The sequence below is a fragment of the Phocoena phocoena genome, chromosome 13 (assembly GCF_963924675.1).
Source record: "Phocoena phocoena chromosome 13, mPhoPho1.1, whole genome shotgun sequence".
Taxonomy (NCBI): domain Eukaryota; kingdom Metazoa; phylum Chordata; class Mammalia; order Artiodactyla; family Phocoenidae; genus Phocoena; species Phocoena phocoena.
This window is the reverse complement of record NC_089231.1, coordinates 5,983,009-6,055,097: the sequence shown is the minus strand read 5'-3', so window position 1 is coordinate 6,055,097 and position 72,089 is coordinate 5,983,009. Positions and strand designations below refer to the sequence as shown.

Sequence of the window (72,089 nt, the reverse complement as noted above, 5' to 3'; positions counted from 1 at the left end):
GGGCTTCCCTGGTGGCGCAGTTGTTGAGAGCCCACCTGCCGATGCAGGAGACACGGGTTCGTGCCCCGGTCCTGGAAGACCCCACATGCCGCGGAGCAGCTAGGCCGGTGAGCCATGGCCGCTGAGCCTGCGCATCCGGAGCCTGTGCTCCGCAATGGGAGAGGCCCCAACGGTGAGAGGCCCACGTACCGCAAAAAAAAAAAAGAGTTCCTGCGGTTCCATATCCTTACCAGCATTTGTTGTAGGCAGTGTTCTGGAGTTTGGCCATTCTCATAGGTGTATAGTGGCACCTCATTGTGTTTTTAATTTGCTTTTCTCTGATGACATATGATGTGTTGCATATTTTCATATGCTTGTTTGCTGTCTGTTTCTCTTCTTTGGTAAGAGGTCTGCTAAGGCCTTTGTCCCATTTTTTAATAGACTTGTCTGTCTTCCTATCTTTCAATTTTAAAGAGTCGTTTTTGTGCTTTGGAAAATAGTCTCTTATCTGATGTATCTTTTGCAAATATTTTCTCCCAGTCTGTGGCTTGTCTTTCATTGTATTAGCAATGTTTTTTGCATTGCAGAATTTTTTTTTTTAATTTTAATGAAATCCAGCTTATAAGTTTTTCTTTCCAGGATCACACATTTGGTGTTGTATCTAAAAAGTCATCACCAAACCCAATGCTATTTTATTTTCAAGGAGTCAGCATTTAGTTTTACTATCAGTTCTATTTTTAATTTTAATTTATGGATTTTAGCTGTCATTGTTATCAATTACCTCCATTTTTCAGTTTAACACTATTTTCATTTTTCTATTTCTTAAACCTTGTATTTATTTTAAATGCTTTTATGTAATAAAATTGTTTTCTAAATAATAAAATATAGTTGAAATCACATTTCATAGGCATTACAAAGTGTGTTCTCATTTTGGTAATTTCCAACCTTTTTATAAGATTCTTTTTCTCCTTAATTCAAAAATGGTTAAACCATTTAGTTGTTGCTATTATTTTTTATTTTTAACTTTATTTCATTGTGGCTACAGAATGCAGGTTTAAAGAGCTCTATTTTTTGGACGTTTCACTGTGGCTAATTACATTTTGTTACATAAATTAATTTTATGATCACATCATTTGACCTGATAATTCAACTTACAGGAGTGTGATATTTTTCTGAGAAAATAAAATATTTGTGTACAAGTAAGTTTATCACCACTTTACTCATAAAAGAGAAAATTTGCAGTCAATCAGATTATCATAGTATCCATAAAAGTGACAATATGGAGGCAACTATTAACAAATGTGCTTGAAAGTCAGGGATCTGGGAATTCTCAAGGTTCAAGGAAATACTAGTGGAAAAGTATAGAAAGCAACGTGTTCTTTAAATATAGAGAATGATTTACATGTGCACACAAAAGACTGATTTGTATATACCAAAAAACTAATGATGATTGTTTTGTATAATATGCTGGGTGTTGTATGTCTTACCTTACTATTTGGGTTATGGGCAAATATCTTGGGCTAAGAGATATTTCAAAAATTATATAGTGTAAGACCCATACACTGAACCACAGAAATCCAGATACCAAACTTACTTATTCAGCCAAGATCTATTAGCAGAGTTTTCTCAGCCCCAGACTTAGATATCCCATTCAACACCCAAATTTTAAAGACTTTAAGGGAATTCCTAGTCAACACTGTTACAAATCAAATCTAATCAGGGAAAGGCTACTTAGAATAATATTGATAGTAAATGTCATTCAGTATTGTCAGTTTAAAAGACTCACTTCAATATTAGGTGCCTTTGACCCAAGTGAGACAAAAAAATAGTCGATGGGCCAAGAGAAGGCTTGCAGTGGGGACGCTACTCTTAGTGGCATCGTCGAAGGTGTTTTAGCTCACTGCTATGAGCTGTGGTTTTTAATGTGCCTTAGTTGGGAAATGATCAAGCACAGAGAGCAAATACCAGAATTTTATTCACGGATTATTGTGGGGTTTTCAGGCATGCAAACAAAAGAGGAGTTTGTATACGATCTCTACATTTCCCAGAATATTAGGTCCATGTCCTTGAGGAGGAAACTGAGGATGTTTCAGGGAGCTTTGATATGAAAAGAAAATGTCTTAAAAGAGATTGTGTTAAAATTAATCTAAATGGAGGGAAAACATATTTGACATGTCTCTAGCATATCGGAGAGTATCATTCCAAGTTTGAAATATATTAATAACATTAATAACATTTGACACTACATGTATAAATGTGCATATTGTCTCTAAGCAATAGATTTAAGCCTATAACACTGAATTTTGTTGGTCAAAAAAAGGTCAAGTTTCAGCAATTTCACATGATTAACATAATAAACGTGAGAGAAGCTCTATCTTATACAAGACGGATCTTATGTACGTAGGAAAGTGTCTGAGGAAAGGAGCTTCCCTCCTACAAATGCCCCTAGAAAGTGACTTAAAGCCCAGTGTTAGTAAACAATCATGTTCACCACCAAGACTGACCCCAGTCCACAGCCATGTTCTACTTCCACAGAAAGATGCTGAGCTGGCATGACGGGATGATTGTGACCCAGTCTCTCTTAGTAGCATGGAAGCCTCCCATGGCACTGCAGGCCGAATCCAGCAGGTCAGGACCGGAGGAAAGGCTCTGCCCCTTTATGGTGCTGTCACATCCCAGCGCTGATCCCATCAGGAGAGGGTCTCATGCTTCTTTACTCAAGCAGTTCACATTCCCCACAGGCTGAAAGGTGGGGTCCCTTCCCCAGAATCGAGTGTCCTGCCTGCTGGGTCTCTGAATGGTCCCAGAATGAATGGATGTCTGGGGTCAGAGTGCACCTTCTTGCTAGTAATCTTCAATCCGATGGTTTAAAAGCTGCCTTGGCAGGTGGGTGCATGTTGTCTGCCCTTGTATGTTTGTACAAGCCCTACGCTCTGCACTGACTAGACTTTTCTTAGTGACCTTATGTACCAAGAAATATACCAGGAGTGGGATTTGAGAGCTGTTGGTGGTGACATCAAGCATGCTGTATGCTTTCTGCAACCAAGATGCTTCCAGTCTATCTGGGGAGAAAAAAAACCCATAAGCATTCAAATTAAAAACAGTAAAACCACAAGTGATGCCAGAGAGAAGAAGGTCACGATTTGAAAGCTATAGAAAAACGTGTGCTTAAGGGTTAATGAGAAGAAATCTTAGAAGAAACAGAATGGCTTCAGCAAGAAGAAATTTGGCCTAGTTGGTTATTTCCAGACGAAGAAGAAAATAGTGTCACAAGAGGCACAAGGATAAGAAAGAAGAAGGATATAGTCAAAGCGCAGGGATTAAAGACGTTTGGAGTGCATGTTCACAAGGAAGAATGGTGCAGGATATCAGAATATATGCACATGGACTTCTAGCGACAATGTCCGCTCCAGTCCGTCACTTGTCTGCTGGAACCTGTGTCTTGACATTACAGAGAAAGAAGACACTGATAAGAGAGACCGAAGGGCCTTCAGGAGTCTGCCCCCGTTATACGTCTTCCCAGGAAACTCTTTTTCGCTCCCCATATCTGCTGGGGCACCTACATTTATTCTTTGGGCGGAAACAAATGCCAAAGGTACAGACTCCTTCAGCTGGAGACTGGCCCACTCGGACGTGGTCAGGCCAGCATTCCTTCAATTTGAATCATCCACCAGGAGAAACAGGAGTAGGGAGAGTTAGGGAGATTAGTACATAGGGAAGAGATCTCTTTCCTGAAGCAGCACTTTGGATTCTGGGGGTCTCCTTACAGCATGTTTTGACAGCAGGAAATTACCAGCAAAATAACCTCCTGCCAACGAGTTTCACTTGAAAGCTCGAAAGTCGCACATAATGGTAAAAGAAGACACTGAAATTATTCTACTCTTTATATTTTGCTCTCTTTACCCAAGTTCGTCTATTTTTTTTCACATTTGTTCCATGAATCCCCTGCAATTTATTTAATTAAAGATTGGGTTTCACTTTAGCAAGTTTGTATTGATGTTTAGATGTTAATGACCGAGCCATTTGGGGGTGGCTCCCTTTCAAGGGAGGCATTTATCTCCTATCTAGTTATTCTACAGGAGTGATTCTCAGCCTTGGCTTTACATCAAATTCCACACAGCTTTTAACAGCCCCAAAGCCCAGGGATGGCTCCGAATCAGAAGCTTTGGGAGAGGCATTCAGGCAGGGGTAGTTTTGAAAGCTGTCCACATCTAAAATGCAGCCAAAACAGAGAGCCACTGCTCTACACCAATTTTTCCAAATCTGTATTGGCTAAACGTCTTACACCTGAAATGCAATCCACATTTCTCCCTTGGCACCAGGACGCACGACTGACATTTTAGAAGGTATTCATGTAAATCACAAACTAATATGCCATCAATTTGTCATGAGACTGCATAGAAATTACTCCAAACTGAACCTGACAGACGCCTTACTCTGCTAATACTTAGTAAAATGCATTGACATTAAAAAAAATTGAACAAAATGTATTTTTACTATATTGTCTTCTGTAAAGCAGAGATGATTTCTGTGCTACGGTGTGGGAAATGAAAACACTAACTGTACGTAACATTTTTGAACGTTAAAATACTGTGAACCGAGGCGTGGTTCTGTAGACAGAACACTAAGTGCATGAACCTTCCAGAACATTCTGTTTCCAAATCACCAGAGTAAGTAAGCAAACAAAATTTGTCATTAAGATAATAGATCTATGGAAACACTTAGAACTGTAAAAAGAATATGATTCAGCTTATTCAGTTTGGTAATGTACATATCACTTTTTTTTTTTTTTTTTTTTTTTTTTTTGCGGTACGCGGGCCTCTCACTGTTGTGGCCTCTCCCGTTGCGGAGCACAGGCTCTGGACGCGCAGGCTCAGCGGCCATGGCTCATGGGCCCAGCCGCTCCGCGGCATGTGGGATCTTCCCGGACCAGGGCACGAACCCGTGTCGCCTGCATCGGCAGGCGGACTCTCAACCACTGTGCCACCAGGGAAGCCCCATATCACTTATTTTTGCCAATGCAAAGTAACTTAGGTAGTTCTATCCCATTTTAAATTTATAATAAGTCATTTATAAATTTAGGAATCAGGGCAAAAGGACATATTTAGAGGTAAATATATATTTCTTTTGATAAACAAATATGCGAGGTAGAAAACCTAGGGGCTGAGCACCCTTTATGGAGGTTGACGCCAGTGGAAATCCAGACTCATCCACTTACCGACTGTGGAAAATTGGGCAAGTGACTCCGTATCTCAGCACCTTGGTCTTCTTATCCATGAAATGGGAATAATAATAGCATCTGCCTCTATATGTCTTTCAAGCATTGAACAGAATAGTGTGTGTGAAATTCTTGAAAGAGCACATAGCAATTACATAGCCACCAAATAATATTATTTAATATGATTGCCATCCAATCTGATGTTCCTTTTTGGGAGGGACACTTTTTGGAGTTAGTATCTACTTATGTCAGTTTCCTTTGGTTAAAAGGCCACCAATTAATTTTGCAAATGTAGCTGATGACATTTGCTTAAAATAGACAAACTTTGTCATAAGATTTTTAAAAATTTAAATTAATGAACCTTAAATATATCATTACTCCAAAGAAGAATCAGTATATGCTAGTGGTTTTGCTCATGTAATTTAATCAGACAGCCTCAGCTAGAATTCTGATAGCACCATAATACTTAGTTTTGTCAACTACAAATTTTTCAACTATAAGACTAGATTAATAAGAGCCTGTACTTCCTCATGTTGTAAGGATTAAATAAGATACTTCTTGTAAAGCACTGGGAATACCATCTTCATATATAAAATTACAAATTAATGTTTTATTATTACCAGCATTCTAAATAATGAATGAGTCAAGATGTCAGTTTTTGTTGTTGTTTTGTTTTATGCTGTTTTACAACGGATTGAAAGTATTCACTGGCATATTGTTTTCGTAAACTTGACCTTACATATACCAAAAAATTCCCGGGTGCAAACATCATCAGTGGACATCACTTTTATGTTGGTTAGAGAACCTTTGCTTCAAGTCACTAGGAATCTCACTTCAACTTGCTTATGCAAGAAGGAAATGTGTTATAAGTAGAAGTCCACAGGTAGGGACCGCTTCAGGGCAGGACACTTCAGGGACTCTGATTTCATAAGGAGCCAAGTTTTCTCCACCTCTCAGCTCAGCTCTCCTGGAGGTAGTTCCATGAAAATCAACCTCAAAAAGACTAAGATTCTCTTTACATATAATTCATGAGTAATACTCACATACAAATATTTTGAGTATGTGCTAATTCTATGCAAGGAATAAGGTTTGATTCATTTGAAAGAATTCTAATGAGTTTAAGGCTAAAATATTTGTTCTATATGTTTGTTGACATAATTTGAAGCACAAAACTTTTTTCCCTAAATCTTTATAAAATGAGAGTCTGAGGTGCTTTAAACATATCAATAGAATCACATCACATATATCTGCAAAACACAAAACTGTCTATAAGTGAGTTTTCATTTTTGCAATAAACTTTTGAAATATTTTCCAAATGTGTTCTTTGGAATCTATAGAGTTATTTCAGAAAAGCTAGTCTGATTTCCTGATTTCAATACTTACATAGCAGTAAGTGATAGGCATTTTTCTTGGTACTTTATATCTGCTAGCATTTAATCCCACTCACAAGCAAACTTGTGAGTGTTATTAATATCCCAATTTTGTCAATAAAGAGAATGAAACAGAGGAGTTTAAATACCCTGCATAGGAAAGTATGTATGGGTTTGATCCCAGATAACCCAGCCCAGAGTATATGCTTATCGTGATACCTAACTGTCCTTTAGCAAGACGAATCTGTTACATTTCCGTGATGAAATTGTTCCAACAGCACACAGCTTTTAATGAAATGAAAAAGACGCTAACTTTGATTTATTATTGAACCGTACTGATGGTCCATTTCTGAAAGCTGATGAAAAACCAAGGGGGGAAAGTGGCGGGTGGTGGTGGTGGTGGTGGGATGAATTGGGAGATTGGGATTGATATATATACAGTAATATGTATAAAATAGATAACTAATAAGGACTGCTGTATAAAAAATAAATAAAATCAAAATCAAAAGTTCAAAAAAAAAAAAAAGAAAGAAAGGAAAACACACCACAGCTGTAATTATTAAGAGGAGAAAAAGGATGCTATTGTGATCTTTGGGATGTGAAAGTATTTTTTCACATCACATGAAGTATTTTTTCCATTTGATAGGTAATTAGGATATATTTAATACAGGTATGGCATCAATTTTCTTTGTAACGTATAATTAATACCTTGAATCATTTTTCTTACATTGAATAAGTAAAGCTTTATTTTAGATCAAAAAGTGCTTTAAGAAGCAAGTACAGGGCTTCCCTGGTGGCACAGTGGTTGAGAGTCCGCCTGCCGATGCAGGGGACACGGGTTCGTGCCCCGGTCCGAGAAGATCCCACATGCCGCGGAGCGGCTGGGCCCGTGAGCCATGGCCGCTGAGCCTGCGTGTCCGGAGCCTGTGCTCCGCAACGGGAGAGGCCACAACAGTGAGAGGCCCACGTACTGCAAAAAAAAACAAACAAAGAAGCAAGTACACAGAGTAGAGAGAAAGGACAGGTATAGGTATTAGTCTGTGATTCATGTGCATTTTTACAAGAATGCAGATGGCACAAGTCCTGCTGGTCTGGGAATTAGACCTTGGGAACCACGGTATCCCGTGGCAACAGATGAGCACAGGAATCTCGGTGACCTCACAGAAATCCAGGCTTATTTCTCACTCGTGTAAATTCAGTACATGTCAGGAGGGGCTCATCATGTTGGAACTGCTCCCTGGTGTATGTGGCTTCTAAGGTCATGGTGTGGTGGCTGGAGCGCAGGGGGTCCTGTGAGGGAGATGATTTTATGGGCCAGGCTTTGGGGGCTTGGACCATTTCCACCCACATCTCATTGACCGGAATCCATCATGGCCCAAGCGAACAAGGGACCGTGGGAAATGTGGTCCTCCTATGCACTTAGGAGTAGGTACATGGATGCAGTTCGATGGATACCGCATGGTGTTGGTCTCAAGATTATCCATCCATCAGATCAGCCACAGAGGCTGAAACAGTCATCGCTCAGTGATGGAGCTCAGTGATAACTGTCACTGTCAGGTCACCCTTACCTTTAGAGGAGCTTATGAAAAGGCTGTAGATTGCAAAGCTTTATGCTCTTCTCTGTAAATAGCACAGTACTTCTATATAATAGGTGCTCAGTAATTGTGGATGAATACACTATATATTAGCCAATCATTAAGACCAAAAAACTTAATATTTTTAATCCTGTGCCATAGATACCGTCTGTCAGCTTATAATAGCTAACGCTTATTTCATATTTACAACCCACTGCTGAGCGATTTTCATGTATAATCTCATTTAATTTTCATAACATCTGTGTAGAATAAGTTCGTATTCTTGTAACTAAGATTTGTGAAGCCTGGATTGAAAATCCCTCTTGTTGGTAAAAGGTCCAGGAACATACTGGCAGGAAATGTCAAGCAAAAGAGCTATTGTTTCTAGGCAGAGTTAATTAATAAACTAATTAACATACATCCTGTCAAGGTTCTCAACTTGCTAATGAGTTAGTGTATTGCGTACGTAGATACAGTGCATGTTTCTCTTGATTTAACTTCTCCACCAGAAGCTGATGCTTAAGGCATCCTTGAGCATCTCATCGAGATCACTGCTTATTCTCTCACACATAGTAGAAAATACATCTTAGGAAATAATTTACTTAGAACAAAACGTTTAAAAATCCTGAATAAATGGTGTGTCGTTTAATTTTTAATAAGTGGAGCATACGGTGACTAATATGTCAAAGAGCACTAGTTATTGCCAGCAGTAACTGAGAAATCTGTAGTTGGTGGTGCCCAGTGGGAACATTGCAAAAGCATAGACACGCATAGCAAACTTCTGGTACCGTCGCTTACCTTCCTCTTGATTTTATACACAGACATCTTCTGTTACTCCTCCTTCCATTTCTACACACCTGCATCAACACATACACACACACACACCACACGCATCTGTGGACGGAAATATAAATAGAATTAGAATATAGCAATTTCTATTTTCAAGGTCAGAAATGTGAAAGATAATTACTTCCTTTCCCATGTACATTAGTAGCAGTCATGCAGTTCTTAAGAGTAAATATGCATTTATCTTGGTTTCAAACATGAGAGCTTTACTGACTATATTTAATTGACAGCAAAAAGCATATTTTTGTCCTTTTATTGCATGTATCCTACATGTATTATGCCTCAAAATACACTTATGTATTTTTCCGGTAACGCAGTTAGGTGATCCAGGGAACTCAGTAGTGGGTACATCCATCCACATACAACAGAATTGTATTAGTTTATTAGTTTAGTCATGTATCTCATTTTATTAACAAGAAAGTTTGGCTGAATTGTGGGTATAACCAAAAAAAAAGTTTTGTTCTCAAATTTCAGTCGCAAACTCTGTAAACTTATTTACTGGTTTACACGTGTGTCTGGCACTCTATGATTGCAGATACGTTTGTTCTTCCCATCCATTATTATTCTAGGAAAAGAAAGTGATAGTGGCTGTGGTCCTGAGATCAATGCTGTGAAATGAAAAGGGATTACTGCTTTTTTATTTCTTTAGAGTAAACAGTATATTAAAAGATTTCCAGATTCTTTTACTGTACCTCATGATGTGGACATAACTGGAGGATCAGGCACCTAAGTTCAGTTCGCCCACAATGCAGAGTCATACACATGCGTACACAGGCTGCTTCCAGGGCACCTTGTTTCTGTAATTATCCAAGTTGAAAGGAGCTGACTCTCAAGATACACTGGACGCCAGACACACTTAGAAACCAAAAAGGTGTGGAGGAGAAGGTCACTAACAAAGATGGGGGGCTTCACTCGGCAGAGTCTCTAGATGTTAAATAAATTGTGGGCAGGGGATCTTCAACTCATCCAGTACATAGGAGTTGTGATGTGATTTCTGACAGGGTCTAGTCTTAAGAAATACTGTATGTCAAATGCAATCTTAACCTATTTTGAGACATACCACATTTCAGACTTTGAAAAAAACCTACCGACTTGAAATTAGTTTCTGAGGATTTCCAAACATCGAGAACAATTTAAATTCCATGATCATAAGGTATTGCTTTCAATACTTTTATTCATAGACATTAAGAGTGTATGTACTGGGGCTTCGCTGGTGGCACAGTGGTTGGGAGTCCGCCTGCCGATGCAGGGGACGTGGGTTCACGCCCCGGTCCGGGAGGATCCCACATGCCGCGGAGCGGCTGGGCCCATGAGCCATGGCCGCTGAGCCTGCGCGTCCGGAACCTGTTGTTCCACAACGGGAGAGGCCACAACAGTGAGAGGTCCGCGTACCACAAAAAAAAAAAAAAGAGTGTATGTACTGGTGACAACATCCCTGGATTTCTATTCTATGTCTTACAGTTCCTCGATGGCTTTGGGCATGTTATTAAGTGAGTCTGTGTAACTATTATGTGAAAAAGGGTGTTATGGGCTGAACGGTGTTCCTTCAAAATTCATACATGGAAGTTCTAATTCCCCAGCACCTCAGAATATGACTTTAGTCGGAGAAAGAGACTTTAAAGAGGTAATTAAGGTTGAATGAGGTAATAGGGTTGGGACCTAATCCAGTATGACTGGTGTCCTTACAAGAAGAGAAGAGAAGAGAGAGAAGGTAGGTTGGGGCAGGGGTGGAGAAAGAGAGAGACTTTAATGAACTTGGCTCATTTGACGGTGGCAAGTCGGGAGACTGGAAATTCAGGAAAGAGTTGATATTACAGTCTTGAGTCTGAAATCTACAGGGCAGGCCGGCAGCCTGGAAATTCAGTCAGGATTTCTCGGTTGCAGACTTGAGGCAAATTTTACTTCTTCTTTGGGAAACCTCAATCTTTGCTCTTCAGGCCCTCAACTGACTGAACAAGGCCCACCCACGTAGGAGGTGATTGACTTCCCTTGAAACCAACTGATGGTGTTACAGTCAGTTAATGGTAAATGTTCTCTTATTGAAACAATAATTAATTACAAGCACAGTGGACAGAATGTCGCTCTCCTACTCCGAAGACAGCTGACTCTGGGCCTCCAGGGTGTTTAGATGACAACATAAAAGCACTCGATTGGAAAATCAGAGCCACTCGTGAAGCTGATAGGCTTGAGCCAACACTCTAGGCTCATCTTGAAGAAGTACTGCAATGCTAGTACTGTCTAAATTATGAGATTATCTAAGGAAGAAAGACATTGTGTGTTGAAACATCCCTTGTCTTAGGCAGGTGTTCTCCTGGGCCGTTGTTTACCCCTCTTATAAAAACCCACAATGCCAGGAAAAATTACTTGGCGGGCTCCAAGTGTGAAGAAGACAATACAGCATGCAATTGGATGACACAAGCTAAGATCAGGGCATATTCATTCTTCCAGGAACCAGCAAACTCTTTGGAGAAGTGATTAGTAGGGGGCTGACTAACCCAACAGGAATGAAATTCACCTAGCCTCTTGAGTTAATGGAGTAGGCTGTATAACGAGATAAGGATTCAGAGCGATAATTTGGAGACACGGTTTGGTGAATTTCTGTCCATTGTCCTTGGTTCTTCTATTTGAGAACATCATTAAAAACGCAGAGAAGGAGACTTGCCTGGTGGCGCAGTGGTTAAGAATCTGCCTGCCAATGCAGGGGACGTGGGTTCGAGCCCTGGTCCGGGAACATCCCACATGCCATGGAGCAGCTAAACCCGTGCACCATAACTACTGAGCCTGTGCTCTAGAGTCCATGAGCCACAACTACTGGAGCCCACATGCCACAACTACTGAACCCCAAGCGCCTAGAGCCTGTTCTCTGCAGCAAGGGAAGCCACCACAACAAGAAGACCACTCACTGCAACGAAGAGTAGCCCTCGCTCGCCACAACTAAAGAAAGCCTGCACACAGCAGCAAAGACCCAACGCAGCCAAAAATAAATTAATTAATTAAAAAAAAACAACAACACAGAGAAGGATGGTTTGGAAGGTTAATTTTATTCTTTTATGAAGGATTAAGTAAAAACTGGTCAGACTTTTTAATGTCTGCTTGAATTACATAGTTGTATTTTTTATTACCTAACACAATAAAAATTCTTTCCTCTTGAGTTCTGTTTTATATGTCAGTGATTTTTGATGTCTGGTAAATGATTAGTATGGCTACACTTGCATAAATGGCATTTCCTTTTTTTTTTTTTTTTTTTTTTTGCGGTACGCGGGCCTCTCACTGCTGTGGCCTCTCCCGCTGCGGAGCACAGGCTCGGGACACGCAGGCTCAGCGGCCATGGCTCACGGGCCCAGCCGCTCCGCGGCATGTGGGATCTTCCTGGACCGGGGCACGAACCCGTGTCCCCTGCATCGGCAGGTGGACTCTCAACCACTGCGCCACCAGGGAAGCCCTCCTATTTTTTTAGATAAGAGACAAATGGATTTTTTAATCACAGAAGAACACTCCTGAGATACTATCTACGTATACCTTCATTTTTCTTTTCAATGAAATTTAAATATAGAAATAGCATTTATAAGGATTTTTTTTCCTGATTGTGTGTTAAATCTTGCTATCTGCTTAGTAGTTCACGTCTTTTGTTCTTTTTTTCCCCAAATTTTTATATTTAATAAAAAATGTTACTTTCACACAAATGACCTGAAAATTCTGCAGATACAGCTTGTGATTTCCATGGTTACATCATGGTATCCTCCTTCAATTTTAACCTAGTCTCAGGAATTGAACGCATTGTTTCTTTAACTGACATAATTCATAATGATACCTGTTAACACTGGTCCTGAAAATTCTTCATAGTTAAAATACCAAAATATTTTCCCAATCAGAATCAGGGGCACATAGCTAAACTGTGTTCTGACAGTCTAACACTTGAATATACAAAATAAAGTCCATTCTGAAGAATATAAAATTAGTTGTTCCCTTTTTAAGTACAAATGTAACTTCCTATCTGATTCAAATATGTCTGATGCATTAAGAAGACTCCCTTCAGAGGTATCTTTGAGGGGATAATGCACCTAAGTGTTTAACTCCACCCATGGTCGTGAAAATCTGTTCTATTTTTCATATTTCTTCTAGACTCTTAGGTGTACACTATTAGCTATATGTTCTTATTACAGTTATTGAGTTATTATTCCATTATAAAAAGGAATTAGTCAAATCCCTCTGCTGAAGAAGCAAAAGAGCTAGTAATTAATCAAGTATAATAACTCAGTGTGTAAATAGTCTCTGAAATATGCAAAGGACACAATCAAAACCAAAAGGAGCCCTCTACCTTGCAAATCCTCAAAGAAGAGATAATCTCTCTGGTATGTACTAGAGAGGAACTAAACAATTTATTACTACCTTTAACATCCAAAGGAAAATTAATTGCTTTTCAAAAAATAAAAAGACTACACATTGAGCAAGAATAAACTAAGATTCAAAAATGCATATTAATTCTAATTACATAAAGTCTTATATCACTTTATCCAGGCCATGTTTGAGATATGATAATAATTTACCATGATCATCACATCACCATCATCTAAAATACAAATATTTATTATAATGGCCTCAAGATAGATGCTACAGTTCTCAGAAAAGGTGTGTGGGTAGCCATGGCTATAGTGTTTTCATGGAAAAGGATGCAATCTATTCCAAATCCAAACAAATGTGCATTACAGAGTAACAATTGAGGGAGTGTTTATAGATGGCAAACAACTTCCTTCTAGTTGATGTGATAGATATACAGTCCATGATAAAATAGTGTGTTAACCATAAGTATGTCTGATTATTTGAAGGACTGCATTTTAATGTGAAATATTAACAAATTACTTATGTAGTAAGTTTTATTTGGTTGATTGGTTGACAGCATTTGATGTATTAATGGCTGACAAAAGGTAAAGTGAGATGCTAGTACCAACTTGTATCTCTACATAGTTTTCATCTTTCACAACATGAAAAGAAAATGGACAGGAATTCCACACAGTTTTGGAAGATTGTGTATATAAGATTGATTTGAGAAGATCTGGATGAGGAAAATATTAGTTGAAAACTCTTCTCCTTTTAGCCACTGCCTTCCACTTTTACAGTGTTTCCATCTACAGAAAGACGAACTTGGAACTTGCCCAGATAATTCCTGTACCAGAAAAATCTTCGGACGCAGGCAAACCCAGACAGCTGATCACCCTAATATTAGGGTACGACACAGCATCTGTGCCTCTTCAAAATACTCCCACAGATTCAGGGGAAAAAAAAAAACATTCTGCACTACTTAGATGACACTAAAATCCAGAGACCCTAAACGTCATTACAGAAAACTTATTCAAACTTGTAACATTCAAACATCCACATTACCCCAAAGAACATATTAGAATAATAAACAAGAAACACTATTAAAAGAAATGGGAGGTTAATACAGTGTTTTCATGGGTATTTAAAAAATAACCTTTACTAAGACTTTTATTAGGAATACCCAGCGCTAAACTGTTAATATGGACATCTGTTGGGCATTCCGATGGTAACTAGGCACCTAAAATTTTAATCGGCAGTTTCTTCTGTATTTAAGACTATATTGCTATCAACATATTTTTCATAAAGAAAGTCATGCACTACTGTCACTTATATTTATTACACGGAGGAACGTTTGAATATAATAATGCAGGTGTCTTCATTCTATAAACCCCAGTGGTACTTAAAGCTAGAATTTTATTACTTGTGCCGAGGGCCAATAAAAGCTATAAAGCTGCTCGATTCTAGCTCAGCTACTGCTGTTGAGTTGTGCACACCTGAGTTGTAAATTATAATATAAAGCAATCAAATATGTATAAGAATGGTAGTCATGGAAGCAGTATCATAAGATTTCATAAGAAATCAGGAAGACAATTTATAAACATCAACATTCTGCTCTGGGTTTATGAAATCCTCTTCCCAAAATATAGCACTGCTGTAATAACTTAAGAAATGGTCTGTCAGTCAGCACTGCCTACATTCTCTTCTTCACGACATCTCCTTTATTCACAACTTATTTCCGAAACAATCATATTGGCCACGCTGCTAGCCTCCATTTTGTACTTAGAGTGACCAAATGCTCCATGTAGTGTTACATGAAGATATTAAAACCATTATAAGGCATCTCTCTGATGACCTTTTGTAATGTGCAGAGCATTGAGAAACATCAGCTGCAAAACAGCAGATTTAAAGGATGGGAAATTCTTTTGCTTCGAGCTAGAATGAAACAGCAAAAGAGTCAAAATGACCACACTGAAACATGAAATTTTATATATGTGACAACACAGAGACGGTGATAAACTTGGGAATAGGTAGGCTTGTTTTCTCCTAAGGTAGTGTTAGCCTTTATGCAATCATATTATTACTCTTCCATAAGAAAAAAATAAATTATTTTAAACACTGCCTATGTTATGAACATTAAAACAGTGTCTGATTTTTTTCAGTATTCTTCGCAACTGCATTGCAAAGTATACAATTTCTGGAGTGGCTTTATTTAGCAAAACGTGTCACTTATCATGTTGATTATTAAAATGAATAGGAGTAAAAGAATGTGGCACAGATCCCAGTTATAGACAGTCTCCCATAATCCTTTCTAAAATTTACATTTGCCATGTTTTTATACGTTTGGAGGAAATCTATGATTTCAACTTTGTAAGATGTTTCTTTTAATATACAAGGAGTTTGGAGTCAGTCAGGTCTTAGATGGAGTCCCAGTAACATCACATGTTGGGTTGGAGACCTTTGGCAAATTATCTAACCTTCCCGAGCTTCAGTTTCTTTGTTTATAAAATAATGATGATAATATCAAGTTAATTGAATTGCTGGGAAAAAAAAACATGAGCTGATTATATATAAACAGTATAGCACCATAAGTGGAATGCAGGAAGTAACCAATGATTGATAGTATTGTATTATTACTGCTTAATTATGATTATTTTAATCGGATTATTTTTTCCAAAACTAATCCGATTAAAATATTGTTATAGAAAAATACTGGACAAGACATTTACTAACATTTTAACAAAGCTATGTGTAGGGATTATATAGGTGGCTATATATATTTCTTTTAAGTGCTTATCTTGAATTATGAATTTTCCCTAAAAAGGTACAATTTATAATCAGGTAATAAAATATCTTAAAAGTAGTTGGGGATCCATATTTTGTGGTTTATATTCTTGCCTCTTTAAAATACCCAGTCATGAATTTTACATTATAAATGGCTTCCAGGAAATAATAATTTTCCTTCATTTTAATTGGGAACATCATTCTGTAAATGCATCTTTTCTAACTAAAGCCTTGGTCCAACAAGGGAATGCGTTATCCATTGATACTTATCCAATGGAACTCTTTCTAAATCATAAGAGCAGAGCTATGCGCTATCAGCATATACTGCACAGAGACTCTGTGTCAAGTCACAGAGCTATGCCATGGCAAAACTGGGATTTGAACTCAAGCCACATAATTCCAAAGTCTGTGTTCTGGACCTCTGTGGTACACAGGCTTTCCGAGTAACGGATGCTCTGAATCGCTGATGATTATGACTATTTCAGAACACAAAATCAGTGTCCTTGCTCCTGTCTCTCCAGCCTCAAGAATTCTTCCACCAGGAAAGTGATATATCCTGCAGTATTTATCCAGTGGTTAATTTATCTCAATTCTCAGAACAATATCACATGCCTTATTTGTATTAAAAGAAATATTCCAATTAAATGAGTAATAAATTCATCTAGAGAACTCTGCCATTCACCCTGGTTTGTGTGTGTGTTGTGTGTGGGTGTGTGTGTGTTAAAGCAAAATAATGGTTAAAGGTGTGGATAGCAATTACTGACAACTCTGGAAACTGTATCAGAGCACTGAGGACCATTAGGGTGCTCTAAGTGTGTGAAAAAAGTTACTATAAACTTTGAATATGCTTAGTTAGAAAATATGTTAATATGAGCACGTCTTTAAAATATTTTGTACAAGTTTTCCAAAATATGTTTGAACCTTAATGTCGAAACAGTTGTCAACTCAGAACTAGAAATTTTCTTCAAGTCAAGACGTTTTATTCACCATTTGTTTTGTTTTTGGCCCTGTGCTCAATGCTCCAAGTAATACAAAGATGAATAAATGTTCTTCCCGATATAAAGGAGTTACATTGATGAAAGGCGGTGTCACTTTCTGATCCAGGTAAATAGAACAGTGTGCGTTTTGAGTTCATTCTATGAAACAAGGGTGAGATAAGAGGGACCAGTTCTGAACCACCTCTAGTGAAAGCGCAGCTTGAAGGGTCACGTGAAAGGATGAGGGACATGTTAGGAGGCAGAATCTATAAAAGAGTGCGTATGTAATTGAGAAAAAGAATAATAAATCAATGAACTGAGGATTAAGGTTCCATCAGAAGAAAAGAACTCTTGGAGAAGCTGATGTTAGGAACAGAAGGAGAAGAGAATTATAGATTATGATCTATAGGAGAGAAAATATGGGAAAGAATAAAGATGCAGAGAGGTTTTCAGTTAAGGGATGGCTAATTAATTCACTTGAATTTGCTTGAGCTAAGAAAAAACACAGAAGTTAAGTCAACTAAAGAGTGGAAGTGGAGTGAGATTGTGCGTTTAAGGATTTAGAGGTTTAGAATGGCAATTTTGGAAAAAAAAAAAAAACACAGATTGTACAACAGCCCAGCTGAGATTCCTTAAAGATTAATTCATATGAACCTTCCATGATTCCACCACCACAGCAATATAAAGTCACAGAGCATTGGAACTCAGTAAGAAGACTTCTGTTTAAATTCTGGAGGCATTGTTTATTGACTGTGAATTTATTCAAGGTACTTAGAATTCTCAGAGATTATCTGTTGAGGAAAATAAGTGTGTTGTGTGATTCCTGTGAGCTATTGTAAAGGTGAAATCAGCTGTATATGTGTATTTCATATCTGTACAAAAGAATTCTGCAAACTGTAGCATCCCATTCAAACGTTAGTGGTGACTGTGGCTGTATTCGGTGATGAATAATATGGGAACAGGGAAAATGGAGAGTCCAGTTACCCAGGGCTGATAATTAGCAAGACAGGAATTTCAGGAGAGCCCATGCAAGAAATAAAGACATGGCTGTACAGAGAGGCAGAAGAAGCTAGAAAATGCGCTCTCAATTTTCACTGAGAAAGTTCAGATGGCAGGGAGAACAAAAGGCAGAGGAAATGGAAGACGTAAAAAGGAACTGAACATTGGAGTTAAAATGGGGAATTTCAGTTTCAAGAAGTTTCTCAAGTGGAGCAGTGTTAGGTCCCAATTAAGTAAGTGATTGAGGTAGAAGTGGATGGAGATGAAAAAACGAAAGCAAGGAATCTGCTAGCCTGGGCTGACAACAATAGATGTTTTCCCTTAGTTTGTCCATAAAACAACAAGTGTTTGTGTGATGCTTCAGTTAACGAAGCCACATTTTTGTAAATTATTGATTTACTGTTCATCTCTGTTTGATCACTACACCCTGTGCGGTGAATATTGTATTAACGCTCTTCATTAATAAATGAAGCAGAGCGAGATTGGAATAACTGCCCACATGCAGAATATCGGTGCCTGATGGAGCTAGTGTTCGAGGTTTCTAAGCTTCACGTGCTCCGCTATTTCCACACATCCCTACATCTTATTTAACATCACTTTAAATTCTACGTGAGAACCTGTTCTTCTCCAAAGCAGAAAACAACATTAGAGAAAGCATGAGGAAATATATATCATGAAAAAAAAATGAAAATATTTGGTACATCACCCGTGAAATTCTGTAGCCTGAAACGAAAGATACAGTTAAAATTAGAGTGTACTGCCCACAAGAGATAAGCAGGTCATAACAGTTCTTCCGGATTCCAGTGTTCACGCCAGTTGTAGCTCTTTGTTTCCCAAGAATGTGATGAATGAACGATTTGCACTGCTGGGTGACGGTATAGTTCCAGGACCTGATTGACAAGTTCCACAATATCACCTAAGTCAGCATTTCAGCATTCACTGGAGTTAGGTTCTGGGTGGCATATTTGATGAAATGTTTTAACAAAAGAACATTATTCGAGTTTTAGCGGTAAGGTGATCATATTAGCAGTAAAGTGATAATTCCTTTGGATGTCTTTATCAACCAATCTCTCTCTCTCTCTCTCTCTCTCTCTCCCTCTCTCAGCTTTCAAATGAGAACACAATACCTTCAATATATGATACAATTTTCTTGAAAAAGACTTCTGTTAGGTTCATTTCTTCTTGTCTTTGATTATATCATATCCTAAATTAGGTTTTATGAAAGTTTTCAAGCCTCTTGTCATATTAAAAGACAAACTTGTTCAATGAAAAATATTCCAAGCTTGTTTAAAACTAAGACAATAAATACTGTTATATAAAGTTCTGTTGAGTCACTAATACAATCATTGAAGTGCACAGATAAAGACAAAAAGAAAATAATCCCTCAGGAGTGAACTGTGATCCAGAGTAAAACTACTGGATAAAATTTCTCAAAACAACTACTAGCTGGAGAGAAAAACAGGAAAAGAAAAAAAAATACCTCCCCAAGTGTGAACATAATGTATTTAAAATCAAAGTTTTGGTTTTATTTTAAGTTCCTTGTACAATCGCTCCTCAAGGCCTAAATCGTGCCACCTTATCGTAACCTACTTTCTCTTCTCTGTGTAGTATACCCTTGTAATAAAGGTATCAACCAGTATTTTTCCAGTTCATTTAGAACTAACTAATTTATCTCACAGCTTAGCCATTTTGGTCTACATAAGTCCTCTTTTCTAAAACTTCTGAGAGGCTAATTGCATGCCCTTCCTTCTAAAAGGACACCTATGAATGGAGTTTGTAAATTCCACAATGCCCTCAGTTGTTCAGCTCAGAATATCCATAGGTAGTTGCTGGTTATGGAAGCTTATCTTGTTTTTGACATATGTCCTATTTAAATGATATACGAATGCACTTACGACCTAATTTCCTAAGTCCTCTGTGTGTGTGTGTGTGTGTGTGCGTGCCTGCGTGTACATATTTGTAAATCGCTGGGGCAAAAAGCATGCTTAGGATACAAGTAAAAAAAGTCATATAGAAAAAAAATGTAAAAAAGGAAAGAAAATAGAATTCCTTGCTTTGTTGTCTCTGGTTTTTATTTTTTTCTTTGTAGAGTTTTATATATCCTTTTCTTTCTCCTCGAATTTCTTAAAAGAGCCGTGATTGCTTTAAGGAATTCCCTGGCTAATAAATATTAGTGGATTATATAAAGATAAGTGCACAATGGAGATCTTAGAAAGGTCTCCTTCAGCTCACCTCTGACCTGCCCTTTGCCCACCTCTCTGTGGGCGGTAAGCCATATGCTCTCCTGCTGGGTCCCAAGCCAGGAACAAATCGCAGAGTATAGCTGGGAAGGGGTGAAAAGTAGCAAATGAACTAAGATGATGTGTTTACTCCAGTACCTGCTTCACCCACTTGATGCTGGCTTGACTGGTCTTTTTGTTTTGTGTTGTCTTCTGCTCTGTCTTATTTCTTCCTTCTTTCTTTGCACATCTTCTCAGCATTAAGTTCGAACTTTACTGGATAAGCTCACTTCCCTTTCCTAAGGGGAAAAAAATCAAATAATATTGTAAGACCCAGACCATTATAATTTCCATGCCATCGTTTCCAGGCTTAGCCTCGCTTTTCTTTTTTCTCCCCTAAAATAGTGATGTTTTTACTTGGGGGAAAAGGACAGAAAATCATTGCTTTTGTAAAGTCCTGATAACTTCTCCAGATCACGTTGACCTTTTTCTAAGACCCCCTTGCACTAACTGATAATCCTTCTCAGCTTGGTCAGGCACTGGCTTGAGCTTCCATTTGACTCTCTTCTGTGCTTTTGTTCCACCTTAAAAGGGTAAAGACTCTGCCTTCGCTACCTGTACTGGTTCCTTTAGCAACTAGCAGAGCTGTATACATTTTGATTAGATGCGTTCCACTACATCATATACTTACTTTTTGTAGAGCGTTGGAATGAGGACATTTTCCACGTGATTCCTACTCATCTTTCTCTCACCCGTAAGCCGCAATAAATGCACAGTGACAGGGACAAACCAAAGTCTCAAATCACTCCCTTCTTCTCTTTACCCATCAAAATTCTAAACAAAGCGTTAGCAGAGATGTTGAGATAAACGGACGAAACTTTAGCCTAATGGTGCATCCGATTCTTCCAGGACCCTGCCATTTGGGGCAATTTTGTTATGTTTTTTCTTCCTATTACTTCCCACTCCTTTCTCAAATCTACTAAAAAAAGCGTGTTGACATTCTTTCTAATACAGCCTAAGAGGTTAGTAATCGGTTATTTCTTCTTTTCTCAGTTTCCTCATCCTATACATCAACTTTCAATGATATAATACATATAAAATATTATGTATAATAATTGGCTAAGATGGGGGTGAAATTTAAATACATTTTAGTGTATCACATATACTAGGTATAATAGTGTCTTTTCAAATGAAACTTTATCGAATCTTAATACATTAAAAAAAGGAAATTAAAGCTGACTACGGCAAAAGGAGTTTGTTCAACAAATAACCAAATTACCGGTTTAAGGTGAAAAGCACAGTAAGTTAGTTAATACAATAAATAAATAAATACAACAAATGGCATGGTCACAGTCTTTTGGTTCACAAATTATTGCAGTTAACAAAGTCTACATTTAGAAACTATGTGGTAGAAAACTTAAGTGATGACCCATTGAAATACTCACATTATAAGAGTAACACTGAATTAGGTAAATATTTTGGGCAAAGACCTTCATACTTTTTTGTAGTGCCTCAGAATAAACATCATAACTCAATTTACAATGTATTATTTTAATTAAAAATTTGATGCCTTGATTTAGAATTGAGTCAAATGTCATTAAAATTGACAATGTGCAAGGTCAAACAGTTAAAAGAGGAATTCAACTTTTACACAGAGAGAAGCGATCAGTTCACGTATTTTTAAGTTAGCAAACATATTTCTAAATTATACTAATGTCAAGTCATACACTATATAAATACTAAATAAAATACTCCCTTTTTCTTTATTTGTTCGCTCATGGTAATCCATAATTTTTTGAAGAAAGGCAACTAACTGTATATGCTGTAGAGATTAAATAGAATATGTTCCCTTGTGCTTTCCATATTGAGAATACATTTGCGGTTCATGCAATGATAATTGAAATATATACTCGTACGTATATAACTGAGGGTGCTTACGTGTGCAGGGTTCCAACATGTTTCTTTATTTGCTCCATAGTAATACAAATTGCTAATAAAAGGTCACTGATATCAATAATTACGATTCACACTTTGATGTCATACATCATCCAATATGTCCCTAATTAATTTCAAACTCCAAATACATAAAATCGTACTTTAGTCCATTCCACGATATCCCATCATTAGAAATAATACAAGTGGAGCCACTGGCACAGAGGCCAGCATATCATTAACATGTAATAAATTGCGACATTTGTTTGTTAGAGTATTGTTTGCTCGTGTTTTTTGCAAATCCGGGAAAACATAAAGTCATGTGCAAAAACAGAAGGTTTCTTTACAGAAAAACATAGCCCAGGGCTCTGATGATATATCGTCTAATTAGGTGAGCCATTAACACCCCATGATACTAACTAAGGCTTACCTACCTAAGTGTTAAATGCATTTAAGAAAATCAGGACAGATTTCTTATAAAGCAAGATAAGGAAGATAGGGAAGAAAGTATTTTAGAATTATCACATGCTAAAATTACCCTTGGTTGCTGAGCAGGTTGTAGTAAATAATGTGGGCATTTGGGCACTGTACATCTAAAACAAGCCCCATGGGAGTCATCTGATGAATACAGATGTCATATGTTTGGTCTCCCAACCTCACAATTGCCTGCAAACCAGCACATTTGCCATTTAACATGCATCTTTTTCTCTATTATACTGTAGACTGTCCTCCTGACTCCTGATCTCATTTAACTAATCTAGAAATGGATGTTTAAAAATCCAAATGTTCTTTGCATCCCTGTTAATTGACATTACCAAAAGGGTAAGTATTTGCAAGGAATTTGCTTTTTAACGAAGTGGCTAACCATCAATCCAAAAACAGACTGCAAATCCCAAATGTAATAGATGTCTCTGGAGTTCACTGAAATGCACTATATGTGTCCTTTTTATCCACAGAGGTGACTGTCAGATAAATGGCTTCAATGCTTCTAGAAAACATTGTGAATCGTTCTGACGGGGAGCAACATGACAGGGTGAGAACCACTGCCGACCTGCACATCGCCCAGTGGATCTGCCACTATAGCCAGAGATTGTCTGCAGACCATCTCACACACTAGCTTCCTTCTTACCCACATCAGTTTTTTAAAAAAGAGAGGCGAAGTGGGACTTATTTTCATCAAGTGGACACCCAGAGGTCTGGAGATGAAAGATTTGTTGTCCTAGTTTACCAGTTACTCCAAGAAATTTTTCAGATTAAATTTAAGACAAAAAAAAAAAAAAAAACAAAACATCCTGACAGTTGGTCATAACTGGGATTCCTGATAGCAGCTAAGTAGAACCCAAGAAGCACAGAGAGTGACACCTGGCCAAGTGAATCCCTTCTCTAGGACTTGAGCCACTGTGGGGAAGTAGAGGCCTTTGGAGGCTGACAAAGGAAAAGACATGACCAAGAGATGCAGTAACACACAAGTTTATTAGGTGTTACTTAATCAGGTTTAGGAGAGGGGAGGTCCCTCCTACCATGTGACTGTGCAGAGGCTTATAAGCATTCAGAGGGGGAGGAGGGTGGGCAAGGGAACTTCTGGGGGAGCTGGGGCTCAGAGACTGGGCTTAAGTCTAGGTGACACCGCAGCACAGTGGGGAATCTCTGCTTGGAGAGCGCTGAAGGACAGGAGCTGCTTGGGTCCTATAAGCACAAGATTGTCTTATCAACACCAGCAGATGCTGGGTGTTGTTTCACAGGATATGCAAAGCAAGCAGCCCCAGAGTGGCCAAAAAACTGCTCATTTGGTCTAGTTTGAAAACAATTTAATGTGTAAAAATGTGAGTTTGAAGTTTGCAGGCTTTTGAGCTAACAGGTCTCAGCCTGCTGTGAAATTAACAGAAAACCCCTAGTAGCTATTATATGAGGCCATATCAGGCTCATGGATATAATGAACGACTTTTTCAAAACACTGAGAATGGCAGAGTCTTCAGTGCCACGCCTTGAATTTGAAGACACTTCCAGAATGATAAAATAGTGATAAAAATGAAGATCCAAAGCGTATGGTTTTAATACAAGTCCGAGTCAGAGAGTCACTAACATTCAGTACTTTAGAAATGCATGACCTTGTTCTTGACCAAGCACTTAAATGTCTTCCCCACCTGGTTACTCTTATTTTATCTGTGTATGTAGAGTCACATCTGCCGTGTCACACTTACTAAATAGTTTATTTGCCTTCCAGTATATTTCCCCTTATTCTTCCCCTATGTGGTATCTCCCGAGCAACTATTCTCTTGCTTTCGGAATAAATGATTTGAGTCTGGTTGGCAAATATATTAAGTCCTCAAGATAAGCACTTCAGTGCTGGGATTTAACTGGGCATTTTATACTTGGCTAAAAAATATTATTCAATTTATAAATTAATTTTAATTTCAGATATATTTAACTTACAAAGGTAATAAATAATTGATTTATGGAGTGCAAAGGAAAACTTTTGCAAGGTAGGCATCTGACCACAAGAGTCAATTAGAGAAAGAAGCTTTCAGCCCTTATTGAAATTTTCTGAGGCTAGCTCCCAGCAGGGAATAATGCCATAATCTGTAACCTTATGGATCACAAGCCAGTCTGTGTGGACTCAAACCTTGGCCAGGATGGCTAGCAGTAGAATCACAAACAAGCTGACGAGCCTCTGTGCTCCAGTTGTCTCTGCAATAGATTCCAGAAAGTGATAGTACGTGGCTCATATAACAAGATGTAATATGACTTAAACACTTAGAATGGCACCTGGTACATGGTAAGATTTCATTCAATGCTAGTCATTTTCATTAGTGATATTAATCAGCTTCTGAGTGACAGAATTTTAATATAAAAGCCAACAAAACAAATCTCCTAGTTAACACTCTGCTTTTATTGTAACACCTTTGGGGTAGAGTCTGAAGCAGCTTTAGAATCTGAAAAACATGGAGGAAAACTACAGGCGTGACTATTACAGTTAAGACATAAAAAGCATTTTAATGTTGGAAATTAACTATATTCTCCATATGTGTCCTAAGTATAATATATTGCATGACATTTTATCATTCTCTAGTTCCAAGACTGGGGATCACAATCAGTACCAGGCATCAGTGAATCAAGCATCAAATTAGATGTGACAAGGAATATTAAATCATTGCAACAGATTCAGTTTTACATTTTGGATCCAAAGAACTGATTCGTTAGAAGCAAAATAACAAAACCCACTAAACACACCCATTAATTTAAAAGGAACCAGTCTTGACAGATGAAATTTGTTCATTTGGAGTGCTTCATGGAGAAAAACACAGATAAAGTATCCCATCCTTGACTCCCCCTAAGTTACACTATAAATGAATTTGCCACCTATTAGAGATGCCTCTTTTACAAATCGGAGCTTAACTAAATCAGAAGTACAGTAGATTTTCATTAAAAAGAATAAATTTTATGGTGGTATGAATCACACTACATTCCTGATTTCCCTGATCCTGTCACAGGTACCATTATTTTGCTTGTCATCCAAATCCAAAACCTCTCATCGCTGGTCACCAAGTCCTTCCTCTGTCCTCTGCAGTCATCTCTCTTTTTGGCCAAAGATAACCAAAGTTAACAAAATAAATCTGGCATCATTAAATTTGGCCTGATTTTTTACATAAGTGCAGCAAGAATGGTAACTGACCTCATAGGATTTTTAAGTTTACTTTGCTGGCACTTTTCACAAGGAATCACAGATTAGACTTTACAAAGCCTCTCTTGGCTAGAACACCTACACAAGACCTCACTATCTGACTTCATCTGTGGTACTTATAGATTTAGGTGAATTCCTCTCTCTCTTCTTGAGGTCCCCAAGATAGCCTAAGTTTCCTGGGCCTGCCAGGAAGTGACCTTCCTTAGTCACTTGTAAAGTTGGGAACCCTATAATCCAGGTGCCAGGATGTTTTTTCCAAGGGGGCTTTTTAAGCACTGGCTCCATAAAGTTAACTGGAGTTCCTCAAAGCTGTCTGGCCATAGCTGATTCTATGCACATCATCCTCAAATATAACCGTTCATTCCAAGCCTTGGCTAAGACCCCAATTTTTCCAACTATGTCCTGTTATAAGGAGAACAGACTCATTGAAATTATGGAAATATTTATATTGCCATGAAGATTAGAACACTCAAATTCTGGAGGGATCAAGCAGGAAGAAAAAGATCAACATTTCATTCCTGTATACAAAAGTATAATCTACTAAATTGTCAAGAGTTGTAGATAGCTTAAGAGAAAGGAGAAAAGGGCGCCTTATATCCAGAAAATAGAACACTGAAGAACCAGCGCTGTTCCAAACAAAAGCTGTAGAATCATTATCGTTCTTCATCAGTTCATTCAGTCCCATGTAATTAATCTTTGCTCTGCTTCCTCTTGGCTTAGCGGTTTTATGAACTTGTCAGCTTCTCCACATGAGTTCTGGAAGTCCTTATTCAGTCTGTAATATGGTTTTAGATTTATTGAAGCAAAGCCATCAAAAGTCTGTACCCCAGAGTATCTGTCATAATCCTCTCCATGGGTTTCTGAAACAGTCCCTTTTCATTGAAGACAAAGCACTCTGTAGCTAATTGCAAACACCTTTGGAGAAGAATCAGAGTAAAAAAACAAAAACAGAAACAAAAAACGTATCTGTGGATGACAAAGACTTTGAATGTCTATGGTTGATGATCTGACGAGAATTCATTTGACAAGGAAATGTGGTTATTTCTGCGACATTTTAAAATAATAACTGGAATTGTGACTGATAACGTTATACCAGGACATACCACAGAGAGCGGGAGTATAGACAAATGTCTATGAACTTCATATAGTTTTTGAAATATTTACATTAATAACATCTACCCCTGAAAATGTTAAGTATCTCTTCTTATTTGACAATGATTTTCATGCAATTGAACATAGCAAATAAATGTAGTTACTCCTTTTGCAAGATGAAAAGGCAAATCTGAGGTTTTCCAGGGGAATCTCAAAGTCAGTTTGAGATCAAGAAGAGTTCATTTAGGATTTGATTTGGGGGGGAAGGCAAAATATCGAACTTGTCAAAAGGTTTGAACATTTGAACAGATAAGATCCTAGGTCACTGAAAAATACTTGGCTACCTACTTAACCAAAGTAACAATAAAATAATTCCAAAGTAAACAGGAGGAGTAATGTAATCATAAAAAACAAGACAAAACAAAAACTTCACTCATTTAAAAATAGATGAGAAGACTCGGTTCTCTTAAATAACGAAGTCAACGTAAAGCACAGGAAGTTATTCTGATAAGGCAGAATCTCTGTGTTGAAGGATTACTTAAAAAGGTAAACAAACAAAAACTAACTTTTACAATCTCTTATCAAGAGCAGACCGATAATCAAAGAACATTTGTTGTTCTAAGAGAAAAAAAAACATATTTTCGTTTTGCATTTATGTACTATTAATACTAAAGCCCCTAAAAAACCTTATAAATAAATCCATTCAATCTTATCCAGTTTTGATCTCACAAGATATGATTCCTTTTCCAAGATTCCTTTTTCTCAGACTACCTATAACTCTTCATATATTTGCAGTTTTTGTCCTTTATTTTCTCCTTTTTACTTTAGAACAAAATTACTCCTTTTCCCGTAACAAAAACACATCCTACATACTATGCATGTTTTGTAGACAATGTCGTTTCCCTTCACCTTTATTATTTCCAGTAGTTTTATTTTCTTATATCGATTGTATTTTTAACCGGTCGTAACGTTTCCTTTTTTTACAGAAAAAAACTAGGAAGTAATCAGTTGGGAATTGTCTGTCACATACCAGCCTTCTGTAGCAGACTAGCAAATTTTATTCCTCTTTAATTTCCAGTGTGACAAAAGAACATGTTTATTAGCAGACTTGAATATATTTAGCCTCTCTACACCATATGAAATAAGAAACCAAAAGTGTAAAAACTTAAATTTAGGTTTAATAATTAATGTTTCAACTTGTAAAGAAATATAATCTGCAAAAAGACTGAAAAATATTTAAAAATTAAAAAAATTAATGTTTCAGTAGGTTATTTAACTTAGAAATTATTAATGAGTATCTCTTACTTAACTTAGCATAACTCTGAGGTTACAAATTGCCAAAAAGATGTTGAAAACTATTTTCAGGCAGACGTATTATAACAAACAAAGCTAGCCATCACCTGAAGTTATTTCCCTGTTAACTATTTTTATAGCACATGCACATTCATGCCCATTAGGCAAGTATCCCATGAGAAAACAACAACAAAAAAAACAAGAACAAAAACAAAAAACCCTAAGAGAAGTTAAATACATGGGTGTTTTGTTTTACTTCCATACTTGATATGCATAAAGTGATTCATTTCTTCTCTTTCTTTATTGGTATATTTGTTCTTAGGTTGAATTTGTAATTTATTTAATCTTAAATATCTAATAGATATAATATTACATTATTTCACTAATAATCCCAAGTAGAAAAAGTTTATGCTCATATTATCTTTAACTCTGATAACTCAGAAGGCATACTCATTTTTGTTAAACCAATATTGCGAAACTAGTCTTATTTATCAACAATTCACTCAAATGATGTGAACTTAAAAAAACATTTGGGTTAGTTTCTGTGTATCTGGGAATGTTAGGAATATTTAACTTATATAAGGGCTATTTTATCTCTAAGCCAATTTGAATAGAGTTCCTTTATAGGATTTTATGAATTAATTTGGAAATATCATCAGATGCAGAAAAATGTCACATATGTAGTACGTTATATGCATATATACATACATAATCAGATACAAACATTCAGATGCAAAAAGAGACTTTATAGCTTTCATTTTAAAATTTTAGTCATGAGTCAAGTAACAGTCGTACAAAACACACCGGCTTATATAAAATAGTTGACTCTTGTTTTTGCTGTACTTTATATTCTCATTTGAATTGTGTATCCGGCAGATGGCACAAGTAAGTTTACCTGCTCAGTCTGAGGGCTCAGGCTTTTATCAATATTTGTGGAGGAAACTTTTAAGATTTTCATTTGCCCCGACAGGTAGTGGCTTTGGGGGTCCCGAGTTCCCTGAGCATTCCTGTTGGAGGAGGGGGCAGGGTGTCCAAAGTTCAAGTGACCATGGGGAGTTGGGGACTAAAGTGGGCAGGGAGAATCTGGCGGGGGGGGGCACAAAGGGGTGGAGGAGGTGAGGACTTGAGACCCTTCCCATATCAAAGGAGTCATGGGAGCTGAAGGGAACATCAAAGCTGGTGAAAGAGGGAAGGAAGGGCAGAGGTGATAAGAAGGGAGAGGTCTGAGAGCAGCCTGTTTGGGGAGATTTGTTTCCCAGAGAAGCCAATGAAGTTCCAACTTAACCTTAATAAAATCATGCCAATAAGAAAGGGAGCTGACAGAATTTGTGTCTAGGGGTGGAGCATATGTCAGGAAGAATTGGAAATGAGATCTCAGAAGCATTGCAGACAGGGTTTTCAGTAGGGGTTTCAGTCAACTAAGAAACTCCCCTGTTCTTAACTAATGGTACTAGGCAAACAAAGATGCCCGGGACTCTAACCCAGCCCCTGTGCCTTCTGAACAGAAGGCTGGGACTCCTGTAACCCAGCTGCTAAATCAGAGTCTTCACAAGAGGCAGGAATTTCCCCCTCAAGAGTCAGAGGGAAAATCTCCACTCTAAATAGCCAAGACTTCCACCCAGGAAGATTCTTCCCCAACAGCAGACCTGAGACTCTAATGCAGCCTTGAGAGTATACTCAGAATCTTAGGAATGAAAATCCTGCTTCAGCACATCGCCATCCAGGGCGCTCGACGCCTGGGAGCGCTCGACGGGTCAGGTGCTCTTTTTAAAGGGACTTAGCGGGATTCGTGCTACAAGTGGGCTAGGCTGGCTTGAGGACAAGGCCCAAGGTCAAGACCAAGTTTAAAAGAGGGCTCAGAGAGCCTGCCTAAAGTTCCATCGAGAGAGAGTCTGTGTCACTTTCAAACAACTATATATTTAAAGTATCTATCTTTTCATCTATCTTTTATCTATTATTAATCTATCCCTCTATCTATTCATCCATCCTATTCATGTGTACATTTAAATCTCCATACCGTCATTATCACAATCTATATGCCCGGATATATTTTCCATATATTTGAGTCTAATGAACAAGTGTTATTTTAATTCTAATACATATATTCTTGGAGGGAAAGCTAGTGCAGTGAAAATATGATGCACTTTCTCAAAATATACAAGAAGGAAAATGTCACAGCTGCTAGAGGACGTGAACGTAGCGGCCCTGCCCCATCACCTTTTGTGGCTAAAACCTGACAAGATGCATCCTGTACTAGGGTGTTATAGGAACTCTTGTTTTCTACCTAAAGGCATAACCACCAGGGCTGGCAGGATAAACCTCTCTACTGCCAAAATACTATCAATAAACCACAGCTACACGCTCTTCACAGTAACACTGCTATGAAGTAACATTGATTATCTCCCAGGCCAATAAGCTTAACTCCATAACATGTAATTTGAACTAAACCATCGCAAGTAATCAATAGAGAATTATCAATATCTCTGATGAAAAAACCTTAAGTTATCGAAATCTAAATTTATCTTATGTTGATTTGAAATTACACTTAAATACCTTATCTCACTGAAAGGTACTATAAAACCTCCTTATATGTAATCGTTATTCTTTTGGCTAATCTACCTTATTTTTAGTTGTACGAAGTAATGAAGGGTCTTTTTAAGGCTTTCTGCCTGGTAGTAGAGCCAAACCAAGAACCCAGACAAATACTGTTACACAAATAGGTACCACTTCTGAATATACACACATAATTACCCACTACGACCAAGGCTCTTATTTTAAACAAGTAAAAAGTTGTTAAAGGTAAATTTTGCCTTACCATTTTGAATAGGAATGTGACACTTTTGTTTGTTTTGTTTTTTACAAAAAGTGCATTCAGGAAACAAACACAAAAAAGTAAAAACTCTTTATCCTCTTTAAAATATTATGAAAATATGTATTAGTAAAAAGTTTTAGTAGTAAATTTAGATGTAATAGTACCAAATGTAAGCTTTTTCTATGTCCACAAGCTTTAAGTTAACATGTTTTGTAAAAAAGACATAATGAGAGGTAACAAAAAATAAAAGTAATATTCTCAGAAAAACATTTGGAGACAACTTTTGTTTTGTCTCTTTATTATCTAACTTCAAAATATATCTCCTCTGGTTAGAACATAGCAAATACATTTAATGCAACCAAATGACTTACCATCTCGAAAAATCCCCCTTTAATTTTGTTTAATTAGTTTTTTTTTTTTTTTTTTTTTTTGGCGGTACGCGGGCCTCTCACTGTCGTGGCCTCTCCCGCTGCGGAGCGCAGGCTCCGGACGCGCAGGCTCAGCGGCCATGGCTCACGGGCCCAGCCCCTCCGCGGCATGTGGGATCTTCCCGGACCGGGGCACGAGCCCGCGTCCCCTGCATCGGCAGGCGGACTCTCAACCACTGCGCCACCAAGGAAGCCCTGTTTAATTACTTTTAATTTTGCTAAGTGTGCTTTCCAGGCAAGAGATCTAATCTCTTAAGGAACTCCCTGACTCCAGCCTCTAGGAGATATCTCCACTCAGAGGTTAAGCTTAAACCCCCATGAACAGCTTTAGGGCAAGTAGCTCAGTACGAGCATAGCTTATTTTCTTCTTGTGCTTGATGTCTCAGTTTTGACTCTAGAATTCCTAAGAGAGAGTGACCTGTGTCCTTTATAAAATATGCAGTCTTGTTGGGAAAATGAGCTATTTGTATTTATATGTTTGAGTATTTTGCATTCGTGTTTACAAGGAGTTCTGGCAAGAAAAAGGAAAGAAAAGTTTCCATTATCGTTTTCTGCCTGGGAATGATGACTAAACATCACAAGAGCCCAAACGTTGGCGTTTCTGATATGAGAATCAATTTACAGCAGCTGTTGCAATATTTCTCTTATGATTACAATAAACCAATTTTTATGTTTGCAGGGTGCAAAGCTAAATTGTCTTTTTTTAAAAAAAACAATGTATTTTACTAACTGTGATGCAAACACTTATGATTAATCACAGCGTACATAGATGTCTTATGTAACAAAATGATTTTCGCACTTTAGCTCTCGTTCTGAGATGCAGTATAAAATCATAGTTTAGAGAATTGGTTCTGAACTTAGAAAGTCCAAGATTGGAATCCTACCTCTGAGATTCATTTGTTATGAGACCTTGACCACGTCATTTAATTGCTTTAAATGTTATTCTCATCCTCTGTAAAATGGTAATAATGAGAGTGTCTACTTTGTAGGGTTATCATGATAAAGAAATGGAAAGATAACCGTAAAGCACTCAGCACAGTGTCTCCCATGTGCAAAGAGTTAGCGTATTTTTTTAAACATCTTTATTGGAGTATAATTGCCTTACAGTGGTGTGTTAGTTTTTGCTGTATCACAAAGTGAATCAGCTATACCTATACATACATCCCCATATCCCCTCCCTCTTGCGTCTCCCTCCCACCCTCCCTATCCCGCCCCTCTAGGTGGTCATAAAGCACCGAGCTCATCTCCCTGTGCTATGCGGCTGCTTCCCACTAGCTATCTATTTTACATTTGGTAGTGTATATATGTCAATGCCACTCTCTCACTTTGTCCCAGCTTACCCTTCCCCCTCCACGTGTCCTCAAGTCCATTCCCTACGTCTGCGTCTTTTTTCCTGTCCTGCCCCTAGGTTCTTCAGAACCATTGTCTTTTGTTTTTTCTTTAGATTCCATATATATGTGTTAGCACACGGTATTTGTTTTTCACTTTTTGATTTACTTCACTCTATATGACAGACTCTAGGTCCATCCACCTCACTACAAATAACCCAATTTCGTTTCTTTTTATGGCTGAGTAGTATCCCATCGGATATATGTGCCACATCTTCTTTACCCATTCATCTGTCGATGGACACTTAGGTTGCTTCCATGTCCTGGCTATTGTAAATAGTGCTGCAAGGAACATTGTGGTACATGACTCTTTTTGAATTACGGTTTTCTCAGGGTATATGACCAATAGTGGGATTGCTGGGTCGTATGGTAGTTCTATTTTTATTTTTTTAAGGAACCTCCATACTGTTCTCCATAGTGGCTGTATCAATGTACATTCCCACCAACAGTGCAAGAAGGTTCCCTTTTCTCCACACCCTCTCCAGCATTTATTATTTGTAGATTTTTTGATGATGGCCATTCTGACTGGTGTGAGGTGATACCTCATTGCAGTTTTGATTTGCATTTCTCTAATGATTAGTGATGTTGACGTTTCATGTGTTTGCTGGCCATCTGTATATCTTCTTTGGAGAAATGTCTATTTAGGTCTTCTGCCCATTTTTGGATTGGGTTGTTTGTTTTTTTGTTATTGAGCTGCATGAGCTGCTTGTAAATTTTGGAGATTAATCCTTTGTCAGTTGCTTCGTTTGCAAATATTTTCTCCCATTCTGAGGGTTGTCTTTTCCTCTTGTTTATGATTTCCTTTGCTGTGCAAAAGCTCTGAAGTTTCATTAGGTCCCATTTGTTTATTTTTGTTTTTATTTCCATTTCTCCAGGAGGTGGGTCAAAAAGGATCTTGCTGTGATTTATGTCATAGAGTGTTCTGCCTATGTTTTCGTCTAAGCGTTTTATAATGTCTGGCCTTACATTTAGGCCTTTAATCTATTTTGAGTTTATTTCTGTGCATGGTGTTAGGGAGTGTTCTAATTTCATTCTTTAACATGTAGCTGTCCAGTTTTCCCAGTGCCACTATTGAAGAGGCTGTCTTTTCTCCATTGTATATCCTTGCCTCCTTTATCGAAGATAAGGTGACCATATGTGCATGGGCTTATCTCTGGGCTTTCTATCCTGTTGCGTTGATCTATATTTCTGTTTCTGTGACAAGGGTCAGCGTATTAAGCATGACCATTAACAACAGTGGGCATCATTCTGGCGATACAATTCCTACATCTGCAATTTTTTTTCCCTTAAATATGAAAGGACTCCATTTTTTTCATTTGTATTGTAATCCTCATATTATTTATTTAACTAACAGACCCTTGAAACATGACGGGGAAAGAAATTTGGAAGGCCATTCAGCTCGTCCTCTTGCATCACTCAGTTTTGTTGTGGTATGTTTCAAAAAATATTTGAGATAGGAATATTGGACCCAAGAAGTAATTTCTTGACCTCAAAACACCGAGACATCTTTCTGAAGCTTTCAAATTATACCATTAGGTCAATGTGCATTTAGCAAAAATAAAGCCACATTTTATGTCTTTCTATAACTTGATGTAAGGGAATTCCCAGAGGCCTCTCTCTGGAGCTTTTTTGCATACTAATTATGTAATGGTTTAAATCACAGCAGCACCATCTATTGGGGAGTTTTTCCTGGAACAAATGTTTCTGCAATTCTGCAAGAAGATATAGCAAAATTAATTTAGGTTCATTTCAATTCTCCATTGAGATAAAAAGTTTATGTTAGTAATAATTTCTTCTCATGAACATACTCAGGAATAGGTAAGAATCTTAAGTAAAAGTTGCATGCCATTCGCTGTTTGGTGCAGTACATTCTGAGGCATTTTTAAAAAAGGAAAAATGAAGCATCAAAAGCAATCGGCCTTAGGGGAGAATAAGCCTTCTCTAATTATCACAGTCTGATGCCTGCGTGCTTTTGCCAGCTAATGACTGGGGAGAAGTGGCCATTTTCTTTAAAAATCCAGCTCTCTCATCCTTTTGTGCCAAGGTAATTTAGATGCAATGGATGAAAAGCAGATTAGGCCATGATCCATTGATCATAACTTTCTGTTGGATTTATAGCACCAGATGGCTTAATTATTCTCAACAGTTCTCAATCTCTGTCTGTCAGGGAGACCAGATGTAATGTCTACCTTCTGGTGAAATATATTCTGGTGATTGAATACAAGAAATGAAATATGATAGATAGACCAAATTATTGAAGTAAAAAGTTAGTAGAAGTGACTCTATGTACCCAGACAAAGGTACCTTGGTCCATCACCTTCCTCTTATATGAAAGTGAGTTTTCACTGATGACATAACTAGAGACACCCGGAAGGCATTTTGCCAGTGGGTAAGCTTGGACTATAAATATTTATTTATTTCAAAGTTCACACACACAGGAGCATACGTATGTGTGTGTTTGTAGAAGTAAAACATAGAGAATTCATGTTTGCTACCAGAGCCATTTGGTCTTGTGTTTATCTTTTGTTTCTTATTAAGCTAGACCTTTATTCCTTAAGTTAATATCTTATACAACATGCTGAAGGGCGAGGTGACCCATCTAGTCTGTTTAAGAGAGACTTAACATCATGCCTTGCTTGTATCCTGCTTAATCCCTGTCTTCCGAGGATTTGAGTAATCTTAGCGTGACTTCTGCTCTCCCAAGAAATTCACCACATGAGGAAAGCAGAAATACAACTGTAAAAAGGGCTGTGATAATTTAATCTTCACTGAATGTGTTAAAACAATGGAAATTCCCTGCATCTGGCCCTGTGTCACTTTCATACCTCCACGATTAGTTCATGAGTACTAGACTGCCATTGGTCTGTCAAATATCCAACCGTGTTCACCAAGGGAGGAGAGGTGATGGGGGGACCTTTTAATTGGGAGATCAACTGATGCTCAGTATTCACTGCCAATGCCAAGCTCACATCCTCTGCTTCCTATGTGAGAAATGTAAATTACATTATTAACTTTAGTAAATATGCATTCACATCTCTAAGTTTCCTCCCACACCCACCTCAGACGCGCCGTCACCAGCAGTTTAACTGGCTCTCCTCCAGGCTACTTTTGAACACCATTTCCAGCAAGGACTATAAGCTCTTGGCATACACCGACTATGTCTTTATTTTTCTATCATTATCCCTAAACGCACTGGCCCCTAGGCAGCAATCTGCAAATGTTTTGGAATGAAAAGGAAATATCTACACCCTGTTCCCAAAAGAACAGATCATTTTTTATAAGTAATATAATTGCTCTTCCCACTAACCATTGACAATTCCAGAATAAAACTATATGACATCTCGACATGGTGCTCAGCAATGTGAAAAAAGACAGTATCCGATGGTCATGTCCTAAATCTGTTGTTCAGTGATAAACTTCTCTCTGGAACTCTACTATTTATGATCTAATAGTTACATGATTGTGGGGGAAAAAAGGAGTTAGAAATTCAAAGATAAATGTTAATTTTAAGCTGGTAGGAATCTTTAAGATCCATGTAAAAATAAGGCAAATGAGGAATTTTAGTAATAAGGAGAATTTGCCAATCTTTTTCGGTTAGTTACACTTTAGACATTATTTTTGAGTCAGTTCTATAATAACAATGAACCAGAATCACAATAAATGCTCTTTTATAATACAAAGCCAAGGAAACATTAGGGTGCTATATACATCCCACAGGACTTTGAAAGTATAAGAGATTGATATAAGTATTTTCAAATGAATAAAGTGATAGATACTTAGGCAAAATACCCAGAGTTCCACATTCCATTGTATGCCAACATTCAACACAAAAGAATTTTTTTTTGCCACCTAAAATGAATTTTAAAAAAGAAATCAGCATTCCTGGAATGTGAAGAAACACTAATCCAAGTTAAAGGCAATGCTAGTCAGGTCTCAAGACTGGAATGGCTCATTAATAAGTAGCTTCCGTCCTGTTAGGACAGCTCCAGGGCAAAGCGGCATTCTAACCCTGGGGAGTCTTGCCGTAGGCGTTCAGAAGGGGGAATGAAGATTTCTTTTCCAAATTAAGTCGTCAAGGAGCTCATTTACACTACACAAAGAGTGTATGTGGGTGAGCTGATGAGATGATGATTTATGACGCTATAGACACTGAAGTGATTCTGGTGATGGAAATCCACAGCAAAATCTGCTTAGGAAGATAAAACAGAGCTCCTATTAAAACCTCATGGCTTTTGCCCTTACACATTTCAAGTTACCCTGCTGGGTTTGGGAATGGAAGGAAAGCTCATTTACTTAGAATTCACGTTCTGGTATAATGTTATTATACAGACACACACATGCCTTTTTTTTTTTTTTTAAGTTCATATTCATTGGGTCTACTTTAAAGGAACTTTGAGAAGACTTTTCTTTTTTTCTTTTTTCAGGGGGTGAGTGAAGGCTGAATCTGACCAATCACACCATGGACAGCTGTGTAACATACACACTTTTAAAATATCTAAACGTGAATTAATCGTAGACCTCCATCCACAAGAGCAATAAACATACTTTTTGGTGAATCGATCTGCAAAAATTATGTTTTAAAAATCTACGCAAATACATAAACAGATTTGACAGAGGAACATGGCCATCATCAGTTAACGTCTTCACAGTGTATCGTTCAAAAAAAAAAAATAAAAATCAGAGCACAAAATATCTAAAATCATAAAACCAAAATGGAAATTGTTGTTTAACTCACTTCAGTATATTTGGTGTGCTTGCTCCTTAAACGCCAAGAAAATTAACTTTAAGAACCTCACAAGAATTTATAGCCTCTGATCTTAAATTTTAAAAATGTTTGTAGGGGCTTCCCTGGTGGCGCAGTGGTTGAGAGTCCACCTGCCGATGCAGGGGACACGGGTTCGCGCCCCAGTCCGGGAAGATCCCACGTGCCGCGGAGCGGCTGGGCCCGTGAGCCATGGCCGCTGAGCCTGCGCGTCCGGAGCCTGTGCTCCGCAACGGGAGAGGCCACAGCAGTGAGAAGCCCGCGTACCGCAAAAAAAAAAAAAAAAAAAAAGTTTGTAATATCCCACTGTAGTAGCCAAGCGCCAGCTTTAGAAATAGAGTCCCAATGACAAGTGAACTACACAAGCGAGGCAGAAGGGTAAAAACTCACTGTAGTTGTATGGTTCATCTAGTTTTACATTTCTTATAAGTGTTTTTACAGAGTACACAGTAAACCGTTTAGAGTGATTCAATGTAACCTGCTTCTATGAGTTCCATCATTTATTTACACCATCTTAAATATAATGTAACAGAGACTTTCATTCAAGTGTATCTATACGGTAGATTGTTATATGCTTTCTATTCTGTAGAAATATAAACATTAACTACATATTTACAGCAACATTCTTACTGCAGTATTAATTTCCTTATAAAAGACTGCAAAATAAGAGGGTCACAAATTGCTAGACAATTCTTTGTTCCTGTGCCATATATGAGGCATGCTGAAGCAACCCATGCTTTTGTTTTGCTCGTATAAAGTGATTCGTCAATTTTTCCTCTCACATATTTCTAGATTCCAGGAGAATGTAGCCAGTGTATGTATTTTATTTTTATCATTATGCTAAAAATCCGGTGCATATGTGCATGTATTTACAGGCAAACCGTATATATGTAATAGTTAGTATGAATGTGAATTGATAACAATCTCCTTTATAAGATGTCAAGGAGATAGTACAAACAAAATTAAGTATTCAGTAAAAGTTTTGGTTTGCTTTGTGTAACTTTTCTAACTCTTCTGATGCATGAAATAACTAGATTTAGCTTGAAATATTTTTTCCAAATAAGTAAATCTATGTAATCTCTAGAGGATTCCATGAGTTTTCGTTCTAATATTCAACAGGTTTTTATCAGCTTTGCTCTGGGCAGCCACAGTAAAGCATAACCTTTGAAAATGTAAAGAATTTCATTATACATGAATCCATAAATCAGAAATATAAGGATGCAAATAAAGGCTCAGGAATTACAGGTGCTAAACAGTTTCTCAGGACCTAGAGTTGAATCATCAGGATTGTTTCACATTAGCATATATTTTAAGTTAAAAAATAGTATTGTTTTCAAAGCATTTACAGTTTAGTAGCATTAACATTTATCAACTAGAGCAACTCACTGTTATGATGTCGTAATATTGGAACCTCATCTTTTACTTGTGTTCAAATGTTAATTATACACTTTTATAAAATGTCGGTTACATATTTGCACAGAAAGGTTGGCTTGAGCCACAAACGATAGTCAAATCACATAACTGAGAATTAAATTAATATGAAAATGTGTAGATTTTGATGTGCTTCTAAAAATCAAATGAGACTTCAATAGAGTGCTGTAATTTCAAAAGGCTATTTGAGAATATGGACATTTGCTTTTCACATTAAAATGTCCTGTTGGGTGTTCATTTTAAATATTCTTTCTTAAATTGCCTGTTGAAAAATCTGATTTACAAGAAACACTCTCCCTTTTTCCACCATGGTTCCTTGTAGTCCTGACATGTCTGTGTGATTCTCATATTAGCCTTGGGGGATGGGCAGAAGGTGCAGGGCTGTTTACCTCAGTCTACAGATGGGGGAACTGCGGCTCAGAGATGGGGGCTGCTCAAATTGGGCTTCAAATACAGACGTCCCTTTTTTCCCAATTAAAGATATATTTCAAATTTTGATCTGACCTATATGTTTTTGTAGACCTTACACAGGGGCTTCATGCCCCGCAAAGTTCCTTAGCCAAACGGAACCTCGGCAGGAGCAGCAGCGAATGATCAACAACTTCAGAAACACTAACGTCCTGGCTTCTTCCTAATGTAGTTTCTGGCATCCGTTTAAAAAAAAAAACAAAAAAAGCGATAAAGTTTTCCTTCCTAATATAAAAGCAACTCCTGAAACATACTTATTTTTAGATAGCTCAATTTAGTAACTTACTATTAGACAGTATACCCAAATGACAACCTATATGTAATACGTTTATAACTACGAAGAAATGTCTATTAGTAAGCAATAAAAAATAACTTCTCATACATCTTTCAGTCTCGGACGTGCTATACTGTCTCTCACTGAGGACTGTTTGCTCTTTGTTTTAAATTGAACATAAGGTTGAGGAAATGAGGGAAAGAGGACTAAATAGCTAAGGGCAATAAAACAGCGAAAAATCTTAGCTACGATCCTGCTGTGTATGTTACCAGCATTAATAAATAATGCTCTTGTCAGGAGTGTGTCTTCTACTCACAGAGCCAAAATATCCCAAATGCTTTTCGGTTCATGATTTTTGATACTTTTTTTCCCTTACAAAATGTAACAGCATTTTGATTCAAATTAAATTCCGCATCCTCTTGTGTACCTAAGGCCAGTAAAACTTACACCCGTAGCCCAACGATATTTTTCCACGTGTAGGATCCCCACTGCATTTCTTACTTGAAAATGAGACCCATCCTCACACACATCTTAGAAACACCTGATGCGATCATCAAAGGTCAGTCTCTTGTATATCTGTGTTCTCTGATTGAAATATTGGATTGGATCTTGTACTACATCAAAGATTAAATGTGATAAAAGCAGATTGCCTCTCCATCAAACCTTTTTAATGCTGTCTTTTTCACATAATACCTCCCCCCAAATCTTTCTGTGTGAAAAATAGATTTTTAAGGGTGCAATATACATCTGGACCCAAAGCTAGATCTGCCTCTGTCGCTGTGTGTTTTTCTGTGTATTTTCTAAAGAGTAAACAGTATGGGTTTAATTTCCCCACGCCCTTGATCCTTGGCCTTTCCTGACACACATTTTGAGAGTTGGGAGGAGAGGTGGAGGGAGAAACCAAGTCAGACATCAAACCCATTTATTCTGCATCTTAAATTATGACTTTTTATCATCAATATTTTGGTTACATTGTGACACAAAGGACAAATTAACATCCGGTTTGAGGTTTCTTCTTTGATTGCTTTGGGATCAGTGCCATTTCCTTGGCGTACGAATCCTGCACCCATCAACTCTCAGCTGTGTTTTAATAATATTGTTGTACAAGGTGCCAAACAACAAGGATTTGGGAAACTGCTTCTAGGGCACCTCTGCCGACACCTTCAACCACTGCGATTTCCAGGTGGCTTCCCACCGGGCGCTCCCAGGGGAGTGTCAACACCCTCTGGCCTTGGTGGGTCAGAAGAGGATTGTGATGGGGAAGAACTGGTTGGTCCCGTCAACTCTGAGGCGCCTGATCGCGGTGTGCTCACCCAGAAGTGGATCCATATGAACAAAAACATGCTGCCTGGACGACCCAGGTGTGCTCAACAAAGAAACCATGTGATCGGGGACTTGGTCATCACAGCTTCCATGCCAATCTGACATGATTCAGGCCACCCAGGAACATCAGTCTCTTAAAGTATTCCAGAATGTGAATTAAAAAAAAAAAAAAAAAATCCAGGTTGTTAGTTCCAAAAGTGCCTCTGCGAGAATCTCTTTGAAAGAATAAGCAGAAATGTCCGTTTGTCATTTTCACTTTGCTCTACAGGTACCTTTTGTTTGGTTTGGTCTCCTCCAAAACAAAATACACAGTTATTTTTTGTTTTGTCTTGTTTGGTCTCATCCAGGAATTCAACACACATTTTTCTCTCCTCACCCCAGCACAAAAGATCAGAGCGGGGGTGTGGACGGAGAGCTGTGTGTGGGAAGGAAAGTAGTTGCTTGGGGAGAACACACACACACACACACACACACACACACACACACACACACACACATACACAAACAATACAAAACAAAACTGGCAGTCCAATGGCGCAAAATTTGCTTCTCTGGATAAAGCACTTCTTAACACAATGTTCCCTTCCCCCTTCCGCGTCCTCCCATCCACCCGGGGTTGGGAGGAAAACGGCATGAAAGCGAAGCCATTCTTTTTCTTAAGGCTGAACAGACACACAGAGAACACGTTTCAAGGACTGTCGGGCGGTGGTGATTGGCAGGGCTCTCGCTGTGAGCCCCGCCTGCAGCCTACGGGCCATTCCGGGGGCAGCGGTACCAGGTACAAACAAAAGAAGAGAAGTCAGTGGTCCCAGCGATAACATCCCATATCGACTTTCCAATCGCAGGTACAGATTGCTCAGATCCGTCATTTCATTTCTCCTTCAGACCCTGTCATCTAAAACTAATTAGAGGTCAGGTTGCAGAGAGGCATGGTCAACATTCAAAGAAAACACCGGAGGTTCCGAAGGCGCTCACGCTTCGACCACAACAGTCCGACGAAGGAGGCTAGAAACAAGCTGCCCTGTTCTGGCAAGTTCGGGGTGTTAGGAAGGGTGAACTCCTGCGTCCAGGTGGCAATTTCCCCATCCTCGGCAGGGCAGGGAGGGGCGGGGATTCTGCGTTCATAGAGGGAAAACCAAGAAGCCCGAGAACGTGGAGTACTTCCAGCCTCCCATGAGGTTGCCCCTCTCCAGTTTGAGGTGGACTTTGTCCTCCCTTTCCATCAGCAGCAGGACACCATTGCTGGCAGCTTCTCTGGTGACGTCCTGGTCCCCTGCGAAGGCGGAGATCACCGGGTAGCCGTTCTGCATTAAACTGACCTGCGAGGCAGAGGATGAAGCTCAGCCGACCACGATGGACCCCATCCCATCCACTTGTTCTCATCTCCCCCCCCCCACCTCCTCCCCACCCTGGCCATGGACCTGGACCCATGCGGGGTCCTGGCCCAGAGGACTCAGCTGGTGTCCAGGCCCCCGTGACCCCCGTCCCTGGTTCTCCCTGCCTCGCAGACGGTGTGACTATTCATCCACAGCCCAAAGTGACCAGCTGTCAGAGCGACCCACCTGGATGGTTTGTCTGTTGTACACTTTGACCACGTGGAAGCTGAAGCTATAAATCCCTTTTCTCGGGGCTACAAATATACTGGAGGCGAGATCGAAATGGTTGCCAATATTTACTAAGACCTGGAAAAGAAGAGGGGATACAGCACACGCAGAGCAAGCCCCTCCTCAGCGTGTGTTTCAGTCAGACTCACAAAATCACCCCCACCCGCCCCTTTAGGAACTGAAGCACCACCGCAGCACCTGCTCAGGGCGCCCAGGCCGCCCCAGGAAGGAAGCAGCCCCGGAGCGCCACGTCCTGCCGAGGAATTGATTTCCGAAGGATGCTAATGGATCGTAATTCAAAAGGATGGCTTTAGAGTATATTTTATTTATGCGTTGGAAACGTGGATGCAAATTGTGGCTGCTGTGGGCAGGGCTGAGAGAAAGCAGGGAAAGACGATCAGCTCGGTAGACACGCTGAGTCTGTTCAGAGGTCCGTGGGATTCTGGGGACTTGAACGTGAAGCGTGGACCAAGACAGAGCTCCGTCCTGAATGGGCAGAGAAAGGGCTGTGGCGTAAGAGGCCAACTCAGTGAGATAACGTCTGTCAGATAAAGCTTGGGACGAGCTTTGTGTGCTTTAGGAGAGAACAGACCGACCGTGTGAGGTTTCCTCTCTGTTTCCCAGCCCCAGGCATGCCCCTCCCCACCAGCAGCACACAGTAGGTGCTCAATAAAGGCTGCTGGGTGAAAGACCACACTCCATAAACACTGGCTGCGCCCATGTCCCCTCACTTTACTCCACGTGAGGTGTCTGCTCTCTGAGCTGAGCTATGATGTCAGGCAAATAAGCTTGGACAACTAAAGGGAGAGTGGAAGGGCAGCTCGGACACCCTTAGCTCAAACGGTGGGAACTCCGCAAGGTGCGAGAATAACGACAAAATGAGCCACGAGATACAAAATCACGTGACCCTCCAGGTGCTATTTCTCAAGTCAAAGATGGATGAGACTGTCAGGATGTCATAAGCAGAACTTGGAGAGTGGAGGGTCCCGCCCCATTATGAACAGATTCCCTTTCAGATATTCAAGGCGGAATATGGCCCCTCTGTCTGGACCTGTCCCCATTCCTCCTCACACACACATGCACAACTCAATAAAAATAATAAAATGGCCCGCCTGGTGTTCTCAGCTTTTAAAGTGAACAGCCAGCAACAACAAAATCCTAGATTAGAGACCCTGTCATCTGTTCAGAAAATAAATTTCAACCTCATACCCTTTGCCGTTACTTTGTACACACTCATTACAGATGGATCACACACGGCTCCCAGAGCAACGGGCAGGGTGCCACTGACAACTGCTGGGATGGCTGGGGACTGCGCCACACCAGCTTCTTCAGGGAGCTCCAAGCAGTACTTCAGCCCCTCGACTGCAGGGCTCAGAGACACTCGGGCTCTATCGTTAAAGGCGATGTGCTTCAGGATGTGGCTCCGAGGCTGTGTTCCTGTCTGCCTGACACGGCTTGAGAAAAGAACAAAGCCTCCCCTCTCCAAGCTCTCAGCGCTGCTTCTCCCAACTCAACGGCCTCAACTCTCGCACCTCCATTTCTAATTCAGGAAACTGGTAAATTCAGGGCCTTGCTGTAGACGGAAGAACACCCACCAGCCCCAGAAAAGCAAGTTTCACTTACTCCCTAACTGGGGAACCAGAGAAGCATCACTTAATCTGCCCTGTCATAGTTTGCTCATCTATAAAATTAGAATCCTACTACTACTTAGCCTGCCTACGTCACAGAGGTTTTTTTTTGACACCCTAATGAAAGGGCAGATGTAAAAATGCTGTGAAAACGAATTCACTGCCTGCTTTAGTTGGACATCATTAAATTAAAGACATGTATGTCTCGTAAGAAAAGAAACAGATTAAAGAGAGACACGCCCCGTACACACCCCTCCCCAAATTTCAAGTACATAATCCTTAACAAGGATTAAAGCAAATAAAGACACTGGCCTAAGAAGAGGCTTTGCTGTGTACAGATGTGTCACCACTCAGGCATGCGAGTTGGTTAACAGAGAGAAAGGAACCCAATCAAGTGTGCTCAGTAAGCCCGAGCTCCCTGTGTGGGAAGCACTTTGGCAAAAGGAATGGAATGGTGAGGTAAAGTTTGGAAACCACGCTAATGTTTCCTGTTTGTTTCCAAAAAGCAACAGAAACCAAGGTGGGGAGGGAGGACACTAGAGGAAGGTGGAGACCTCTAATCCTGGGCAGCAGTAACCCAGAGAAGGCGTTGCCAAAGCCTGATCTTATGCAGACCCTTCTGCTTTGAAGCCAGTGGGAGAAGTTGAGTGGCTAGAGCAACTTAAGTCATGGCTCTTCATTTTGTGTTTTCTTTATATACATCGATATGCGTTTTATGATACGTTGTATATATTGTATTTACCGTACATTGCATTCATATAACCACACTCGGTTTGGTTTTGTTTATCTATAACTATACCTGCTATTTCCTCCCCCCACTCTCCCCCCCTTATTTTTCTGAAGACAAGCATCCTCTCCCCAGTCCTTTCCAAAATAAGCAGTAGGTACACATTTTCGGAGCCTTGGCTGAGACCTTCGGAGAACCCGCGGGCTGAGCGGGGAGAGTTTAAATGCGCTCGGTCCCTAAGTGGCCAGTGGGGTGACAGAAGGCCATCCACCACAAAGGACGGCCCCCATCCCAGCGAAAAGCAAAACGTTCACTGTCCTTTCGGGAAATCTATTTCAGCTCTCTTGGCTCTCCGGGACGCTTAGCTTTACAGGACTCTCAGTCACCCCAGTGCCAACTGAGCTGATTAGTTCTAAAAAAGCTACAGTGTGAAAAGGAGAGCTTGCTGGAGAAGGGAGAAAGGGCAGAGAGGAGGGGAGGGCCTGGAACTCCACGTCCCGGAAGCCGGCGACCCCCCAGGCCCCCCGCCCTCCCCACCCGGGCGGGAGGCGAGGGGCAGGCCGGCCGGCTGACCTGGTCGAAGTAGATGGTCATGGTGCGGTTGCTCATCTCGGACGGCTCGTGGTTGGTGCTCCGCGTGGCGGAGAAGGCCACCTTGGCGCTGCCGGAGCGCACGGAGATGCCCAGGGAGGAGGTGACGGCGCCGTCCGCCGACGGGCTGGAGTCGCACACCACCAGGCACTTGCCCTCCAGCACGATGGGCTCCGTGTCATTCTGAGCCCGCACGGGGCAGCCGGCGGGCAGCAGCAGCAGCAGCAGGGCCAGCGCCGCCCCCAGGCTGGAGCCGCAGGCGACCGGCTCGCGCAGCGCCCCCCGGCGCCCAGGCATGGTCAGCGGCGGCCCGCGGGGGCCCCGGCCGGGCGCCGGCATCCGGGCTGCGGGGGGCGGCGCGCGGGGGCGCGGCGAGGGCGGGAGGGCGCGCGGGAACGCGCGGGGCCGTGAGTAGCCTCCTCTGGCCTCGGTCCCCTGCGCCGATGTTCAAGGCCGGGGTCGTCCTCAGAAGAAAGGCGCCAGCGGACCTGTCAGGGCAAAGAACCCAAACCCTGAGACAGGGAGGTGAAGCTGCGTGCGGAGGAGGCGCGGCGAGCAGGTCCCTGCGGCGCTCGGGCCCCCTCCCTGGAGACCACCCCCTCGGTGCCTCGCACTGCTCCCCGGAGAGCCCGACCGACACACAGGTCCCGAGAAACGCCGGGGCTCACTGGCCAGGGCATCCCCGAAGGCTCTCGGGCGGCGCGCGCCGGGGGCGCGGTCAGGTAAGGGGCCCGTAATTCCGCAGGGCCTCGGCCATAAGGACATGGCCGGTCACCCGCGGAGACGCGGTGAACGCCACCCCGGCCCATTCAGCCCAAGGCAAAGGAGGGCTTAAGCCACAGGCAAAGAAAAAGATCCACTAAGCCTTAATGGCTTTCAGAGGCATTTTCTCTAAAGCCACACCAAGAAACCTTTTTCCCTTCTCTGCTTTCACTTTCATTCATCCTCTATTTCTCCGACCTAGAGACTTTTTTTTTTTTCTTAAAGCAATCCATTTAGTGAAGATCTTATCCGTTTTCCACCCCAAGAACAAATCCCCAGGAAGCTCCTTCGGGCGAGTAAGAGTAAGAGGAAAAACAAAAACCAGAAAAGAAGAGAGAGAAAAATCCTAAAACCGAACATCCACTTCCAGCGCCCCCCCTGCCAGCAGCGAGCCCCTTTGGAGAAGCCCCTCGGATCCCTCTCTCTGGCGCAGGACCAGAGGATTCCAGCGGTGGGAACCCCGAGCTTGGCTTATCGTGCAGCTTTTGTTTCCGGACTCCGGGCTCTTCTTCTCCCGGCCAGGAGGCAGCCTCTGCAGCTTTCTGCCAACTTACGCGCCTGTCTGCACTTGTAACCGGGCCCCTTCTTCCCCCTCTAAACGAGACATATATCTCCCATACCCGGGCGAGAAACAAAAAGCAAACAAACCTCTCCCCTCACCGCCCGCAGCGTCCGAACAACTCAGCCAACTGCCTAAATAGTCCTTATAAGAAGAGACAAGTTGTTTCCCGACGGGAAGCCTCCCTCCTCAGCCCCTGAACAAAATGATTTCGGTGTTCTCTCCCGCTCTCTCTCCGCCCAGACGCAGACCCGCGATGGTCCTCATTGAGACAGACGCACGAATGCAGTTAACGCGCCGATCGCGGAGGGCAGGGCCGGGTTGGGTTACCTGGAACATCCATGATGGGCGAGCACCGCGGTCCGTGAACTTGTTCTGCTCGGAGAAGATGAGCGGGAGCTGGCGGGAGGAGACACCGAGCGCGACCCCTTCTCCCGGCGTTTGGCCAATAACCGCGCCGCCCCGCCCTGCCGCTTTCCCGCGCCGGCCCGCGTTCCGCGCCCCGCTCCGCCCCGCGCGTCCCGCCCCGCGTCTGCACCGCACCCGGGCCCGCAGCCTCGGAGGGACCCTCGCGCCTGCTGCTGCCTCTCTCCGCCGCTCCCCACTCCTCGGTCCCGGCCTCCGCACCGCACCGCCGAGCGCCGCGGACGCCCTGAGGACTCGGCGCGCGCCCCGCACCGCCCCGGTCCCGCTCTCACCCGAACACCCGGCGCGAAATCCTCCCAGACGCCTCTCTTTCAGAAATTAGGCGACCTCAAGAGCGCCGGTCGCGCCTCTTCTCGATTCTTTCTTTTCTTTTCCAAATTCCCTCCAAGTCTTAATCCTGAATAGCGTGATCACTTTCATAATTAGTGGGGAAAGCAGTTTTCTTTTAAAAAAAAAACGAGGACTGGGATGAAGAGAAAAATCTTGGGATCTTAGTGATGTGAAAGCTGGGGTTCCGGGACCTCCAGTTTGGGAAATGCCAGGTTTGGGCAGGGATTAGAGGGGCGCCTCCGCCTGGGTTTCTGCTTCTGCTCCTCTGAACCTGGGGGGCTGGTGGGGCGCGCTGACACTCGAGCGCTTAGTTATTAAAATGCCTGCTCTAAGCTCTAACCCCCCGGGGACGCGCGCCGGGTTTCCGAGCTGCGCCCCCAGCGCGGACGAGAAGCGCAAGCACGGACGTGGGGCGCCACCTACGGGCGCTGGAGCCTCCCTGCCGCGGGCTGCGGGCCAGCGGGCTCGGGGAGAGCCGGGGAGTCCCGCGGACACGGGTAAGGCTCGCTGATGGTCTTCTTGGACCCCCCAAAGCAGTCCGGGCCTCTGCAAAAATGTAGCAACAGGAAACGATCTTTCCGGTCTCCTTCAGTGCCCTGCCCTTGAGAGAATGAAGCCGCACCCTTGCTTTTGCAGATCTTCACTGTTCTAACGACTCTGCCAGGATGATTTATGCCGCAGTCAGGTTATCGTTGCTTATCATTGTCTTCAAAACCTTTGCAAGGATCACTGGGCTGTACAGTCCATGCAGCCCTTAAACAAAGACAATATTTAAATGGACACTCTCTTTGTAACCCGACCTCTAAAGACGTCGTTTTAAAAAAAAAAAAAAACTTAGTCCTTTGACTTGCTTAGTATGCCTTTGCTGATAGGCTATTCAGAAATAAACTGTAAGTGGGCCAGTGCTGTTCAGAAGAATAGAATGAACGTATAGCTTATTCCTCCAGACTTCACACCTAACCCTCTTTCGTTTGAAGATTTCAGCCGGGGCTGTGGTCCCAGCCCATAACGTGGGGCTTTGCAGGTAGGGGGTTTTCAAGGCCTTTGTTCCCATAGGCTGGGGCATGGCTCCTCTCCCTCGTTAGAACTGCCAAGGCCTCATCTCCAAGAGCGCGAGATAAAATTGACTTCACATCAGTTCCGCCGAAATAGATGCGTAGGAAGACAGGGGCAAAGTGAAAACGGAATTGCATATTATTACCTGAGACAAGGTATTTAGTATGGTAGTAAAAATGTGATTAAAAGAACTTCTGAGCCAAATGTTTTCTACTTACCATGCAAAATAGGACAAAATAGCCCCCGCCAATCTATTCTCCCCCAAAGGGTATTCGCTGAAAACGAAGTACTTTGCTTCAACATTTTTATAACATGCTGGTCAGATGTATTGGACTTTGTCAGGAAACGTTTCCGAAGCCACCATATTTTGTTCCATTTGTATGAGTTTAACACAGTGGAAATTGTTGATTCTTACTCTCCTATTTTTATTCCAACGTTGCATCAATTTCACGATCTCTTATTGTCAAAATAAGCACAACTCTATCCTTCCATCACAGAGAACACGGATTTGTGTGCAAACGTGAATCGCAAGGGACTCCAGATCTAGGAAAGAAATGTGAGCTTAGACTGAAAATTAGACCAATTTGGGGATGCTAATTAAGTAACAATACCTCTCACACATCTATACATCTTTAAATAACATCTCTATTAAGCAATTCTTAAATGTTATGCTATAAGCATTTCATTTGACTAATGCAAATGCAAACACACATGATCATCACCTTTGGAGGGAATAAAACCAAACCTCTTTTCTATGAGGCAACAAAAATGTCTAACTTGTATAAAAAGTAAAACTTTATATAGGGGACTTAATTATGGAATTAAAGCAATAAGTATTCTTATATGATGGGAAAAACAGGTTAGGTTTAAATTTAGGCTTGAAATTATTTTTAGAAGGAAGTTAATAATTGTGAAAGTAGCAGATTGATATAGAAATGGAACATTATTTATTCATTGATTGAACGATTGTTCTGTCTATAAGAGACATTTAGCTTGTCTCTTTGTGATGGAATTTTAGTCCATTATTGCTTAGAAAGACTTTCAGAATATAACTAAAATTTAAAAGTGAAAACGTTTCCTAGTTATCACACGGATTACCTTTTCTATTTTATTTCCTTGTTACTAGAAACTGTTGTCATTAGCACTGTCACAGTAGACTCTATGCTCTTAAGTGTAGGGACATCCCCATCGACATTAAAAATATCAGCCATTGATTGAGCATCTGTTATGTGTTAGCGCACTATTTTCTTTATCTAGAATATAACATACAGTTTAACACCCACGATCACCCTGTAGTAGACACATGGTCACCTAGAGCCTAAGAGGAAGGTATTCTATTGTTAAAAAAAAAAAAAATTGAGAGGGGGAGGCTAAGGTAATTCAAGATCCCTTCCTTTCATTTATCCTAGGTATTTATTTCTAATAGAGCTTAAATTAGTTTTCTTTGGATAGAACCCATCACTGAAAAACATCTTTAGCATGCAATGTAGTCTTTTCTTGCTTATTTAAACTAAGGCATAATATTTATGATTTTATCCTAGATAAATACGTGATAAATATGATATGCTATATATTTCATAATATTGGATGTGAAAGCTATATACATACTTTAAAACATAAATATATAAGCATTAATAAACAAAAAGTATTTTTAAAATTTAACTTTATTAGGGAATAATTGACAAATATAATTTTATGTATTTAAAGTGTACAATGTGATGATTGGATACACATATCCATGGTGGAATGATGACCAACATCAAGATACTTAATACAACCATCACCTCACGTAGTTAACACAGTTTCCTCTTTCTTATTTACGTGATGAGAACGCTTAATATCTACTTTCCGCACCTTTAAGTATACAATACTGTATTATTAGCTATAGTCACCACGCTGTAAATTAGATCCTCAGAACTTGTTCATTTTATACTGAAAATGTGTACCCTTTGACGTACATCACCCCATCCCCTCCCAGCCCATGTTAACTACCATTCTATTTTCTGTTTCTATGAAATCAGCTTTGTTTTTGTTTCGTTTTGTTTTTAAGATTCCACGTATATAGTTTTGACTTTGTCTGGTTTATTTCACTTAGCATAAGGTCCTCCAGATTCATCCATTTTGTCACGAATGGTAGTATTTCTTTTTTTTATGGCTGAATAATATTCCCTTCTGTATAAATACCACATTTTCTTTATCCATTCATCTGTTGAAGGGCACTTACGTTGTTTCCATATTTGGGCAATTGTGAGTAATGCTGCATGAACATGGGGGTGCAGGTATCTCTTCGAGATACTGATTTCATTTTATCTGGACATATACCCAGGAGTGGGATTGCTGGATCACATGGTAGTTCTAGTTTTACTTACTTTAGTAAAAATATAATTTTCTAAAATTATTAGTAAATATATTTCCAGTGTGGCATAATGCTATTCTAGAACATTATTAAGATGTGGAAAATAATTCTAAATATTACACACTCCTTAAGTTCTATGTACTAAATTGTAAAGTGTAAATGCTCAGTGTTATGTGGGCACTTCAATCTGATGAATTACCAAAATAAGTGAAAGTCTTTAAAACTTGAAGCCAGCTCTAATTCAGTTCAACAGGAAGACCAAGAAAAGTTAGGCTATATAAGCAACTGGTTTGTAATTTTTGACTGAAATACTAAAAATCATAATAATCTGGTCAAATTAGCTAAAAATTTGTTGACAGAAATCCCAGGTTAGCTGAATTCAAGTCAGTTAAAACTGTTTGCGTTATGTGGTCATATTACACTAAACAAATTACCTCTGCCATTCAAAGAGCATACTGAACTGTTAAAGACCATATACCAGCTATTTTTCCTGACATTCATTTCAACATTCAATAAAGATTCTTCAGAAATATAAGTTTCTATTTTACTTTTATTAGCAAACCAATAAAATACAGAGCAACATTTGGCCACAATGTGATACTATTTTTCCAATGTTACAAAATGAACTTATAACATTATAAAAGGATACTTTTTATGGTTCTAGAATGCCCTTTAAACTTAAAAAAACAGTCTAGTTATCTATTTGGGGGTAAATATTAAGGTTTATGAGACTTTATGAGGCAAAGTTATTGAAAATATATGAAGTAGTCTATTTCCTTGTTACGCCAATACTTCATGCTCCTTGATTTGGTTTTTTTTGGTTTTTTTTTTTGTTTTTGCAGTACGCGGGCCTCTCACTGTTGTGGCCTCTCCCATTGCGGAGCACAGCCTCCGGACGCGCAGGCTCAGTGGCCATGGCTCACGGGCCCAGCCGCTCCGCGGCATGTGGGATCTACCCGGACCGGGGCACGAACCCTGCATAGGCAGGCGGACTCTCAACCACTGTGCCACCAGGGAAGCCCTGCTCTTTAATTCTTAACAAGGTATATCTTAGCATTAGTATATAAGGCAAGTTAGTAACTTAATGGACTTCTAATATTTGAAATACGGTACACCAGTAGACACAGAAACTATTGGTCGGAAAAGAAACCATTTATCTTGATTCTTTTCAGCTATGTCTCATTGTCTTACATAATCCTAATATCTAATTTATTCTATTTTATGATAGGAAATGTCTCTATTGCTTTACCAAATTGGGTCAAGTGCCTAATGGCAGTCATTGTAATTCTATCAAAACTGAAGTCTTTATAAACAAGGACGCCTTTTGTCAACTCTTATTTCTCAATAAAAGATACATAGTATTGCTAGGTGAAACTTTCTTTTGCAGACTCTTGCTAAAAAAAAAAAAAATTCTATTGGTTCAGAAAGTAGCAAAGAATCGTTAACATGTAGCTAAAGCATTTCCTGATTTTTTAAAAATTTATTTAAAGGCTCTTTCTTATAGTATAATTGTGTGATTTTCCTTTTAGAATGAGCTACATGTGTGTTTTCAAGGCTCATTATAGTCAGAACATTTTGAGACATAAATCATATATTTTTACCTAGAAACCAATTTCAACATAAGAACGTGTGTGTGTAAGAAAAAGAAAACAACTGGTTGCTCCCTTGTACTTTCAGAAATTTTCTATGAGGTGATGGCTCAATGTGTATTTCCTTCTCAAATGTTCCCCTGTAAGAATAAATTAGAAAAGCATGTTGTATTTGTAATGGTTCAAATTAAGTCCAAAAATTCTGGAGCTATCTTTAAGCCCTTTTTAAGAATACTAGGCATATAACCATTTTGGCTTCTGAAATATGTTTTATTTTCAAATTGTCATTTAAGATAGAAGCTATTTGTGCCTACCAGAGGACATGTTTACATCCTCAGAAAGCAGCAAATCACAGGATCTGTTGGAATTAAAGGAATGAAAAGTTGGGAGTTTAGGGAAGAACCATCTGGTAGGTTCTGTTTGCAGGAGCTGTGAGACCTGAATGTGGTGATCCGGAGTCAGCAGATACCTTAGTGACTCCTCACCACCTCCTAGCCTACCTAGTCTAACCCACCTTCCATCGCCTCCGTGACCTGAGAACAGGAGGTCTCTCTGTCGTGTAGCTGCAGTGAACTGGACTGTGTGGGGGGAATATCTAAGCCCAACACAGAGGAAATGTAACTCAAACATGGCCTAGACCTGAATACAGCCTTTTGGTGGTTGTTTCAGAAACTATTTGGTAGCAATAACTAATTATTCCAGGCTTGATATTAACTGTTCTTCCCGAGACTATTCTTTGGAAATAGAGCATCTTAAATACATATTAAGTCAGCGTTCATAGGACTCTTGTGTTTTAATACTGAATCACGTGAAGCCTACTGGTTCACTGAGTTGCACCTTGCCCAAGCTAAGAGCCTCTGGTTATCCCTTGGGAGCTGTTCTTGTGATGTAATCCACTATGAAAGCCATTTTATGCTGATCAGAAGTTTTTCAGAGAAATATGGTTATCTTCTGCACAGAGATCAGAGTGCAGGAGCAAATATATTTAAGAAATGTTTCTCTACCTGAAAGTGAATGGCGTGCTGCTCCATCATTTGAGCAAGCAGTGAGCCAGCAGCCGCTGAGTTCTGGTTCTGGTCATGTCCACACGGCGTCTGTGGTCCATAGCTGCCCGCTGCCCACCTTCCTCATTTACTTTCTTCAACATAACTGACCCAGGCTATGCGGGTGTATAGTAATAGATTCATGTAGGAAAAGAGGGAAATAAAACTAAGGAAGGGGGTCATACGTGCCCATGATTCCCAAACTGTGATGAACACGTGAATCACCCGGAAATACTGTGCAAAATGTAAATTCGAAACCACAAAGCCTTGGGTGGGACCTGAAATTCTACATATCTAACAAGCTTACAGCTGAGGCCAACTCTCCTGCAGACGACACTCAGAGTAGCAAATATCTATTCCTCTATTCTTATAGGGAATTAATCAGTACCTGAAAAATATTCTGAAGGTGTACTGTTAAGACATTTATGAGCAGAATATGGTTAAGTAGAAGAAGTTAAACTCACATCCAGAGATGGCCTGGGATCGTATAATAAACTTGGAAGTCAGTATCCAATGGTGTGATTTACAGCTGTTACATTTCCTTATTGTTTGCTGAGGCTGTTTTTTCAAGTCTGATGTGCTGTATTCTATACACATTATTTCAAAAAGAAAAGAAAACGTGTTTGTGTTAAAATCTTATACAAAATACTTTTTGCTTTCCTAAAAGCTCAACCCTGGCAAGACGGCTTAAAGACAACTGAGAAAGAGGAGAGACAGCTTTCTAAATGCGTTTTTAATTCACAGCCAGGGACTGTTTGTTTATAGTCCTGATTGAGATGGTACTACCGGGAGTTACTCCATCAATATCACAAAAGGGGTTTCAGCTCATCTGCAAAGCACTAGACAAACATCCACCTAGGGCTGAGAGTTTTCTGATGGGTTTCTGTGAAATATGTAGGAGCCCTCTGTCTCCTGAGTCAAAGATATTATGGTTCCTGGCAGCAAAGGTCAAGGGGAGACTGGGGTTAATACTAGGATCTCCTAAGAACTGGTGAACAGATACAAAAGCAAATGTTCTCCCAGTTGTAATATAAAAATCTTCTTTATATGAGATGGGGGCTCTGTTGACTGACTACCAGAAAGTCTGCAAGTTAAAAATTAACTTTAAAATAAGCAAAATGTGGGACAAATGCATCCCTTGGCAGGTTGGCTAGATTGATATTTGATAAATCCTTGTTCTGATTCCTCCTAATAATCTGCAAGAAAGTACATAGATTTCCCTTTAGCATCCTCATCGTTTTCAATAAGCACAAATATTTGTTAAATTTCTGTTATTTCTCAGGCACATATTATACTGTATCATTTCTCTGGAGGAAACCATAAGCATAGACACTTAATGAGTCAAAAAGTCAGGAAAAGCGCTGATTTCTCTTCAGTGCTGAGAGATCAGAGGATGGAGACGTAGTTAAGTTTGAGAGCTGACATTGTCGGGTGGGGTCATGCGGAAAACAAGCTTTGAGAAAAGAAGCATAAGCACTTCCATTAGTGAAGGGATGTTCATATTAAATTTCCTAGATTCTGAACCCTAAGCAACTGGACATATTTATACTAGCTTTCAAAAATACTGAAACAGGGGCTTCCCTGGTGGCGCAGTGGTTGGGAGTCCTCCTGCCGAGGCAGGGGACACGGGTTCGTGCCCTGGTCTGGGAGGATCCCACATGCCGCGGAGCGACTGGGCACGTGAGCCATGGCCGCTGGGCCTGCGCGTCCGGAGCCTGTGCTCCGCAGCGGGAGAGGCCACAGCAGTGAGAGGCCCGCGTAACGCAAAAAAAAAAAAAAAAAAAAAAAAAAAAACAAAAATACTGAAACAAAAAGTTCATATCATGCAAAATAGCATAACATAAACTGTGTTACTTAGCAGAGAGGTGTTTTTTTAAAAATCGTTTTAAAAAAATAGTTTTTTTTTAACAAAGATAGATTTTTAAACAAAAAACTTTTAAAAAATAGTTGTTTTTTTTTTTTCCAAATCCTCTATGTGCCTTTAGGAAGCTTTCAGTATATATTGAGAATTAGATTAAGTTTTGGTTTAATTCATAATGTTAAGATGTTCTGCACAGGGGCTTCCCTGGTGCCGCAGTGGTTGAGAGTCCGCCTGCCGATGCAGGGGACGCGGGTTCGTGCCCCGCTCCTGGAAGATCCCACATGCCGCGGAGCGGCTGGGTCCGTGAGCCATGTGCCACTGAGCCTGCGCGTCCCGCAAAAAAAAAAAAAAAAAAAAAAAGATGTTCTGCACAGAATAGTTTTTAAATGTTGGAGTAATCCTAATATATTTCGTGATTTATTTCCATGCATTAAATAGTTCCCTAAAATGATGTATGGTGATATTCTTATTGTCTTGTTCACATCTCTCTGAGGGTGCTTATGTGTGAGTCCTGCACTAGGATTACTTATCTACATGTCTTGCCGACCAACAACTGTAAATTCTTCACAAACAGGTACTGTAACTTCTTTTGTTTTGTGATTTTTCAACACGCACCTTTGCTTGTTGGGAATTCTATTTGCACATTGATAAATTGAACCTGCTGCTTGTTAAATAGCAACTTTAGGTAATTCTCTCATATGTCTTCATGTGCACTTTCAGAAATGAGTAATGGGCAAAATTATTTAAATAAGTAAAGAAAAAATTCAGAGGTTAAGATAATTTTTTTTATTAACCCACCAAGAAAAATACTATTGAAGAGATTTTGGTTTTTTGTTTGCTTGTTTTCTTTTTTTTTGGCGGGGAGGCTTCAAATTTTGGTGGCCTGGTCCAGGATACACCGATGTGCAAACAGAAGATTGGAAATTGCTTTAATACTGCGCTTCTGTTTGTGAGCCTTTGTATTTCTGAAAAATATAACTCTTACCTGAAATAGAATTGAGCAGAAGGGGCAGACTGAAAATTTGACAAAGCTTTCAGAAATGGAAGGTCGACACTTACGTATGCCCTTCAGGTGCACACCTTCATCTGAGTCTGCGCACATCTTCACAGAGCAGTACTGATGCTAAGGTCACTAACCTTATACACAGGTGTGGTGTAGGTTTTGTAGAAACGAGAATGAAAAAGTACTCAACAGTTAATAGTGTACCAATTACTGAGATTTATAGATATGTACATAACGTGAAATTATATGAGTACCATAGTATATGTAAAGCACGTGTTAATCATATAGGTTACCGTTCATTAGTACTGCTGTCTATTTCATTAAAGAAATAAATTGTCCTCATCTCCTGACTCACTTTATACAGCAAGAAAGCTCAAGTGAAGCTTTAAAGTTAGGAGGTCAACTTTCTCATGATTTTACAATTGTGCTGACCCTTCACGTAAAAAAGTCAACTACTGGGTTTTGTTTTGTTTTATTTTCTGTTATTAAGCTTGTTCTCCAGTTCCTTGTTCTCTTAGCCTTGTGTTTCTCTTTTGTCTGTACTGTTCTGTCAGTGTTTCTGAATCTCACCACTTATTAACATGTCCCCCAAAGAAAGTGATTTTTTAATAGAAGAGATTTAAATTAAGCTATCATACAGATATCTAATACTTTATATTTCTTTTCAAAATTTATAAAAAATCAACAAACTTCTTGCTGAAATGTGTGGTTTGAAACAAACTTTTCATAATATGATGCCATCAGTTTGATAATGGGAGAAAAAAAAAAAAAACCACAAGTGAAACTCCCAAACTGTGATACTTATGATCTCATTTTTCATAAAAGATGTTGTGATGCTTACTAAAATTATGGAAAAAGAATACATCATTTCCAGGGATAAAAGCAACAAATGATATAATTAAAATAATACGTTTCTTTTAAACATTGATTGTCAGAGGAAAAATAGAGGGGGCTATTGTTATTGAGCTAAATCCCCATCTTTTCAGCAGGAAATCAACAGACATTGAATAAAGTTGATAAGTTTATGAATAGACAGTAAATCATATTGTTTAGACTTTGGGAAATCATAAGAGGAAGGGGGAGAAGACAAAAATTGTTTTGAAAAAGGTGATGACAGGCATTAGGAAGGTGTCAGGCAGGAAATTATATTATTAGTATTACTTAATCCTATGTGCTTCTGTATTTTTTAATTTGCTACTGTGACTGCATTACTTTGGAAATCATTTTTATTAAAAGACATGAAATACATTTTCTGAATATATTGTATTCTGCCATAAGGGTCTATGTGAACTGAGTGCAAAGCGGTGGCCAGGAGTATGGATTGGATTCTGGAGGTGCTGTCTATAGGAGTGGAAAGGGACGGCTGACTTCAGGACTAGGGAGGAGAAAGTGTATGTCGGGGCCTCTCTCTCCGGGGCTGCAGACCTGTGACACACTTTTTCATTTATAAAAGGCTAAAATGGATCCCAGGGCCAGCAACTCCAAGGGTGACTTTGGGAAATAGTTCAGAGTTTCTGAAATAGTTCAGAGGTTCAGAGTAGGAATCTCCATACCCCTCTCCCTCAGGGAACTCAAAATTGAAACAAGCAAGTGAAAGAAGAAGCCCCAAACCTCTGTCTACAGGCATAAAGGGCGAATACAGCCCAAGAAAGGAGCCTGTGCTCCGCAACGGGAGAGGCCACAACAGTGAGAGGCCCGTGTACCGCAAAAAAAAATATACTACACAGGCGTATGTGTATGTTAATGCTCACTCAATAAAAGTGTAATATTAATAGATAAATGAGTGTAAAATATATTTTAGTGATAGAGAGCTCAAACAAATCTTTATATCATTTTAGTAGCAACAGCTAATTTACCACTTGGTAGCTATATAATCTAACTGCAAGAAAACTATGGGATGTAATGGAGGATGAACGCAGAACAAGACTGCAGTCCACAATTCAAGTTTAGAAAGCTAAAGAGAAAATGTAAATTGACCCGCAAAAAATCACACTATTAATTCCGATTGATGTTATAAACTCTAATAAAAGGCATGGACTGGGAGAGATTTGAAACACTTGGCTAAAAGGAGATTTGAAAACAACTGTCAGATTCATTTTTCAGCTTTATGCCTATCCTTCACTACCATGCCTCAATGAGAATTGATTATATTACTAGGGAAGTGCATATTTCTATAATGAGGAGATATTATAGTATCCTTTGGTTCTCAATCCTGCAGGGAAATAATTAATAACTAATCACATAATCTCTTTTATAATTTATTCTTCATAATCCTTAGAGTATTACATGACTAATACTGTTAAAGGGAGTGAAAATCAGAATACTCTTAATATTTGTTGTTTTCATGACGCTCTTCTTTTTTTTTTTTTTTTGCCGTACGCGGGCCTCTCACTGTTGTGGCCTCTCTAGTTGCGGAGCACAGGCTCCGGACGTGCAGGCTCAGCGGCCATGGCTCACGGGCCCAGCCGCTCCGCGGCATGTGGGATCTTCCCGGGCCGGGGCACGAACCCGTGTCCCCTGCATCGGCAGGCGGACTCTCAACCACTGCGCCACCAGGGAAGTCCCATGACGCTCTTCTTATTTTGGTTTGGCTGTGATGAAAGCAGTCAATTTGAAATGTATTATAAAATTTGAACTTTGTTATGCCTGACTTACCTCGCAGATGTTCAGAAGAAAGTGACAAGAGTAATTTTGAAGAGAAAAGTAAACTCCTTTGCCAGCCTTTGGGACTTCTGACCAAATCAAAACAATAATTGTGAAAAAAAAAAGAGAGACTTTCAGGAGGATGATTTCTACTTACTTTAAGTGAGACCATTGTTCCTTTTCCTTTTAAATCTCAAGAAATGGGATTGTCAGAGTTTAGAATTACTACTTAAAAGTAGTACATATTAAATGGTTGTTCCTATTAACCTGGGTATATTAAATGAGAAGACTGGAATACAGGAATCGGAGCTTAAATAACTCACCAACTGAGCAAAATTAAATGCCTCAAAGAAAATAAAATGGGAAATTCAGACGAAAGAACTTCCGTGACGAAACGTTAAATGCGATCTCTGATTACTCTTCAGCTAAAATGTCAGGCAAAGCCGGAATAAAGGTTAAATTTTAAAAAAAAGAATAAAACGGTATGAAGGCTCATCTCTCACCACTGCAACCACTCCTCACTACTGCTTAAAAAGAGAAAACATAAAAGGTCCAAAAGGGCATTTGCTTTCCCTTAATCCTTGACTATCAGCTATGCAAAGAGCTAAAGGTGTGGGGTTGTGTCTAAAATGGGGAATACTTTTCTCTGAATATGTCCTGTTAGGAGGGGGCTGGCGACTGGAGAACTCACAGAATGTCACACAACCGCTTCAATTTGTATTCCAAAATTTTTTTATTGTTGTTTAACGTAATCAGTTGAAGGAAACTAGTTATTTTTTTTGGTGGGGGGAACAGATCAGAGAAAGTCGCTAGGAACATTTGCGTGTGCGTGTGTGCACGAGTGTCGGGGCGGAGGATGTATAATCTTATTTTTACAAAATGTGAAACCACACTTCACATTATATTAAATGATCTCTTTCCTTTTTACTTATCATGGGCATTTTTAAAGTCGTTTAAACTCAAATGTAAAATTAAACAACAGCAACTGCTTAGAAATCCCTCCCTCTTCAGAGGAGCTGAAAGGCCAGCAATGTGACTACTTCATAGTCTTGTGGCAAAGTAATAACCATGATACCTGAACTTCAGTGAATCCTTACTATGAGCTCAGCAATGATCTAGATAGATATCTGACTTAGGGATGGAGTCAGTAACTCGGTCACTAAATCCTTCCCAAGGGGAGTTTGCACTTTGGAGCCCCTTGTAATTGAGTGGAGCAGTGCTGCTTCAGGAGAACAGGTACATGAAGTGTGTGTTGCTTCAGTGACGTTTGGCTGGTAAAAAAAACTCCCCAGAACTGAGCTATTCGCCTCTACCACAGCAACTCGTAGTGTTTGGGATGGCAGCTGCTCCATCACCCGGGTCACTGGCAAGGAGATATGGAACAGAAACCGTAACTACCTACCATCTGCAAGTAGCCTGAGGGAGAAACAGGTGTTTGTGTTATAAGCTACTAACGTTTGGAGTTGTTGACTACTGCAGCATAACTTAGACTCTACTGGCTGGATCTAATTTAATCTTTTTAACAAGCTAATAAGTTTGGAATTCTTATACTGATGGTAATTATACAGACAAAAAGGAAAAAGAAAGCATCTAGGGAAAATATCTTATCTAGCTAGAAAATGGCAGATCTGAAATTCTAAACGTGGTCTTATCGTTAGCGGTTTTCTACTTCTGTATCAGCGAATGTCTTACCCCATGCATATGAACTTCAATTAGTCATAGCTAAAAGTTATTATTATCTTTAAAAGAATTAAAGGGGAAAAAAAGAGAAAATTCCTCATGATTTAAAGGCCCATTTGCTGTAATTTTGGTGTGGGCTTGAGGAAGAGGTAATAATTACTCGGCATTAAAAAGTCCGTTTCTGTCACTGTTTCTATTACACAGCAGTAAAGGTGCATGGAAGTTGTTCAGTAATGAAAAGACTTTACTACTGAGACTATTTCCTGTAAGACCAAAGGGAAATGAAGGTATTCCTTGCAAAAAATTATTGATGGGTAGATTCTGAGTGCTTTATAAACTGAAGGTGCAGAACCATAATGAAAGTCTTGGGACAACAAGCAGGCATCAGAAAGAAATCCTAAAACCAACAGAGTTATAATTAAGGATATGAGATAATGAACCAAATGGTATACAGATGTATGCTTTCACGCTACACTCATTAAAAACTGAAATGTTTGGCCTTCTCGTATTGACATCTAGAGAGTTATTGAAGAAGGAAAGTATATTATTTTCTATCCTGTAATATTTCCAGTGGGACCCTTGTCTTTGTTTGCCATGTAGACAAATAAAAATATGACAACTGTAGCGCATCCCCCTTCGCTTTATTTTAATTTGATTTTTAAATACATCTTTGTTCTTTTCTAAAATAAATTCAAACTAAATGAAAATGAGAGGAAAATGTAAGAATGAGGGTCAGTGTGAAGAGCAGAGAGATGCTAATCTTCTACTGGCTATTCAAGGATGAAGCAGGGGCAAAAATGAACAGGTTGCATAAGTGTCCATTGACAGATAAATGGATACAGAAGATGTGGTATGTATATACAATGGAATACTACTCAGCCATAAAAAAGAATGAAATAATTCCATTTGCAGCAACATGGAAGGACTTAGAGATCATTATACTAAGTGAAGTAAGTCAGATAGAAAAAAAGAAATATCATATGAGATCACTTATTTGAGGAATCTACAAAAGGACATAAATGAACTTATTTACAAAACAGAAACAGACTCACAGATGTAGAAAACAGTCCTACCAAAGGGGAAAGGTGGGGGAGGGATACATTAGGAGTTTGTGATTAACAGATACACACTATTATATATAAAATAGATAAACAACAAGGTCCTACTATATAGCACAGGGAACTATATTCAAAAATTTATAATAACATATAATGGAAAAGAATCCGAAAAAAGAATAATTTGTATATCTGAATCACTGACGTGTATCACTTTGCTGTACGTCAGAAACTAACACAACATTGTAAATTAACTACACTTCAGTTTAAAAAATGAACAGATTGCATGAAACATGGCAGTGAATGGTGCCTAGAGGAGCTGAGCGATAAAGAAGTTACCATCCAGGACTTCCCTAAGGAATGCGGGATGCCTACAACTTTTAGCATCCTCATGGAGAGATCTATGCTAACAGTGTGTTCTATGGGGGGGCCTTGGCCAGGTGGTATCAGTGTGACATCTGGAGCAGCTGGAGACTAAGATCAGCCACGTGCGGGGCCAGTTATGTGCATGAGACTGACCTGTAATAAAATCTCTGGACAGCAGTGAGTGGGTGAGTGTCCCCAGCTGGCAATACTCCTTGAGTGTTGTCACACATCACTGCTATGACACATAATCACTGTTGGCCTAACTTCCCTAGGATAGGACGACTGGGATCCCCATGCCTGGTCTCTCCTGACCTGTCCTACACACTGTTTCCTCTGCTGATTATAATCTATATGCCTGAACTGTAATAAACTGTAACTGTGAGTATAACAGCTTTGCCTAGTTCCTTCAACCTGAGGGTTATCGTGGGGACCTCCCAAACTCGCAGATGTTCTCACCGGAGGATGTGCAAGGATTCTGCTCCATTTACTCCAGCAGCTGGTCCTATTGCTTCATTACCCCTACATTGTGGCAATACAGCTGCCCAAAGGAGCAAGAGAGGAGAGCAAGAATTGCAGCAAAGGATAGATAAGAGAAGCAAGGACCGCTCCAGGATCAGAAGTTAACTTCTAGGTAATCTTACAAATATTTTCTCATGTTATTGTATATACAATGTTTTAAAACATCAGTAGAAGGACGTCCCTGGTGGCACAGTGGTTAAGAATCTGCCTGCCAATTCAGGGGACGTGGATTCCAGCCCTGGTCTGGGAAGATTTCACATGCTGTGGAGCAACTAAGCCTGTGCGCCACAACTACTGAGCCTGTGCTCTAGAGCTTGTGAGCCACAACTACTGAGCCCGTGTGCCACAACAACTACTGAAGCCCATGAGCCTAGAGCCCATGCTCCACAACAAGAGAAGCCACCACAATGAGAAGCCCGTGCACTGCAACGAAGACTAGCCCCTGCTCGCCACAACTAGAGAAAGCCCACGTGCAGCAATGAAGACCCAACCCAGCCAAAAATAAACTAATTAATTAATTTTAAAATATCAGTAGAAATTAAAGCTATGAAGTGCAGTCTGAAGGAGCGAGTCATCCCACAGCCCACCAGTTCTCCCTGGGCTAGCGAGGTTAAGAGTTTTTGATGTGATTGCTCTGGGTGTTCACTCAGCATTACACTAGATATTTTGTGTGACACAATCAGCAGTGGGGCACTAACCAATTCTCTTGGTGATTTGCAAGTTCATTTGCCTTAAGTGAAAAAGGTGATTTCCCTGCAGCCCGCCTGGACCAGGTGAAATGAGCATATTCAACAAATCCGAGAAGCAGGGAGACACTCAGACCATACACCCTAGGGGGTGCTGTTTTGGATTTGATAGTGTTTATGTGTTTATGGTTTGCTTCCATTTTAATATAAAATATAACTCATTATTGAGTATTTAAATTTAAAAATCCTTCCTTAATCATCACAGGAGAGGGTAACATGAAGGACAAGAGGATGGGGCACTTGGTCAACGTGGGTTTGGGTGTGTGTTTGAAAATCATTTGAAGGAAGAAACTTTCATCACAGCCACCAGCCTGGATCCAAAGTGGCATCCAAGGTTAACAGATCCATTTGACTTTTTGGAGCATAATGCCAAGCTGGGTGACACACAGACACAGATGACATTATTTTGTTTAGACTTCGAAAGGGCACTTCCCATGATATAGGAGATGAAAAGTCGTCTTAAAATGCTGTCTCCTGGTGTTGCTGAAATCAAACAAGTGTATTGAAAGGTTGTTAAAAGAATGATACAAAGCACCTTGATTTGTAGTCAGTCTAAGTCACTCTCTTCCGTGGCATTTGTTAATGTTTTATATGTTCATTGATCACATATCTATCATTTTGGTCCTTTTCTACATGGGGATAATAGTGTCAGCTCTCCGCACTGAACCCAGGAAGGAGCTCATTGAACGGAGAAGAGACAGGGGATGATGCTTATTTTTCCAGCTCCCAACTGTGCCCCCTTCTCACTGGCAGCACCTAACAAAGCAGTTGTTCTTCGGAAGCCAAAGGGTTGTGTGCACACACATCCAGCTACCCTCCACCCATCCTGCCTAAGGAGGACGGGTGCTGGGTCCCCTCCTGCACTGGGAATGCAAACCTGCCATGGAGAGCGACCACCTGTGCAGGAGGGGAAAGGACTCCTGTCTGTTCTAGCAGGTACCCGAGCAAGCTACCACGTGCACCACGAAGAGGGTGGGGCAGTCTTTGTGCCTCTAACGTACAATATGTGACATGCTTTTTCAGCCAGTGGAGAACTTCCAAAGCCTTCAAAAAACGTTGCAATAGCCTGGGGGATTATAGGAGACATTTGGAATAATCTGTATTCCAATAATTTGTATCGGGTTATGTTTTCCTTAGGACAGGAGATGGCAAACTATGACCCAGATACCAAACACAGTCACCCTGACTCGTTTATCAATCACCTTCTGATTTCACTACAGTGACAGAGCTGAGTGATTGTGACACAGACAACACGGCTGCAAAGCCTAAACTATTTACTATCTGGTCTTTTATAGAGAAAGTTTGCTGATCCCTGTAAGTAGGCATGTATACAACATGAAGGTTTATATTATGAAAGTTTTAAAAAAGACACAATTACTGTGTATAACGTCGCGTAATAGGTTTAAGTGGTATTGAGATGAAAGTCAGATACAGATATTTATGAGATATATATACATATACGTGTGTATATATATCTATTATGTATATATAAATGTCGTATTTCCATTAAGTTAAAAAAAAAAGGTAGTCTAGACGTCAGTATCAGGAAGCAAAACAAAGAAATCAGATGTTTGGAATTAATTTTCATAAAGTTATTGGGAATATGAGATATTAATTTTCAAACTGGAAGGGAATTTAAACATAAATTATATAAATATAAATATTTAACGTTATATAAAAATATTCAAGGCCTGGAACAAAATTTTCTGATTGCTTAAAATTTATTAGCTTTAGGTTTTTACAGTAAAAATAGCGTCTGTGACTTGAACACATGTTCAGTTTTCTTCCTCTCTCCTTTTCTCTCTGTCTCAACCTCTCTCTCTTCCTCCTACCCACTCCAATTTAATACAGCACTCCTCTGATGATTTCGCACTGTCTCTAACAGGAACTGAAGAATTTGAATCTATTAACAGTGCATACATTATTTATTAACTTGCACCAGGAGTAATTTTGCAACTGGCAAGCTTCAGAAAGCTGCAGAAAATTATCACGCCACCACCATCATTGTCTGCATTACTTCTCAGCAGTCCATGACAGAGAAAAACATTAGAAAAGGGCCTTCTCTTCTGTCAGTTGAATATGGGAAGTAGAACAAATTGCTTGTTTCATTCACAAGTTCCCCTCTGTCCATGCAGCAGCAACTTGTGCGTTAGCATGAAGGCTTAAAAGTACGTAAACGTTCATCTCAAAATGCTCTGGAGGCTCCCAGGAATTATTATTATCCATCAGTTTGGGGGAAATAAACTGTGTCCTAAGACACAAGGGATATTTTTGTGAAATTTGGCAGGTGGTCTGCAGTGCCAAGTCACCGAACCCATCGTCAAACCCATCGTCAGGGGACAGTTCCTTCTGCCCATGGTATGATTACAAGCGGAAGGAAGTCACATCATTGTACAATTGCATTACTTGTTTGACGTGCCTGGTACTACCTGTAGGGAACAGTCAGCAAGGCAACATCTGGGACTTCATTTACAACAGATGACAGCTCTCTGAAACAAGCTATGCATCAGATAAATTGAGTGTGTGTGTGTGATAGGTGAGGATTGATACGGTGTGTGACGCATGGCTGGGCTGGACGATGGCCGTGTAGAAGATGCAGGAACAAAAATAGAATTGAGTAATGGTTATGAAGAGGACACAGTACATCTCTAGCTGAGGAATGCAATCATAGAGGCAGAAAAGGAAAGCATATGAATTGAGATACAATATTTTCTCTCCCCCAGGATAAAGATATGGTTCAAATTTTCCATTTAATCATCAGTTCTCAGTATGTCACTTATTGTATTAAAGTCGCCAGGGACACATTTGACATAATTTGACTGACGTGTTTTGGGACCTTTCTTTGACTAGCTTTGGTACAAGAACAGTGAAATATTTTTTTCATCTCACTATTTTGTTTTTATTTTGGGTTTAAAAAGAAGCCAATATAACACAAATGCTAAATACATATTTACAGCCTTTGGAAACAGACAATAGTGGAAAATGAATCCTACTTTTAAGGAGGCAGTTTAAAATTTTAGTCTTCCAAGTATAATTTAGGTTTGACGTTATGTGTAAATGCCTTCACGATTCACAGGGTTTTTAGAAGCTGGTTACCTTAGTGATTTTATTTCTCTCTCTGAAACTGTCTGACAGTTGAAATGTACTTGGTTACACCTGCTGGCCGTTCCTAGTTTTAAATTACAGAAAATTGAAAGCAAGTTGCTTCTAGGACATTGAATTTAGGATTTCTTTCTTATTTTGGCAAACGATGTGTGACTAGTAGTGTAGGGGATACCATTGTAAGGTGTTTGTCTTAATATTTAGGGAAGCCTCACATTAAAAGGAGCACTCTTACAGATAGTTACATAAATTTAGATGTAGACATAGATGTACCTAGACCTACGCACATGCAAACATACACTCAGCTTTAGAAAATAATGAACATGTACTATGAATCCAGAGATTAAATTGCAGTTGAATAAAACTAGATTTACATTTTGAAACAGGAAGCCAAAAAGGTGCAATAAGCACAGATTAAATTTCCTCAGTTAAGTTAGTCTATTGAATGGTCAAATTTTCATCAAACCTTGGGAATTCCCTGGTGGTACAGTGGTTAGGGCTTCACGCTTCCACTGTAGGGGGCCCGGGTTAGATCCCTGGTGGGGGAACTAAGATCCTGCAAGCCGAGTGGTGGGGTAAAACAAACAAACAAACAAACAAGAACCATCAAACCAGACCAATGTAATGAGTCACTGCTCTTACGAGCTTTGAAAGGTTAGTAGAAGATGCTCCTGACCAAGGTGTTATGGCTTGAATATTTCTGTCCCTTCCAAATCCCTGTGTTGAAATCCTACTGTTCAACGTGATGGGATTAAGAGATGGAGCTGTTGGGAGGTGATGGGTCATGAGGGTGGAGCCTCATGAATGGGATAGTGCCCTTTTAAGAGATACCCCTCAGAGCTCACTTGGCCCTTCCACCATGTGAGGACACAGCAGGAAGGTGCGACCCTATGAACTGGGAAGCCCTGATCCTGCACCTCCAGTTTCCAGAACTCAGAAACATTTGTTGTGGATAAGCCACCCAGTCGGTGGTGTTTTAGCAGCCTGAATGGACTAAGACATGAAGGATGTCAAAGTGTGACTGTCTCTTTTTTTTTTAACATCTTTATTGGAGTATAACTGCCTTACAATGGTGTCTTAATGTCTGCTTTATAACAAAATGAATCAGTTATACATATACATATATCCCCATATCTCTTCCCCTCTTGCATCTCCCTCCCTCCCACCCTCCCTATCCCACCCCTCTAGGTGGTCACAAAGCACGGAGCTGATCTCCGGGTGCTATCTGGCTGCTTCCCACTAGCTATTGATTTTACTTTTGGTAGTGTATATGTGTCCATGCCACTCTCTCACTTTGTCCCAGCTAACCTTTCCCCCTCCCACTATCCTCAAGTCCATTCTCTAGTAGGTCTGCATCTTTATTCCCGTCTTGCCGCTAGGTTCTTCATGACCATTTCTTTTTTTTTTTTTTTTTTAGATTCCATATATGTGTGTTAGCATACGGTATTTGTGTTTCTCTTTCTGACTTACTTCACTCTGTATGACAGACGCTAGGTCTATCCACCTCACTACAAATAGCTCAATTTTGTTTCTTTTTATGGCTGAGTAGTATTCCATTGTATATATGTGCCACGTCTTCTTTATCCATTCATCTGCTGATGGACACTTAGGTTGCTTCCATGTCCTGGCTATTGTAAATAGAGCTGCAATGAACATTGTGGTACATGACTCTTTTTAAATTATGGTTTTCTCAGGGTATATGCCCAGTAGTGGGATTGCTGGGTCGTATGGTAGTTCTATTTTTATTTTTTTAAGGAACCTCCATACTGTTCTCCATAGTGGCTGTATCAATTTACATTCCCACCAACAGTGCAAGAGGGTTCCCTTTTCTCCACACCCTCTCTAGCATTTGTTGTCTGTAGATTTTCTGATGATGCCAATTCTAACTGGTGTGAGGTGATACCACATTGTAGTTTTGATTTGCATTTCTCTAATAATTAGTGATGCTGAGCAGCTTTTCATGTGCTTCTTGGCCATCTGTATATCTTCTTTGGAGAAATGTCTATTTGGGTCTTCTGCCCATTTTTGGATTGGGTTGTTTGTTTTTTTAATACTGAGCTGCATGAGCCGTTTATATATTTTGGAGATTAATCCTTTGTCAGTTGCTTCGTTTGCAAATATTTTCTCCCATTCTGAGGGTTGTCCTTTTATCTTGTTTATGGTTTCCTTTGCTGTGCAAAAGCTTTGAAGTTTCATTAGGTCCCATTTGTTTATTTTTGTTTTTATTTCCATTACTCTAGGAGGTGGATCAAAAAAGATGTTGCTGTGATTTATGTCAAAGAGTGTTCTTCCTATGTTTTCCTCTAAGAGTTTTACAGTGTCCGGTCTTAGATTTAGGTCTCTAATCCATTTTGAGTTTCTGTTTGTGTATGGTGTTAGGGAGTGTTCTAATTACATTCCTTTACATGTAGCTATACAGTTTTCCCAGCAGCACTTATTGAAGAAGCTGTATTTCTCCACTGTATATTCTTGCCTCCTTTATCAAAGATAAGGTGACCATATGTGCATGGGTTTATCTCTGGGATTTCTATCCTGTTCCATTGATCTATATATCTGTTTTTGTGCCAGTACTATACTGTCTTGATTACTGTAGCTTTGTAGTATAGTCTGAAGTCAGGGAGCCTGATTCCTCCAGCTCTGTTTTTCTTTCTCAAAATTGTTTTGCCTATTCAGGGTCTTTTGTGCTTCCATACAAATTGTGAGATTTTTTGTTCTAGCTCTGTGAAAAATGTCAGTGGTAGTTTGATAAGGTTTGCATTGAATTTGTAGATTGCTTTGGGTAGTATAGTCATTTTCACAATGTTGATTCTTCTAATCCAAGAACATGGTATATCTCTCCATCTATTTGTAACATCTTTAATTTCTTTCCTCAGTGTCTTACAATTTTCTGCATACAGGTCTTTTGTCTCCTAGGTAGGTTTATTCCTAGATATTTTATTCTTTTTGTTGCAGTGGTAAATAGGAGTATTTTCTTACTTTCACTTTCAGATTTTTCATCATTAGTGTATAGGCATGCAACAGATTTCTGTGCATTAATTTTGTATCCTGCTACTTTACCAAACTCATTGATTAGCTCTACTAGTTTTCTGGTAGCATCTTTAGGATTCTCTATGTACAGTATCATGTCATCTGCCAACAGTGACAGTTTACTTCTTCTTTTCCCATTTGGATTCCTTTTATTTCTTTTTCTTCTCTGATTGCTGTAGCTAAAACTTCCAAAACTATGTTGAATAATAGTAGTGAGAGTGGGCAACCTTGTCTTGTTCCTGATCTTAGTGGAAATGGTTTCAGTTTTTCACCATTGAGGACGATGTTGGCTGTGGGTTTGTCAGATACAGACTTTATTATTTTGAGGTAAGTTCCCTCTGTGCCTACTTTCTAGAGGGTTTTTAAATGGGTGTTGAATTTTGTCAGAAGCTTTCTCTGCATCTATTGAGATGGTCATATGTTTTTTCTCCTTCAATTTGTTAATATGGGTGTATCACATTGATTGGTTTGCGTATATTGAAGAATCCTTGCATTCCTGGGATAAACCCCACTTGATCATAGTGTATGATCCTTTTAATGTGTTGCTGGATTCTGCTTCCTAGTATTTTGTTGAGGATTTTTGCATCTATGTTCATTAGTGATGTTGGCCTGTAGTTTTCTTTCTTTGTGACATCTTTTTCTGGTTTTGGTATCAGGGTGATGGTGGCCTCGTAAAATGAATTGGGGAGTGTTCCTCCCTCTGCTATATTTTGGAAGAGTTTGAGAAGGACAGGTGTTAGCTCTTCTCTAAATGTTTGATAGAATTCGCCTGTGAAGCCATCTGGTCCTGGGCTTTTGTTTGTTGGAAGATTTCTTTTTTTTTGTCGTACGCGGGCCTCTCACTGTTGTGGCCTCTCCCGTTGTGGAGCACAGGCTCCGGACACACAGATTCAGCGGCCATGGCTCACGGGCCCAGCCACTCCGTGGCATGTGGGATCTTCCCGGACCGGGGCACGAACCCGTGTCCCCTGCATCGGCAGGCGGACTCTCAACCACTGCACCACCAGGGAAGCCCTGTTGGAAGATTTTAAATCACAGTTTCAATTTCAGTGCTTGTGATTGGTCTGTTCATATTTTCTATTTCTTCCTGGTTCAGTCTTGGAAGGTTGTACATTTCTAAGAATGTGTCCATTTCTTCCAGGTTGTCCATTTTATTGGCATATAGTTGCTTGTAGTAATCTCTCATGATCCTTTTTATTTCTGCAGTGTCAGTTGTTACTTCTCCTTTTTCATTTCTAATTCTATTGATTTGTCTTCCTTTTTTTCTTGATGAGTCTGGCTAATGGTTTATCAATTTTGTTTATCTTCTCAAAGAACCTGTTTTTAGTTTTATTGATCTTTGCTATAGTTTCCTTCATTTCTTTTTCATTTAGTTTTGATCTGATCTTTATGACTTCTTTCCTCCTGCTACCTTTGGGGTTTTCTTGTTTTTCTTTCTCTAATTGCTTTAGGTGTAAGGTTGGGTTGTTTATTTGAGATGTCTCTTGTTTCTTAAGTTAGGATTGTATTGCTATAAACTTCCCTCTTAGAACTGCTTTTGCTGCATCCTATAGGTTTCGGGTTGTCGTGTTTTCATTGTCATTTGTTTCTAGGTATTGTTTGATTTCCTCTTTGATTTCTTCAGTGATCCCTTGGTTATTAAGAAGTGTATTGTTTAGCCTCTATGTTTTTGTATTTTTTACAGATTTTTTTCTGTAATTGATATCTAGTCTCATAGCGTTGTGGTCGGAGAAGATACTTGATACGATTTCAATTTTCTTAAATTTACCAAGGCTTGATTTGTGATCTAAGATATGATCTATCCTGGAGAATGTTCCATGAGCACTTAAGAAGGATGTGTATTCTCTTGAATGGAATGTCCTATAAATATCAATTAAGTCCATCTTGTTTAATGTATCATTTAAAGCTTGTGTTTCCATATTTATTTTCATTTTGCATGATCTGTCCATTGGTGAAAGTGGGGTGTTAAAGTCCCCTACTGTGATTGTGTTACTGTTGATTTCCCCTTTTATGACTGTTAGTGTTTGCCTTATATATTGAGGTGCTCCTATGTTGGGTGCATAAATATTTACAATTGTTATATCTTCTTCTTGGATTGATCCCTTGATCATTATGTAGTGTGCTTCTTTGTCTCTTGTAATAGTCTTTGTTTTATAGTTTATATTTTCTGATATGAGAATTGTTACTCCAGCTTTCTTTTGATTTCCATTTGCATGGAATATCGTCTTCCACCCCCTCACATTCAGTC

The 72,089-nt window shown here is 39.8% G+C and overlaps 1 protein-coding gene across 1 annotated transcript; it reads right to left on the bottom strand.

The window, feature by feature from the left end:
- Nucleotides 1-42,289: 42,289 nt before the first annotated feature.
- On the bottom strand, nucleotides 42,290-46,057 carry CBLN2 (cerebellin 2 precursor). The gene is made up of 3 exons (XM_065890081.1): nucleotides 45,701-46,057; nucleotides 42,731-42,850; nucleotides 42,290-42,487 (listed from the first exon to the last, which is right to left on the bottom strand). Exons 1-3 carry the CDS (start codon nucleotides 46,055-46,057, stop codon nucleotides 42,290-42,292), a joined length of 675 nt encoding a protein of 224 aa, XP_065746153.1.
- Between the last annotated feature and the right edge of the window lie 26,032 nt (nucleotides 46,058-72,089).

Excerpts from the sequence above, each read along its gene's own strand:
- CBLN2 (XM_065890081.1), bottom strand. The coding sequence starts at position 46,057 with ATGCCGGCGCCCGGCCGGGGCCCCCGCGGGCCGCCGCTGACCATGCCT. Across the intron at positions 42,851-45,700 it reads TGACCATCTACTTCGACCAG|GTCTTAGTAAATATTGGCAA; the intron begins GTCAGCCGGCCG and ends CTTCTTTTCCAG. Across the intron at positions 42,488-42,730 it reads ACAACAGACAAACCATCCAG|GTCAGTTTAATGCAGAACGG; the intron begins GTGGGTCGCTCT and ends TCTGCCTCGCAG.